We start from the raw sequence: 72089 nt of genomic DNA on the forward strand, positions 1-72089 counted from the left end.
ATATTGTATATAGATACATTATTGATAATGTTAATTTTGAACGAGATTCAAAATTAATCTATATAATATGAGAGATATAATATATTTGAATAAAATTCAAATAATATATAATATGGATGAGATTCATATTAAAAATATAAGTTAAAAGTAATGTGAACGAGATTCTTATTAAAAATATATGTTAGGAAAGAAATGTGCATTTGAATATAATTCAAATGTAATTTTAATTAAATATATGATATTACATTAAAATTTTTATTTATTTATTTATTATAATTAATTAATTAAATTAATTTTGATTTAATTAATTAAATAAAGTTAACTCCCTACGTTATCCAGAGGAATGGGGAAGTGGGTGAGGGAAGTTTTAACTTCCATCTCACTCTTATTTACAGAGGGTTTGCAAAGTTAAATAAGAAGCATGAGTTTTTACAAAAAAAGAACTCTCTCTTACACATCACTCTCTCATCTTCACAAAGTTTACAGAGAGCAAAAGTTTCTCTATAATTTTTCCAAAATTTCCAAAAAGGTTCCCACCAACCCGTCCTTTACGAGAGATATAGTGAAGAAACTCTTGTGGTGGTGTCCTTTTCGAGATCCAAGAAGAGAAGAAGAGATCGTGTTATTTTTGAAGAATTGAAGAAGATTTGAAGAGTTGTCTTCAAATGTAATTCCTTTTCTTCCTTGCACTTAAAGCATGTCTAATCTATTGTTAAATTAAGTTTTTATGTTTCAATTCTTGAATTAAATTGAAGCAAAGCGATCAGACGCTTCTGTTAGGGATTCAATCCCTTTAGTGTCGTGACACCCTTGAATAGTGCCCCGATGGCGCTGCATAGATGAAGGCCTCGATTGGTCTGATTTTTCCATAGCGCAAAGTTGTGCTTCGTTAAGGTGTCGTGGCACCAGTGCTTCGCACTATGCCACTTACTATTGCACTGTGAAATGCATTTTTAAGGTGCTTTCAAGTTTGTAGTGCTGAGGACAACAATTGTTGAGATTGATATCCTAAATCTCTTTATTCTCGTAGTTTGTAAACTTATATAAACAAATTGTTATTGATAAAGTAAACAATTATTTTATATGTGCATTAACTCAATCTAATAAACTAAGATCTTAGGTTATTTTATGTAGCTTAAACATGTATGTGGTGACATATAAGTAGATTATGTTTAAGTAATAACCTAAATGGTCTGTAGTATATGGATAAGGTTGAGTGCCTTATCCTGGTGACACTACGGATATGACCCACTTTGTAATTGCTATAATTGTTGTAAAGAGTTTTTATAACACTACGGTTATAATTGTTACACTACGGTTTACAAATGATCTACTCTTGATCATTCAGGTTGACGGTATCCTATGCAAAGAGTTTTTTTAAGACCGAACCAAAAAATGACTAGTCTCTCTTTATAACGTTGTTATTTGAAAAGACTTACGTTTCACTAAGATGACCATAGGTGACTTGACCTTAACCCTGAGTGAGTTGTGAACTCCTGCCTATGAAGGTGATCCTTTGATTTGCATGAGTTAGAGTGGCCAGATTCGTCGACTTAATATGCCCACCATTTTGGGGATTCGTTGAAGTGAGGAGTTGGGAACTCAACTACACAAGATGGAATTCACTCCTTCCCGATGTTAGGGTAAGTAGATGAATTGCTCCTTTAAAGGCTGATTTCAAGTCTTGAACAATAAGAGCCTTCACCTTTTCATTGGCTAGAGAGGGGTCTAGTTATAGTAGGACTATGACTAATCGTTCATTAGAAGGGTCAGTGGTATTTAAGAAGTTAGATGTAACTAAAGGTAAAATGGTAATTTTGACCATACTGTACTTTCGAGCAATTTGTGAAGGGTCAACACACCATTGATTGGTTATATCCAATAGACACAGAAATATATCAACAGTGCGAAGAGTGCAGCTGTCAGTCTTTATTGAACAAATGTTGTCCTAAATACTAAAATGTTCAGAATAACAACTACTAAGAGACATAGAATTTCTCCTAAAGAAAATGCCCACCTTTGGCATATAAGATTAGATCATATTAATCTCAATAGAATTGAGAGATTGGTTAAAACTGGACTCTAAATGGTTTAGAAAAAAACGCTTTACCTGTATGAGTCATGTCTTAAAGGAACAATGACAAAATGACATTTTATTGGAAAAGGTTATTGGCCAAAGAGGCCTTGGAGCTTATACATTCAGATCTTTGTGACACGATGAATGTAAAAGTAAGACGAAGGTATAAATATTTCATCTTTTTCATAAATGATTATTTAAGATATGGGTATCTTTACCTAATGCAATATAAGCTCTTGAAAAGTTCAAGGAGTATAAAACTGAGGTTGAAAACTTGTTAGGTAAAAAGATAAAAACACTTTGATCTGATCGTGGTGAGGAGTATATGAATCTAAGGTTCCAGGACTATATGATAGACACGGAATAACATCCCAACTCTCAGCCTCTGGTACACCTCAACAAAATGGTGTATCAGAAAGGAGAAATAGAACCCTGTTGAACATGGTTAGGTCTATGATGAGCTATGCTCAACTTATTGACTCATTTTGGGGATATGAAGTAGATACTGCAGTTTATATTTTGAACAACGCTCCATCAAAAAGTGTTTCTAAAACACCTTTTGAGCTATGGAGAGGTCGTAAAAATAGTTTACGGTACTTTAGGATTTGGGGATGCCTAGCACATATGCGAATGACAAATCCCAAAAAGTTGAAACTGTTGGGAATGTCCTAAAACTCACAGTTCGTAATCATGGAAACATATTCTATTTATCAATAAAAGTATTGTTGAAGCGTTTATGCTTTTATTCAATAAATGTGTTATTGAAATTGCATTATGTAATAAAATTCAATAAACGATTCCATGACTATAGTATGAATATTGTAACTTTATATGGAGACATAAAAGTGAATCAAGTTATAGTATATAGCCAAAAGGGTCTATAAGTATATGGATGAGATTGAGTATCTCGTCTTGGGGGACACTATGGATGTGACCTACTTTGTATCTTGATACAAATGATGTGATCTCGAAATTGTTCATGTGGAGACATGCAAGTGGAGGCATCCTATGCAAAAGAGTTTTGCATAAGACTGGACCAAGAAATAGTCACTTTTGCTTTATAATGACCGTTTACTGTTAAAACTGACTATTTCAATTCGATGAACTAGGATAACTCGATCTTAATCCTGGTCTAACTATGAACTCTTGTTTATTCAAGATTATCCTGTGATCTGCATAGGTGAGAGTAGTTCAACAAGCCTCCCATTTTGGGGATAAGACCGAATAAATAGCTGGGGACATAGTCCTGCAAGATGGAATTAACTCCTACCCATTTTAGGGTTAGCAGATAGGTTGTTTCCTCAAGTACTGATTCATAGTCTTGAATAAAGGGGCCTTACCCTCTCATGGTCGAGAGGGACATGGTTTATTAGTTGGACTATAAACCAATTGTTCAGTAGAGGATCAGTGGAAGCTTAAGAAGCAAGATGTATTTACATGGATAAAACGGTATTTTTGACCTTGCTGTAAATACGAACGACCTGTGAAAGATCGACATACTGATTATGGTTAAATCAAGTGGACAGAAATATATCTATAGTGAAAAGAGTGCAACCATCGAGCTATAGTAGTGTCTCGGTGGTTAATTAATATTGATTAATTCGAGTTAAATAATTTAATTGATTAATCTCAAATTATTGGAGCTCATGATTTGTAGGTCCATAAGGTCCCTCTACTAGTTCGTAAAAGATTAAACCTTGGATTAGAAAGTTGAGCGAATTTGAAGTGTCAAATTCAAAATTAGGGTTTGAAATTTGAAATGTTCAATTTTGAAATTAGGGTTTGGATAATTATATTTAATATAAAACGTTTAAATTTATCGAAATTAAACGTAATTGAAGAGTTTAAAATATTTAAATAGTGATTACATGAATATGAATTCATGTTTAAATTGAGTATTTTATTAATTTAATATTTGATATTAAATTATTAATTAATTAATTAATTAAAATTTTTAATTACTTAATTAAAATTAAATCATTTTTTTATTTTTAAATTCAATTTATGGAAATTGAATTAGTGGATTTATCCCAAAAATGGGATTTTGAGTGGATTTCTCCATAATTCAACATCTTGTCCACTCACTTATTGCTAATTGAAGTGTCAATTAGCTCAAAGACAAAGTGCTTGCATGCTTGAACTTGTTAAATACTTCAATTTCAGAAATTGAAAGTTGATGCATGCTGAATTAGTTGAAAATTCTGAGAATTTGTGAAATTCTTTCAAACCCTCTCCAATCCCAACTTCTATTAAGCACCATTAAGACTTTCTACCACTCAATATAAGGCTAGAAATTGTAGCGAATATAAGGAAATCAGATATGAGGATTTTCATGAGCAGCGGAAGGATTGTTTCAAATTTCATTCGAAATTGAACATACACAATTACAGTCTTAAAACCGAAACTCACAGGTCATGCACAACAAGAAATTACAGCATGCTTACACAGAGTATCAAGGGATAGAGTATGTGTATCTTTGAAGAACCGTTCTTCAAACTCCTTTGATCAATCTACAAGCATCCACAACAACACAACCCTCGAACGCAACGATTGGTGCAACACGATCACCAACACGTACACAACGAACACAATGAGAACCCAACGAACCCAGAACCTCGAAATCAATCGAGTTGAGTGAGGACCCCGCCACAATGGTTACCTTGGTATTCTCGGTGTAAGAATCCAAGAGTTGTGGGCTCTGTATGATCTTGGTTAGAGGAAGAGGTAGGAGGACAACGATCGTATAGACGACCGAGCAAGTGGGAGATGACACAGTCTATCATATAGACGAATGCTCGATCGTGTAGTAAATGACAGTCTATCGTATAGACAAAGCCACGCGATTGTTTAGCTACAACCAGCTAAATGAACTATCGTATAGTCAATGTGCACGATCGTTTAGTCTCCTTATTGCTATCACTTAGTGAAACACTTTCACTTGATAGCTTCTCCATGAGTTAACTTTCCGAATGTAGCAACTCTCTATTATTAGGAAAAACATTTTTTCTTTTATCTCATGGTTACCATAAAACCACCAATAACCTTCCACTCAATTGGTTATTAGAGAAAAAGAGATAATGATCAAATAATTAATATTATTATAAATAAATATGATAATCATCTACCATATTATAGTTATAACTTATGGTTTTAATATTTCTTCTCATGAAATATATAAACCATAGTTCTTTTTCTATTTTTATGGTACTTAATGTAAATCATATTTACATTAATCCTCCACTTGATGTATCACATACATCACACCAATTATATCATATATAATTGAATTTCCTCTTGTCAATTTGAACATTTCAAATCAACCCCAAGAACTGATTCTCAACTTGAATCCATTGAGCTACCAAGGGGACCTTATGGACCAGTAGCTTGAAGCTCCAACGGTATGTGAAGAGCTGACTGAACTCTTTAGTCACGGGATCCACCATCCGTTAACTGTTGGACACTTTACTAAAGACCGATAGCTGCACTCTCTTCACTTCAAATATATTTCTGTATCCATATTAACAAATCAACAGTGCGATAACCCTTCACAGATTGCTCGTAAGTACACCTGGGCCAATTTACCGTTTTGCCCTTGTAGTTACATCTAATTTCTTAAGTACCACTGATTCCTCTAATGAACATAAGTCATAGTCCTACTATGATTGAGTCTTCTCTTCCAAAGAGAGGTTGTGGTCACTATGTTCAAAACCCGGAATCAGCCTTTAAGGGAGCAATCTATCTACTTACCCCTGCTTCGGGGAAGGAGTGAATTTCATCTTGTGTAACTGAGTTCTCAGTACCCCAATAAGACAAATCCCCTAAAGGTAGGCTTGTTGAGTTGGCAATCTAGCCACTCTCACCCATACTAATTAAAGAACCGCCCTCAAAGGCAGAAATTCCCAAAACACTCAGGGTTAAGGTCATGTCACCTATGGTCATTTAGGTGAGATGTAAGTCTCAAGTATTAATGGCGTTATATAAAGAGACGAATCATCTCGTAGTTCGGTCTTATACAAACTCTTTGTATAGGACACCCCCGCTCGCATGTCTCCATGAATGGTCATGATCAGACCATCTGTAGTAGTTCAAAACACTTGTAAACCTCTACAAAGCAGGTTGTATCTGTAGTGTCACCAAGATAAGGTATCCCTCCTTTATCCTTATACTACAGACCGTTTTAGGTTATCACTTAAGGCATGATCCACATGTATATCTCATATACATACTTAAGTTTTCATACAATAACCACAGATCTTTGTTTATTGGATATGAGTAAATGCAAAATAAAATAACTCTTATTTTATTCATAACAATGTGTACGAAGTTTACAAACTACGAGACTCTAGGAGAATTAAGACACAAATCCTAACAATCTCCCATTTGTCCTAATGCCTTGGGAGACAATACATGAAAAAAAACAAATACAATATACAACAAACTAGGGCATACTCTATACCCCAGTATAATCTCCCACTTGCCCTAGACAAGATGCCGCATGTCCCATAGACCCAGACTCTTTAGACGACCCTCGAACACTTTAGCCGTGAGAGCCTTGTAAATGGATCAACAACGTTGTGCTCCGACACAATCTTCGTGACTATCACATCACCGCGATGCACAATCTCCCTAATCAAATGATATTTCCGTTCTATATGCTTAACTCTACAATAACTCCAAGTTTCCTTTGAATTTGCCACAGCCCCACTGTTATAACAATAAAGAGTATTTGGAACAACTTCCAAATCTGTAAGGAATTTCCTCAGCCAAACAACCTTCTTAGCTACTTCACAAGCGGCTACGTATTCGGCTTCCATAGTGGAGTCCGTGATGCATTCTTGCTTGATGCTTCGCCACACTACAACCCCTCTATTGTGAGTGAACACTCACTCAGATGTCGATTTCCGAGAATCTCTATCAGTCTGAAAGTCATAGTCTATGTATCCTAAGGATAAAATCCTTATTTCCATATACGAGCATGTAGTTTCTTGTTCTCCGAAGATACTCGAGAATCGTTTTGACCGTCGTCCAGTGATCTAATCCTGGATTGGACTGATAACGACTGACAATCCCTACTGCATAGCAAATGTTAGGTCTGGTACATAACATTGCGTACATTAAGCTTCCAACAGCTGAAGCATAGGGAATCCGTCTCATCTCCTCAACCTCTTGAGGTGTCTTAGGACACTGATCCTTAGATAAAATGATTCCATGTCTAAAGGGTAATAAACCCCTCTTGGAATCCTTTAGCTCGTACCTGATCAACATTTGATCAATGTATGATGCCAAAGACAAGGCTAATCTCTTGTTCTTATGATACCGAATGATCTGGATCCCTAGAACATACTTCGCCTTTCCCAAATATTTCATTTGGAATTGGGTGGCTGGCACTTCTTAATGTCAGTAAAAAAGTCTACATCATTCCCAATGAGTAGGATATCATCCACATAAAGTACCAGGAAAGCTCCTGAACTGTTGATGATCTTCTTGTAAACACAAGGCTTATCAACGTTCTGATTAAAGCCAAACAATTTGATCGCATTGTCAAATCTAATGTTCCACGATCTAGACATTTGTTTCAGCCCATAAATGGACCTATTAAACTTGCACACTCTTTGCTCTTGATTTGGAACAAAGAACCCCTCTGGTTGAGCCATGTAGATGGTCTCCTCAAGATTACCGTTCAGAAAGGCAGTCTTAATGTCCATTTGCCATATCTCATAATCATAAAATGTGGCTATGGACAGGAGTATCCTGATAGACTTCAACATGACAACATGTGAGAAAGTTTCCTCATAGTCCACTCCCTCGACCTGGGTATAATACTTTTCCATGAGTCTAGACTTAAAGGTTAGAACCTTTCCATCTACACATCGTTTTCGCTTGTAGATCCATTTACACCATATAGGTTTTACCCCATCAAGCTGATCCACAAGTTCTCAGACATTATTGAAGTACATAGACTCCATTTTCTGGTTCATGGCCTTAATCCACTCATCTTTGTCAACATCCTCCATTGCTTGCTTATAAAACAATAGATCCTCCAATCCATCATCAGAAATGATGTTTTGGGCTTCAGTTAAGCCCATGTAGCGTTCGGTGGGTTCATAACCCTCCCACTACATCGAGGTAGTCTCAACTTTTGAGATGGTTGACTTGATGAACCGACCTCAACAACTCTTGTTCACCTGTCAGTCTGTTCAACAACTCTTGTTGAACCCTCAGTAGCCTCACTAATCTCATGTAAAACAAACTTACTTCGTGGTTTATGATCCCTTATGTGGTCTTCTTCCAAGAAGATAGCATTTGTAGAAACAAACACTTTGTTCTCACTCAGATCATAGAAGTATCCACCCCTTGTTTCCCTGGGTAGCCGACAAAGAGGCAAACTTTCGAACGCGGTTCCAACTTCTTCGGGTTAGTCACTAGCAAGTGGGCCGGACACCCCTCAAATCTTGAAGTGGCGTATACTACCTTTACGGCCTCTCCACAGCTCAAAAGGTGTCTTAGAAACACTTTTCGAGGGAACATTGTTCAAAATGTAACATGCAGTGTTCACTCCAAAACCCTAAAACGAGTCTAGAAGATGAGCATAACTCATGATAGACCGAACCATGTCCAACAAGGTTCTATTTCTCCTTTCTGATACACCATTATACTGAGGTGTACCTGAGGACCGAGAGTTGGGACGTAGTTCCATGTTCTATCATATAGTTATGGAAATGGAGGTCCATATATTCTCCACCACGATCAGACTGTAGTGTTTTTATCTTCTTACCTAACAAGTTTTCAACTGTAGCCTTATACTCCTTGAACTTGTTAAGGGCTTTAGGCTTACATTGCATTTGGTAAAGATACCTGTACCTTGAATAATCATCTATGAAAGATATGAAATATCTGTTGGGTTTTATGTCCTAAAACTCGTGGTTTGTGAACAATGGAACTTATTCTAGAAATTCAATAAGGTGTTATTGAATAGAAATCCAATAAACCTGAAAGCCTCTTGACTATTAGATGAGTACTTGAACTTTATGTGGAGACATAAAGGTGGATCAGGTTTGAGTAAATAGTCAAAATGATCTATAGTATATGAATAAGGTTGGGTACCTTATTATGGTAAAACTATTGGATGTGGCCTGCTCTGTAGTTGTTACAAGGAGTTGTAAAGTGCTACATGATCCTAATTCGTTCATGTTGGGACATGAGAAGTGGGGATGTCGTTGTGCAAAAAGGTTGGTACAAGATCGGACCATGAAATCAATCACTCTTACTTTATAACATGGTTTACTGTTTAAGACTGACTATTTCAAAGTAATGACCTAGGTAACTTGACCTTAATCTTGAGCTTACTATGAACTCCTATTTATTTGGAATTATCCTTAGATTTGCATAGGTGAGGGTTGGATCAACAGTGCCGACTCAATAAACCTCTCATTTCAGGGGTAAGACCGGATAGATAGCTAGGGACATAGGGTGCAAGAGAGAATTCACTCCTACCCGCTTTTAAGGATAGTAGAGAGGCTGTTCCCTTAAATGTTGATTTTGGGTCTTGAACAAGGGGCCCCGCCCTCTCACTGGCCCGAGAGGGACTCGATTTTGTTGATTGGATTACAAAACAATTATTCATTAGGGGATCAATGGGGACTTAAGGAACAAGAGGTAATTTCGGGGGTAAAATAGAGATTTGACCCAACCGTTATTACGAACAACTTGTGAAGGGTTGAATTACTAATCATGGTTATATCGAGTGGACATAATATATCTACAGTGAGGGGAGTTCAACTATGGGCTTTAGTGGAGTGACCCATTAGTTAACGAATGGGGGTTAGATCGGTCTAATGAATTTAGCCGATTAATCTCGGATCGTTGGAGCCCATGATCTGTAGGTCCACGAGGTCCCCCTACTAGCTCGAAAATGGATTAGCTCTAGAGTAGCGTGATAAGTTAATTTGAAACGTTCAAATTAGAATCAAATGGAATTGGAAAATATATATTTAAATATGATTTAAATATATGAAGATGGATTTGTGTAAAATTAATTTAATATTGGATATTAATTAATTAGAATTATTTAAATTATTTAAATAATTATTTATTAATTTTATTAGAAAATTAATAAATTTTTGATTTTAGAAATGAAATATGATTTTAAAATCAAAATTAGATTTTGAAAATAGAAAAACACAAAAATGAAAAATTGGATTTTTCATCTTCATCTTAAACTAGCTCACAAAGAACCCATTACCTTCAACAACCAATTACTCCAAGCATGAGCTTCATCCCATGCAACAATTCTCTTTGCATGATAGTCTGCAATATATTGAAGAGATTGAAGTGAAGTTGAAATGATGGCAACTGAATGAATTTTTCTGAAAATTCGGGTAGAAGAAGATGTTTTTCATTTTGGGTTGTTGCAGTGAGCATTCTTCAAGTTCATTTTGATTCCAACTTATTTTGAGTCCCACGACTCAATCTAGAGCACCAAGAGAATAGTAGGGAAGATCTTGTGGTGGTCTGCACAAAGATTTGGAGGATTTAGCAACTGGAAATCAAATTTCAACGGTTCTTCAAAGGTATGTCTTGAAACCTATTAAATTCTGTTTGAGCATGTTTTCGTTTCTGCCAAAATTAATAATTTAGAGTGCTTATCGATCTTCGTCACTTCTGCTGCGTGCTGGTACCTCTTCAATAATTAGTATCATAGCATCCTATAAGCATTCAATTCGGTTTAATTTTGGTTTGGTTGGTGTTTTATATGAAAAATATGAAACTGCTGTACTGATATGGTTTTCTGAGTTTTGGTCTTTAAATTCTCTTTAATTTCTCGTTTAAATTTATAATTGGCTCTTATTTGATGAGTTTATATGTCTTCCTAAGAGTTTGTAATTTATTTGGAGTCAGTAGAGTTGAAATTAAGCTGTAATTTGAAGAAACAAGTGACGAGGCCGAGTTGCATATTCCATAAAATCAGCCTCTGCTCATATCGTTGTTGAGCTTCAGTAGCTAAACGATTGTTTAGCTTCATGCATTAGACGATGTGAAGAAAAGCTAAACGATCGTGTAGCTTCGGGCGTTGATCGTTTAGGTGTTGTGCGCTAGACGATAGTGTACCTGCGGGAGCTAAGCGATGCATTGTATTGCTATATGATGGCACTACATGATTGTGTAGCTTCGGGTAGGAGCTAAGAGATGTGGTGAAGAGCTATACGATAGCGCTCTACGATCGCTTACCACAATCGTCTACCTTTGATTGGAAGCTATGCGATGCATTGAGATGTTAAGCGATGGCACTACACGATCGTTTACCTCTATGCGGCAACTAAACAATGCATTGAAATGCTAAGCGATAGCATTACACGATCGTTTACCTATGCGCGATAGTTGGGTGATGCGTTGAGTGCTATGTGATAGCACTAAGCGATCGCTTACCTTATGCGCATGCTAAACGATCAAGATGTGGTGCTAGATGATGGCGCTAAGCGATCATGTAATAAATTGTTCGTGCTAAACGATGGAGCTGTGTGATAGTGTTGGACACTAAAAGATCGTGTAACGTCCTCCAGCACTAGACGATGATACTATGTGATAGAAGGCAAACACTACATGATTGTGTAGCTTGGTTAAGCGATATGCGTTGGCTGCTAAACGATCACGCAGACACTAAACGATCAGGCAAAACGCATGATGATGTTCATCATTGTTAAACAGTCAGGCTTAGCGAGAATATTAGTTCAAAAATCCTCATGATTTAGCTGGAATTATCAAATTATCAAGACTGGCTCAAGCTTACCCGACAGCTCGACCCTTCTTCCTTTTCCTCACTCTCTTTCCCGATTACTTGGAGCTTATTCATCGGCAGCCCAACCTTGAAAACTAGACTCTCAGAGCTTTTAGGTGGCTTTGAAATCACTCCAAACGCACGAGTATTCTGGGAGAACTCTTCATCCCAAGTTGATGCTACTTCTAGACTTTATGTCCGACAACATCTCCTTCTCTTGGAACTTCATGACCGACGCATGCTCTTAATGATCAAAGCATAGTCTCCTCCAAATACACTTTCTAACACTCTTCTTTACGTTCTTTAAAGAGGATTTGGCTTGTGAATGGAAGAGACATCTTGTGGTGGTATTTATAGGCTAAAGGAAATGATCCTTCTCATCTTTTAAGGACTCCAATGTAAGACACCTCCTACTCTTTAAGTGTTTGCACCATGCTTTGCCACCATCTACTTCCTAGCCATTCACCTACTCTTATGCCACACACCTACTTGAGTTTTCTTCCTCATGCATAAGACTTCCTTTGCATGAAACTTAATTTGTCTAACTCCTACTAACTCAAGTTCAACCTTCTCTCGGTATAGCCATTTGTCCGGATGAGCTCATCAGCCTTGGGTAATACAAGCCTCAGCACCGCTCCATCGCTTAGTCCATCGTAGAGCTCTTGCACATCATCGCTTAGCTCCATCATTTACTAAACATCTCGCTATCACTTGAACATTCAGCCCTCTCGCTGTCTTTCGCTGTAATTTTCTAGTGCTTGCATCCATCACATAGCACCAACACCCGATCGTGTAGCTCAATCGTTTAGTAAACATCTCGCTTTCAACGATCTCGCTCTCAGTGATCTCGCTCTCAACGATGTTTCTCTCAATGATCTCGCGCATAGCCCATCGCATAGCTTTTGCACCCATTGTTTAGCTCTATCGTGTAGTGCTGATGCCTTGTCGTCTAATGCATCGGCTTATCGTCTAACGCGTCTGCTTATCGTGCAATGCCATCGCCCAACGTCCGTGTCTATCACGCACGGCCATCATTTAGCGCTCTGCCTAATGCTTAACGCTATCGTATAGTGCTAATGTATAGCACTATCGTTTAGCTTCTATGCTTATGGTCTAACGCTTCGCATTATTTGTGTAGTGTCATCGCTTATCGTATAGCTCTATCGTGTAGCGTATTGCTTTACATCATTTAGCGCCACGCGCAGTTACACGATCGCTTAGCACTATGTGCAGTTACATGATTGCCTAGTGCATTCCTCAGCGTCGCCCCAAAGCTATACGATCGCCTTCCTAGCGCCTTGCGCTCAAACTTCTCTTGCTCTCTCCGCTCTCGCTCACGCAATCTCAACGCATGAGTAACTTGGGCAATGCCTCTTGCCAACGCCTCGGCTAACATGCTTCCAACCTCACAGACGCATGGTTGCCTTTGCTTCAATGCTTAATCCCTTTTAAGCCTCTACTAACTTAGCCTCATCTCATGCGTTAATGTTTCCTAACACCCAATGCATGGTTTCTTTTGACTTCACACTTAACCAAATTTTCACTAGTTAAGGCTTATCTCAAAACTACTAAAGACATATATTTAAACACTTAGAATTTTTCCTTTTCTTTAACATAGGATTTAACTTATGCTTTGTTAATTCCCTTAATTACCTGCTTAAGTAGGGAAATTGAGATCTGGGTTTCACATTTACTTCCCCCTTAAGAAAATTTCGTCCTCAAAATTTACTCGGACTTACTCTAGTTTAAGGTTTTACAACTTCCACTATTGTAAACTCTTATAACCTTGTCTATTACTACGCTTCCACTACGCTACCCTGATATTAACTTCTTAGTTTGTCAATATCTCTCCTAGCCATCTCTTAGCTAGTCGTGAACCAAACTATCTACAATAACTTTTCAATCTCAAACTTTAAATGAGAATAACTTAAATTCATACTTACCTTCCTTGGTAGATCTTCAGGTAGCATTATGAGTTCTAGCTCCGGTTGCCTGCTGGGTCCTGCCACGTCCGCTATTCCTTTGTGTCTCAAATTGACTAATGTCTTAGGTTTCTCTTTAAATATTTACATTACCACACTTCCCTCGGGTTTTACTAAACTCAATCCTTAGGTTTTTCTAACTTAATCCTCTGGTTTTCAAGAAACTTATGCTTTGATACTAAGCTAGTATCAACTCAATCTCAATCTTTCCCAGATTTTACATAAACCTTTTCTCTAATACTAGGCTAACTCTTCAATTTCCTCAGAAACTTAAGCTCTGATACCAAGTTGTCATGCCCCGCCCTAAGCCCCCCCTCCCGAACCCATGGAGAGGCATGAGGGACCGCAGATACCACCCTTTTGTGATACCTACTGCCCATCTGAACCTCTTTATATTTAGTAAACTTTAAGTCAAGGAGATAACAACAACTGATAGAGTAGGCCCATTTTATTACAACAAAGTAATGTTTATACAACTCTAAGACTTAACTACAAAGTTTACATCAACAACTCTTAAAACCCAGGAAGTGTAATTGTGGCTGTGGCAGACCTTGACCTTAGTAGTACCCTGGAACTTCTCACCTTTCGCTACCTGGGAAGAAAAAACATGAAAGAAAAGGATGAGCTTCACAAAGCTCAGTGAGTGGTAAGCAACTTCTAGAGTCTATTTCAACTCATAATAAAACAAGCATATCATATATACGAGGTTAATACTCAAATCTCAGCTTTGAATGAGTATGATCTCAAACTCTACCTACACACACGGTAGATAATTAATATTTCACATCTATAAACATTCATTAACCTATGTGCACATAGTTTCCCCTTTCATGGGCTTAGAAGCTAGGCCCGTCGGCCCTCTGACCATCCCATGCAAGGTTCCTCTCATAGGCTTAGGAACTAGACCTCTCGGTCCCCTGACCATCCCGTGCGATTCAACTCAGGCTTAGGAACTAGGTCTAGTGACTGCTTGACCATCCCGATCATATAATCTCATTCACATGCTAATTAATCATTCATAACATAAGCATATACACTTTTACTCTAAAAGATATACTTTAATACTTAAAGAAAATTACCACTCACCTTGGTAAGGTAGGAATCTTCCTCTCTAGAAGTTCCTTGGTCTTCTCGGGTTCCCTTTTGGACCCTAAAACTCAGATTTAAATTAAAGCTCAGATTACTCATAGTTATAAGCCTTTCCTTCTACAAAAATTCTCTAAAATGTCTCAGGAAGATTACCTTAAAATATTATTTTAGAAATCCTCGTGATTTGGCTAGAGTTATCAAATTATCAAGACTGGCTCAAGCTTACCGGACAGATCGACCCTTATGTATTTTTCTCACTCTCCATCCCGATTCCTTGGAGCTTGTTCTCCAGCATCCCAACCTTGAAAACTAAGCTCTCAGAGCTTTCAGGTGACTTTGGAATCACTCCAAGCGCATGAGTATTCTGGGAGAACTCCTCGTCCCAAGTTGATTCTACTTCCAGACTTCATGTCTGACAATATCTCCTTCTCTTGGAACTTCATGACCGACGCATGCCCTTCATGATCAACGCATGGACTCCTCCAAATCTTCTTTCTAACACTCTTCCTTACGTTCTTTGAAGAGGATTTGGCTTGTGAATGGAAGAGACATCTTGTGGTGGTATTTATAGGCTAAAGGAAATGATCATTCTCATCTTTTAAGGCCTTCAATGCAAGACACCTCCTACTCTTAAAGTATTTGCACCATGCTTTGCCACCACCTACTTTCTTGCCATTCACCTACTCCTATGCCACACACCTACTTGAGTTGTCTTCCTCATGCATAAAACTTCCTTTGCATGAAACTTAATTCGTCCAGCTTCTACTAACTCAAGTTCAACCTTCTCTCGGTATAGCCATTTGTCCGGATGAGCTCATCAGCCTTGCATAACGCAAGCCTCAGCATCTCACCATCGCTTAGTCCATCGTGAAGCTCTTGCACATCATCGCTTAGCTCCATCATTTTCTAAACATCTCGATATCGCTTTAACATTTAGCCCTCTCGCTGTAATCGTCTAGTGCATGCATCCATTATATAGCACCAACGCCCGATCATGTAGCTCAATCGACAAGTATTGCCCGTAAATTTTTTCCAATTTCACAAATTTTTAAGTGTTACAACTTCAAATTGACAAAACATCAACTACTAACTAATATGATATAAGAAATTTAATTCATTTATTATATTTATATTCTGAAATACAATGCAATAGTTTTATCATATTTGCCGGGTGCGGGAAGCCCACGTAACGGTATTCACTAAAGAAAGCATTTCTGAAACTGTGCTTTCGTATCCTAGGGAATGAAACTAGTGCCCGGGGAGGGACGTAATGAAATGAATCTATAAAGATTAGAATACTAGACAAGCTATATCTATAGAAGACTCTCATAGAACATAGAAGAGATCCTTTTGATAAATGCCTACGGTGATTACTAGGCTAAAACAAGAACCATAGAGCACCGCGTCTTGGTTTCTATTCTATATCTCTCATTTGAATTCCATTTATGTTGTGACGAAGACTTGATTTGTCTTAACTAGGTGCTACACCTCAAAGCGTAATCCGATCTAAAATGAACTGGCTTGGTCGGCCTTGGGACAGTCAAAAGAACGAAACTAGTTACCCTACCTTATGTTCTCTACTTTCTTCTTTCGCCCAGATTCCCCATGGGTGAGGAACGATGTAGATGTAATTAAGTAGACCGATAGAGAGAGAGGCGAAGCAACTCAACTAAAAGGAGAGGAAGAAGAGCTATTCTGCTTATCAGTGGAAGGGAGAGGTGGGAAAGGAAGTTACTTAGTCAATGCTGAAAGAAGGTGAGTGCCATCGATTTTGCTGTTGATGGCGTAACCGCTATTTAAGAGCATTTTCAAAGAGAGGCAAGGAAGAATTGAGTTCTCCTACATTTTATATATTAAACTCGGAATTGCTCAAGCCCAAGGCTTTGAAAGACCAGGCGCAAGGGCGTTAAGCATGCCAGTGAGTTAGCAACTGTCGGAAAAAGCGCAATAGCGATAGAGTCAACCCCTGGACCCAGTTCAAATGATTTGATCCAAAGTGTCATCACAAGAAGAATCTCGTGCCACTTAAAACAATATACATTGCCTCGTGTTAGCCGAACTGGGATTGGTAGAAGGAAAAAGTCATTTAAGCCTGGAAAATCCATCAATAAATAACGAACCTAAGCCTGCGGCTTCCTTATTTGCTCGAACTTCTAGCATTAGATATCCACGAGCAGAAGATAATTCCCAACATGGGAGAGGTGTGGTTTCTACGGGCTTTCATGAATCTCATTTACAAAGTAGAGCCCAACCATTAAAGGTGCGGAGCCTAAAGAAGGAAATGGGTAGGGGTCAAATTTCCTCTAAACGAGAGTTAGCCAAAAGTGAGGGCATTCGCGTTGTCCACCTTGCTTGGCCCGTTCTCTATGGGGTTGTTGTGTAATAACAAGTGCATAATGTCCACTGGAACTCCGTGTATTTTATCATCAACTTGATGAATTAATTTCAAGATATAATGTCACACCCCACCCCAGACCACCCTCTTAGCCTAGGGAAGGACGTGACTGACAGTAGTTATCAACCCTTTTGTTGACACTTACTGCCTATTAACTGTTGCAAAATAACTCTGATACCAATATATAACTCATACACAACGAAATGTCTTTAGGCAAAAAATTTATTAATTCAGAACATAACATGTTTAGAGTCATTACAACATTAGATTCATAAGTTCCAAATCCAAAAACCCTAGTCCCTATATGAATAACAGTAACATGTGTACAATATTTACAGTAACCACTTAAACCGACGATTTACAATGTCTTTATCCTTTAGTGGCAGAGCAGATGTAGAGCTTATCTTCTGAGGATTTGACCGTTACCTGTGTGGGAGGGGGGGAGGGAAAGGAAAACATTTGAAAACGGGGTGAGCTTGCGCCCAGTGAGTGACTTAAGAAAGATAATTGATTCTCATGCAAAAATCTCAATAAAGAGTTTAACTAAAATGTAAGCTTCTACAGTACTTGTATTGCAGTATAAACATTTTCCAAGCATAAAACATATAAAGCTGTTTTAATCATAAAACAGTAAAACTGTTTCTTAGTTGAGAATAACCCCACTGTGGGTAAAAACAATCCCAACACCAACTTCTAGTTAAGAGAGAACCCTTTTGCTCAATCTCGGACTCTAACTACCTACGTGCACGAGGCCATACTAAGTACCGTCATACCTTAGGTACTTCTACTTAGATACCTTCTCAAATGTCCTTCAGTATTGAGCTACTAGGATACTTTCTCAAACGTCCTTCAGCATCCAGTTGGTTTGGTACCTTCTCAAATGTCCTTCAGTACCAATAGATACTTTCTCAAATGTCTTTCAGTATCTAGTTGGGCGGATACCTTCTCAAATGTCCTTCGGTATCACGTTTTAAGTAAAACTAGTCATAAATGACTTTCTCTTTAAAGCATGTAAAGTACAACAGATATAAAAACATAGCTTTAAAGATACTAACGCATACTGGGTATATTTAACACATATAAATAGCTTTTCAACAAACTTCTCACACATGCATGCATTTAAAATATAACTCATGGTTTGCTTGGAAATCACTTTGTAAAAGTAACTGGCATGAGAATAATCTTTTTTAAAACATGTTTTTTGTGAAACATTGTGAATCAAATATTTTAGTCAAAATGTTTTAGTCACTCACCTCGATCATTTAGGAACTTTTCACTTTAGTAGTTCCTTTTCTACCTCGGACTCCCTTTTCACCCCTATAATTCAAATTCAACTTACAGCTCTAGACCTTATTTTGAGATACTTTCTTCTACAAACATATTCTAAATTGTCCCAGGAAGCTTATCCTAAAATTTGAGCTTAGAACTCCTCGTGGTTTGGCCGGAATCTCAAAATCTTCAAGACTGGCCCAAGCTTATCCGACAACCTGACTTTTCTGTCTTATTCTCAGTTTCCAGCCCGATCCCTTCAAGTTTTTGCTCCGGAAGCCCTACCCTGAAAACTTCAGAGCTTTCAGGTGGCTTTGGAATAACTCCAAATGCACGAGTAAATTGGAGAACTCTTTGTCTCAAGTTGATGTTGCTTTCCAGACTTCACTGTCCAATGTGTCCTCTTTGAAATTCTATGACCAACACATGGATTTTGGCTTCAACGCAAGGTTTTCTCAACTCTCCCACTCTTTTTACTGTATTTTTGAATTTTGATCTAAAAATGAAGTCTTCTGGCCCTATTTATAGGCATCCAAACCTTCTCCAAAGTCGACACCACCTACTTGGCTGCATGTCCAAGTGTTTCTCCCTCACACTACCAACACATCTTTTTGATCAGCGCAATCTAAGTGTCTTTCTCCCATGTAGCTAACGCATGAGCTTCCAATCTGATGCAACCACCTCAAATGCTTAAGGCTTAAGGCTTCCTCCCAAGAAGACACATGGTTTGATGACGTTTTTTAGGTGATCTTATCCTTTATATGCGTCTAACTCTTGGATGTTCAACGCATAGTCCATACTCAATGCATAGCCTATAATCAACGCATAGCAAGCCAATTCACTACCATCGCAATCCAACTTAGCCATCACAAGAGCTGGCCATCACCAACGCATAGGGTGACCGCTCATCCTTGACGCATGGCTCACTAGGTAGGTGCGCTTGGCACGGGCGCATGTTGTTTGGCATAGGCGTTGGCCGATCGATGCATAGGCGTGCTGCATAGGCTAGCCGCTCGACGCATGGGCGTGCTGCATAGCCTGGCCATCGCTCGCTTGTTCGGCAGGCTCGATAGCGCTCGACGCATGGCGCTTGGCACATGCATGGGCACTCGGCAGGCTCGGCAGTGCTTGACGCATGGGTTGGGTACATCGACGCATGCTTCGGCAGTTTGGCCGAGGCTACTCGACGCATGGCTGGGCGTCTGGCCAAGGCTGCTTGATGAATGGCTGGGCATTTGGTCGAGGTTGCTTGATGTATGGCTAGGCATTTGGCCGAGGTTGCTCGATGCAAGCCACCCTCCAACCCTCGTGCCATCCCAATGCCTCACCCTCGGTTGCCATTCTTCAACCGCTTGCCACCCTTCAATGCATCTTTCCATTTTCCTTCCTTCAGTCACATGCCATCCACCAATAACCCTTCCAACGCATCAACACCACCTTCCAATGCATCAACACACAATTTTTATACTTAGCCAAAATTTTCAAGTTTTCCCAAAAGTCAAACTTCTAAATTTCCTATTTTCTTCTAATTTTTCACCCTTTTCTCTACCATTACACACTAATTTCCACATCAACCTACTCATCACACTGATCTCAATAGGGAACATACTCAAGTAGAGAAATTAGGATTCGGGGTTCACATATAAGGCTTTCCTATTATAACAGGTTGTTTAAAGGGATTTCCCATTCTTCCATCAAATATTCTGCTTTTTTCTGGATACTCGGGTTTAAATACCCATGGACTCGCTGTTTGCTTACTGGCTTAATAGAATTCAGAAAGACTAATTTTCTAGAAGCCTCTTGTTCATACTCTCATCAAAAGGTACTATTCGATAATGTCTATCTAGCAAACTCCCCATCACATGCTGGCATCTTGGCGAGCAACAAGGAGGGCAAAAGTTGTTTTCGTATTTGCTGCAATTAGAAAAAAAGGGGAAATTCTGACAGGTCCTGGAGAGAGCGATGTGCATGGACCAGGTGAGTAGGGATGTAGCTCCACCTACTCATTATTCGGAGGTGAATCATAAAACACTAAAATCTGTGGTTTCTTATGGACCTAACATAAGTCACATCCCTCACGACATAAGATTGAAATATCCAAACCTTCCTCTTCGGAGTGGAAACGGACGTGGCCAAAACATATAAAGATCGACGTAGTCACTCATAGGGACATATCTATCCGTCTTGAGTCTCGTCTAGATCGATTTCTATCCATATGTATCGATATCTCCGTGGATAGAGATAAAGATACGGATCCATCTAGATCTTGATTCAGTATTTCCATTTTTTTGATTGATTGCCTTTTTTTTACAACAAGTTTGAAATCTTAATGCAGGCAAGGAAAGAGAGTTTTTCTATTATTACTTGCAGGATCAAAGCGTAGACGAGCGAGCAGAGCCCAGGGAACGGGGAAGCTCGTCATAGAGCAGTCGACTACTTCTAGTCGATATAATGGAGGGGGGTTACCTGTAGGTTTCCTAAGCCTCTTTTATTTTAGGCCGGCGGCGGCGTAGAACGCACTAATCCCAAGTTTTCTGAAACCAAACTGAATAGAATTGTTACTTTACAAAAATGCTTGCTGAAAATCAACGAAAGAAGGAAGGTCCATTTTCCCACGTAGTTTGTCAGTCAAACTAACGAGATTCTCCTCTCAAAGTAATAAAGAGATCTTTTTCCAGTTAGACTTCTATCGATGCAATGAAAGAACCATCCCTGCCTATTTTTTTGTCTTGTCAGAAAGAAAGAAAATGAGACCCCAAAGAGCCCTTCTTCCCAGCTCTTGACTGAACCTTGAGGTCCCCAAGAGCTCGATGGTAGAACAGTCAGTATGATGATCAACTGAAGGGACTAGGTTCGAATTCTAGACAGGGTTTCGCAAGCTCGTTGAAGTCAAGAAGATAATTCTCATAGGATTAGATAGATGCATTCCGCCCTTTGCTTTGATAAGTAAGATAGTTGATCGAGAAACCTCCGCCCAAAGGTGCTTGAAGAAAGCTCGGCGTAGTCGCTCATAGGGACATATCTATCCGTCTCGAGTCTCGTCTACTTAAAAGCTGTTCTATGATACCTTATTATCACTGATAGGGGAGAAGCTTCTCGGTCCATCAACTGAAAGGAAGAATCCCTGGTAGCCTAAGATCGTCTCTGAAGAAGAAGAAAGCTAGTACTCCCGTCAAGCAAGACGTGAATGTTACTCGACTGAGAAATCATACAAACAGTAGTAGACAAATTGTCACATATACGCTATATTCTATTCCGTAAACCCCCATGATGTGGTAAAGGGAGGATATTAAGGGAAGCAGTGAGTGGAGATTCCCCTGCAGAGAGTCGGATGAGGGGAGACCTTCACGTCCGGTTTGGAGGGCGGGGATATCCCGACCCTACTATCATTATGCCTTTGCAATGTTACTTGGTTTAACTCTATTTGTGACCTTTTCTCGTATGTGGGACTCTCTATCTTCTTGGGTAGATAATCGATCGTCTTTCATTTTGATAGCGAGTCATTTTTATAATAATAAGTAAAGTAAAAAATCATAATCGAATTGGAACTCGATTTCTACCTTTATCTTTCCAACCTTTATCTTTAGAAAAAGCCTCTGCTTATACCTTTTTCTTTCTTCTTCCACACCCTGTTCAAATAATCAATTCCATCAGTTCCTGGAAATATCGAGGAATAATATTGTTTGTGTTGGGTCCTGAGGACCAGGACCCACAGAAAAATCTCGTTTAGATCGATATTTATCTGCTTCTTGTCTGGGCTAGAGCTCCATGTAAATTATCCTTTCAAAGTTGTAAAACCCTGCAGACTCACGTTTTACCCTTTAGAGTTATGTTGGGCTACGGGATACTTGGGGGGTCGGAGGATTTACCAGTCACGGGCAATCGTAGAACCAACGAGCATCCCGCAGGCGAAGAATCAAAGAATCGAATAGAAAAGTGAAAAGAAAGAAAGCACCCAACAACAAATTTCCTTTTTTAAGTATACTGATCTTGCACTTAAATCTCATTTGTCAGCTTGAGACTCATTCTAAACAAGTTCTCTTCCTATACCTATAGGTTTGAATAAGTGGCAGAGCTATAGTAAAAGAAGCCGCAGAAGCAAAGGCACCAATAAATAGCTACATGGGTCGCATAGAAGCTTTAAGAGATAGAGGGCCATCCACCGAAGATGGCAGCGGGAAAGACGGGAGCACGAACGAGGTAACTTATGCTTTTTTTTTTTGCTTTCATTAGCAGGGCATATTAAGAATGCTTATACAGGGCAACTATAGGGATTATAGAGAATGAGAAGGGCTCACTTGACCAGACGAGCATTATTCATCGTGCGAAAATTATAATTTTGCTAAATATATAAAGAAGGAGAAGACTCATGGTCTGTGCAATATAACATAAAAAATAGATTTACCTCTCCTAACTAGTTTGAAGGTTACTAAACACCATTGCTTAAAAAATTGAAATGATTAATAATATACTACATTACAATTAAGAAAACATAAAAAATAAATTTAAAAGAGAGAGAGAAACATAAAAATAAAGAGAAAAAATAAACTTAAGATGTTATTCTAAATGAGTATAGGAGAAAATCTAAAAGAATGAAGGAAACATAAAATTAAAGAAAGAGAAGAAGAAAAACTTCAAATTGTTATTTGAAATGAGATGGAGATAACCTTTTTATGGTTTTGGAAAGAAAAGAGGTTACAAAACTCTTGATATTTAATAATTAAGACCCGTTTGATAATCTTTTGGTTTTTTGTTTTTGGTTTTGAAAATTAAGCATATTTCATCAACATTTATTACAATGATTTGCATTTTTCTTAAATATAGTGGTTGAATTCTTAGTCAAATTCCAAAAACAAAAACAACTTTTCGAAAGCTACTTTTTTTAGTTCTCAAAATTTGGATAAGTTTTTAAAATTTTGGTGAAAAATAGACAACAAAGGAAGAAATTTAGATGTGGAAGTAGTGTCCATAGCCTGAATTTTCAAAAACATAATCCAAAAATAAAATGGTTATCAAACGGGACCTAAATTATAATTAGTTTCATTGTATATTTATATTCTACATAATGTAAGTTGTAACATCCCGAATTTCAGAAAAATTTAAGTTAGTTATCTAAAATTATTGAGTTTTAACCCCTTTTATTTTTGGAAGTTAGGATTAAATTGAAATAATTGAAAAACTTTTATTGGTTAAATTGAATTTAGTTGATTAGATATTTGAATTAATTATCTTGAAAATATTGAATTTTGCCTCCATTTGATTTTGGATTTTGGAGCAAACTTAAAACAATTAAGGAGATAATTAATTTTATGTGGTTTTAAATTGATTGGAATATTTGGATTTAATTTGTATCTATTAATAGATTTTATGTCATTTAATTTTGGTTTTTGAAGCCTAAATTAAGGTAATTTGAGAAGTTAATTGATTTACTAATTTAATAGAATCTTTGGTGATGTTGGAGATATTGTGATATAATATTTTATTTATCTTTTTAAAATTTGAAAAAAGATGAAAGAATTGGGATTTTTTTTTTTAAATTAAAGGAGAGTACAAAGAGGTAGAAAATCGGGGAGAAAGCAATTTGGTTTTTCAGCGACAGCTTCCACAAAATTGTTGATCAAACCGTTCAAAATGAAACCCTCCTCATACAAGACTCTCACTACCAGCTGCTAGCCTAAACAATTTATGTCGTCTGACAGTAACACCCGCCACCTGTCTAGGTTGCCACCGCCGCTGGCGCCATTGTTACTGGAATTGATATCTTGGGTAAGTTTTTTTTTTTCTTTTTTTGGTGTTTTATGGGTTTTCTTGGAAGATCTTGAATACCCATCCAATTTTTGTTTAAATTTTGGCTCACCCATATTATTTTGATATTGAAATTGGGTTTTACAGACACTCAAGGTGCTTTGTGATAAGATCAAAATTGTTAGGCGTCCTTTTTTTTTTGTAAGGTTTGGGGTCTTTGTTAAGAATTTTTGGATACACACTACGTATCGGCTTAACTTTTGTTTTAATTTTGATTTTTGAAGGTTGGATTAGAAGATCTAAAGTTGCTGTCCATTAAAGTTAAAGGTTGATTTTGGTGATATAGTTGTTGGATTGTGTTGATTTTGAAACCTCAAAGTGGTTTTGGGATCAAACCACGTGTTGGGTAAGTTGTTTGGAGACATCCTGTAACGACCCGATATCACATCCGAATGATAGGGATCTTGAGGACATGAAAGTATGGTTAAGGAAGGATCTTAAGGACATGAAAGTATGGTTAAGAAAGGCTTAAAAGAATTGAAAGTTACTATTTATACCAATAAGGTGCACTTTTCTTTTCGGTGGCTCAATCATAAGTACTCCAAAGTTAAGCGTGCTTAGCTTGGAGCAATCCTATGTTGGGTGACCTTCTGGGAATTTTTCTAGGATGCATGTGAGTGAAGACATGACAAAGCATGTTGAAAAAGGACTTTCACTTTTAAAAAGCATTCAAGGCAAGGGAGGATGATATAGCTAAGTCGTAGGGAATGTTGGGGCCATCAGGGGCCGAATATGGATTAAAATTATGTCCTAAATGATGGAATTAATTTTGATTTTTGGTATAGGGTTTGATTAAAGAATCAAAGTAATTGGACCTTGAAACTATAAGTATTTGGCCTTAATGGATGACGTAAATTGGGTGATTAGGAATTTTGGGTTTATTTTGGAAATCTTATTTTTTGGTTTATTACTTAGGACTTGGTCGGTGACCTTTTGGGCAAATAAAAGTTAAGGTTGTTTGAACTCGTATTGACTAAAACTTGAGATATGCGTCTTTCTACTGGTTCGCCTTCGAACCAGTCGTCCTTGCCACTTGGACTGTTTACTTAAGAATACTTGGACTGTTTCTTAAGACTGTTCAGACTGATTTGATTGATTATTCTAGACTGTTTGCACTGATAGTCTAGGACTAATTGAACTACATGACTTAATGACATTGACTAATTAGATTGGACTGTTTTGTCTACGATGATTGTATTGTTGACTGAGTATATATATGAAATTATACCCCTAAAATAAACGACTGTAAAATATAACACAGGAGTTATATGAAAACTGATGCATGTTAAGTTATAGGGTTCATTTTAGTTTCTCTTATCTAGGCAGGTGTACACATATAACTGTATATGTGCACACTATGACTGATTTGTGGAACTTCAAGTTACACACTACGACTGATTCATGTTCCTTCAAGTTCATGTCTATGACTGATTTTTGGACATTCGAGTTACACACTATGACTGATTCATGTTCCTTCGGGTTCATGTCTATGAATGATTTGTGGACCTTCGGGTTACACACTATGACTTAGTGAAACTTGGTGAGACATTTCCTTTTATTTAAACTTACCAATTTTTATATTTTAAACATAATTGGCTAACGTAATAATTCTGTCTAGGCTGAGGTACTTAAGTTGATCGTAAGGGAACACCTCAACTTGAGAATTGTATGACTAGTCAATTCTTATAAGTTTTCATTTTATTAATTTTCATTACAATTTTGGATCATAGAGTAAAACGTCTTTGAAAATAGGTGTTGTAGGGTGCTAATACCTTCCCTACACTCAACGACCTCTATCTTTAGAAAAATAGATTATTTTTATTTTTTTAATGGGTGACCAATCATACCTTAAAATGGTTGGTGGCAACTCAAAAGTTTTCACCTTAAAAGAAATCCTTAGGGAGGGACGTCGACCGCTCGGCACAACATTGATTAGCTTGTATGCTCACTTTAACTACGCATATGTTGAAAATTCATAATTTTCATTGAACTCATGCTTAATTTGAGTAGTAATAGGCCGAGATATGGTTATAGTCGAATGTAAGGTTTTTCCATGTTCATCCTATTGAACCTAACGGACCTTAGAAATAGGAAAACGATAAAACTAAACTTAGTTTAATTAATCATCCTAATGAATCCTTGGGCTTAAAACGATTAACTAGATAGTATATATGAAATGTATCTCATCACCGTTATTTAGTTAATTTAAGAATTAATTCGTCATATGAAGAATTAGTTCTTCCTATTGGGGAGTTAGGCTAACATTTTCAGATAAGTCGATTGGGTTGTTAGTTAAATAACCCTATCTTTGTGATAAATTGATGAATGAAACCACTAAGTTACAAGTCTTACATCAACTGTAATTTAAATTAACATATATAAAAACACCTTAAGTTGATGGTTTCACACCAAATACATTTTAGGTTAAATTGTAAATTTGATCTCTATGGTTTGGAGAAAGTAAGAATTTAGGTTCTATGGTTTTAAAAAGTAGAAGTTTAGTCTTTATAGTTTAATAAAATCTCTTATATAATCTCTATAGTTTAGTAAAATCATCATAAATAACCCCACCGTTAGGTTTATCTGTGAAAGTTTTATCAAACTATATGAACTAAATTCTAAATATAAACCATCGAACTAAATTCTCCAAACCATAGAGATCAAATTTGAAGAAAGAACTTCAAGTTCTTCTATACATCATTATTCTTTTCTCCTGTTGCCTGCAGTTCATAATTAACGCCTTGTAAAACATTTAGAACTCCTGGTTGTGCTGCCAAAGTCCCAAAATATAAAATAAATGTGAGGGAATATTTAATCACATTCTAAGTTGTTATTAAAAGAAATCATACTGTTAACGAGTGATAGTTACCCAAAATCTTCTTGACTTGATCGGGAGTCAAGTCAGCAGCAAAGCCATTCATAGAACTCTTAAAACTATACACAAGAGCTTTCTTAGCAGCTTCTTCACTGCAACAAAACAACAAAATGACGCAAAAAATTTACCCTAGATTATCCCATGATCATTTCACACAAAGGAATATTTAGAAAACGAAAAATTACTCAATGATCCAGTCGTTTAAATGTGGATGCTCCTAATAATAAACCATGGTAAGCGACGATAACTAATTTGAAGAGAGCATCTTTGTACTGTTTTGATGTATGACAGAGAAATTGTAAAAGCATATTAAATCTGTATCTCACGATTTTTAAGAGCATGCAAATTTTAGAATCTACATCCAACAGTGCAAACTATGAACGTTATCATGGTAACCTCATTGAATAATGTTTCGTCTACCCACGTTCTGGCAGGCTTTTTTGAATGATTTATTATTGAAAACATACCTGCCGAGAACAGAAGCTAGGATTTGGATGTAAAATGCCTCAGGTTCCTCGTTGCTAGGCCTCTCAGTGGTGTAGACGATATGCAATGACGATGGTACGTCAATCTTGGAGGCGGATTTGTCGGATATTATTGCAGAGATAAGAAGCGAATTCAGAGAAATTGTGAACAATAAAACAAGATACAAGGTAAATGAAGAGAAATTCATCTTCGTATTTGCCATTCTTTCAGCTTCAATGATATAGGAATAGAGAGTCACAATTTTGTACAAAAATTAAGAAGTATTAATTTTGTTGTTTTTTCTCCAAAGAAATATGGACATGAATTATATAGAAAGGTTTTCCACTAGTTGGTTTTTTTAGGACAGAGGATTTTCTGGATTCTTGTTTTCTCAAGTAATTTTAAGTAATTTCGTGAGTTGTTTGTTTGCATAATTTAGGGGTGGTTTTCTAAATATATAAAGTTTTAAATGACTTGTACCAAGAATAAAGCAAAAGTGTATTTCGTATTTTGTTTTTCACTATTTTTGAATGTATGTTTTGTAGCATATTTATGAAACAAAACGTAATTATTAGTTATTTCCACTTTTAAGTAGTTCCGAAAATAGAAAAAAAAGACATTAGTATATTTGTAAATCTAGTAATTGTTGTATTTTTTTTCAATACATTTGCAAGTATAGCAAAAAATTTAATTACCCTATCTATTTTTTTATTGATCCAATTTTACTCTATTTGTGTATCGATAGGTTTATCAATGATATACTATTTCATATACCAGTTACCTCGAACTAATCTCACAGGAAAACGGCTTAACCCTATAATATTTGAGTGTCAAAGAGACTCGTAGGATATTAAATCCTAGGGAGATGGCCACCACTTGGATTGTACCCATGATCTCTTAGCCCTTTATGAAAGTCATGCCCCCATATTTACCACTAGGTCAGCCCATGATGGTTAATCAGTTGTCTAACCCTTAAGTTGATTTCATGTCAATTATAGACCTAAAAGCCTAAGGTCCATTTATTCTCTCTTGTGCTCAACCTCTTCTTACAGCTAGTTATAACTCAATATCTTGCAATCAATTAACCAACATGACACTAAAACTCTTCGTTATCAAACTTTATTGCTCATGTATCACTCTCGTGCATATTTGAACAATAGTCTAGATCTAACCCAACACGCTCTCTCTAGAATAAGAAACAAGACAAGAATCAACTAAACATTGGCCACAAGTTTAATCACTTTAAGAACAAAACGCTAGAATGAAAAACACATATATTAATCTATGGAAAAAAATAAAAATAGTTTGTCAACCACAAATACATTAGAAACCTAGAAACACGAACTCAACTACTCACGACTATGGCAAAGACATAAACTGAAAAATGTAAGAAGGTGTATATTGCACATTAACAATGTTACAAACTATGTTACAACATTCCACAAAACAATTACAAGAAATAAAAAAACATATCAAAGAACAATAGAGATTGGTAACCAAGTTCGGTGTAAACCACCTACGTCTGTGGGGTAGCGTGGCTATGAAAGATAACTTCACTAATATCAATGATAAGCAATTACAACGTAATATTTATCTGTAATAGTTACACAATTGCAGTGACTCCCGAATAGCTCAATCACTCAACCGTTCACCTAAGCTCACTCTAGGTTTGAGACTCCATCTTGAAGGAACTCTTAACGAAGAGAATCCATGAGTGCGTTCGAATCTTTCTGATTTCATCGTGACCAAAATACAACACATACATTCTAACAGATAGTTATGCAATTTACACTAAGTAACGACATTCTTTAAACAATAAAATACAAAAGAAAGAGTTCTCATACCAGTTGAAGACCCTCTTCAAGCTTTGAACTCAGACGCAATGGAAGACCTCTACACAATCTCTATCACCCAGCAAATAAGTCGGTAGCAGCAGCATGATCGTCTACACGAATGGCATCAACACGAATAGTCACGAACAAGTGAACATCAGCGGGGACGACACCACCAAAATGAAGCCCTTGGTATTCTTGGAGTGACAATCCAAAGTGTGGTCTTTGGTGAGTTTGGTAGAGGTTGGAGAAAGAATAAATCGTGTAGACGATAAGCAAGTGGGAGAGAAAATGAGCTATCGTATAGCTATATGCTTATCGTTTAGAAGAATTTACACGATCGTGTAGGTTTTACTAAGCAATCGTTTAGTAAATAGAAGACGATCGTTTAGAAAACGCGGCATACTATGCGATAGTTTAGGAAAGCTAAGCAATTGTTTAGGCACTGGTGTGCGATCGTTTAGGCGATGAGCGACTATCATATAAGTCCTCAAACTATGCGATCGTAATGTTTTCACACCTATGTGATATTTTACGAACTTTTTGCAAAATGAATTTTCATTTTATTTTTCGGTTACAATAACTGACTTCGAATTCTCCCACTAACGCACGTCCGAGAGATATATTTCTATGTCCATCGAATATAACCAATCATGAGTATAATGGCCCTTCACAGATGCTCGTAAGTACAACTGGGCCAATTTATCATTTTGCCCTTGTAGTTACATCTCACTCATTAAGTACCACTGATTCCTCTAATGAACAATACAACATAGTCCAACTATGTGTGAACACTTCTCGGGCCAAGAGAAGGTGTATGGTGCCACATCGTTCAAGCCCTAGAATCCGATCTTAAGGGAGTTATCTATCTACTTAGCCCATCTTCGGGGAAAGAGTGAGTTCCATCTTGTGTAGTTGAGTTCCCAACTCCCAAATCAGACGAATCTCTAAAATGGTAGGTTTTAATCGGCGACTTGGCCCTCACACCCATACAAATCAAAGGACCGGCCTCAATGGTAGGAGTTCCCAACTCATTCAAGATTGAGGTCATTTTACCTATGGTCATCCTAGTGAAGTGAAGTCTCTGTCATGAACGGTGTTATATTACGAGACGTTAACACTTCGTGGTCAGGTATTATACAAACTCTTTGTATAGGATGCCCCTGCTCGCATTTCCTCAACACGAATGACCAGGATCAGACCATTTGTGACAAGTCACAACGCTTGTGACCATTCCACAAAGCGAGCCGCATCCGTAGCGTTACCAGGATAAGGTTTCCCTCCTATATCCATATACTACAAACAATTTTGGTTATCACTCAAGATATGATCCACTTGTATGTCACCACATACATGCTTAAGTTACATACAGATAACCAAAAAATTTATGTTTATTGGTTTGTGGTAAAGCAAATAAAACATGTAATTGAGCAAACAAAAGATGTGAAGTAAATATCACATATTATACAATATAAGCATTCGTACAAACTGTTTACAAATAATTGGACACGAGCCCTTAGGGCATCAACGCCAACAATCTCCCACTTGTCCTAAAGCGAAGTGGGATGTTCATGAAACTAGTACAAAATAATAAACTAGGGCATAAAAGCCAAGTACAATAAAATCTCCCACTTTTCCTAGTCCAGTCGCGGGTGATCCTGTAGACCCATGCTCCGTAGGTGACCCTCAAACACTGTAGCCGTGAGAGCCTTCGTAAATGAGTCAGCAACATTGGTCTCCGAAGCGATCTGTGTGACGATCACGTCCCCTCGATGCACTATCTCGCAGATCAGATGATACTTCCACTCTATGTTTTTGTCGCGCCTGTGACTCCTCGGCTCCTTGGAGTTTGCCATTGCCCCACTATTATCAAAATATTGGGTAATGGACCTAGACATATCTAGAACAACTTTCAGTTTTGTTAAGAACTTCATGAGCTAGACGCTCTCCTTAGCAGCTTCGCAAGTCGCTACGTACTCTTCCTCCATAGTGAAGTCGGCGATGCACCTCTGCTTAGTGCTTTGCCACATTACAACTCCTCCGTTAAGGGTAAAGACTGACCCTGATGTGGACTTGCGAGATTCCTAATCAATCTGAAAGTCAGAATCCGTGTATCCAGTAAGGATCAAATCCCTAGAACCATACACGAGCATGTAGTCCCTCGTTCCTCGAAGATACTTGAGGATGTTCTTCACTGCGGTCCAGTGACCCTGACCTGGGTTAGATTGATACCTACTGATTATGCCCACAGGTAGCAGATGTCTGGACGAGTATAGAGCATCGGGTACATCAAACTGCCAACGACAGATGCATATGGAACCCGTCTCATTTCCTCAACCTCTTGAGGCATCTTAGGACACATTTCCTTAGACAAAGTGACTCCATGCCTAAATGGTAGTAGGCCCCTCTAGTAGTCCTGCATCGAGTACTTGAGCAATATCTTGTCAATGTACGATGCCTGAGACAGTGCTAGCACTTTGTTCTTACGATCCCGAAAGATCTGTATACTTAGAACAAATTGAGCCTCTCCCATATCTTTCATTTGGAATTGGGTCGCTAGCTAGTTCTTAACTGCAGTCAGTAGACCAACATCATTCCCAATGAGTAGTATATCGTCTATGTACAACACTAAGAAGACTACTGAAGCGTTGATGATCTTCTTGTAGACACAAGATTCATCAATGTTTTGGTCAAAGCCATACGACTTGATCGCAGTATCAAACCGTATGTTCCAAGATCGAGACGCCTGTTTCAGCCCATAAATGGACCGATTCAGCTTGCAAACCTTTTGCTCCTAACCGTGGCTATGAATCCCTCGGGTTGCACCATATAAATTGTCTCCTCAAGATTGCCATTCAGAAAGGCCGTCTTGACGTCCATTTGCCCGATCTCTTAATTATAATAAGCTGCAATGAACAGAAGGATGCAGATCGACTTTAACATGGAAACAGACGAGAAAGTCTCTTCATAGTTGACTTCCTCTACCGGAGTATAACCCTTTGCCACAAGTCGAGCCTTGAAGGTCTGTACCTTCCCATCAACACCCCATTTTTGCTTGTAGATCCATTTACAACCTATAGGTCTTACCCTATTAGGCTGATCTATAAGATTCCATACTGAGTTGAAGTACATCGACTCCATCTCGAGATCCATCGCCTTGACCCGTTCATCCCGGTCAACATGCTCCATTGCCTTCTGATAAGACAACAGATCCTCAACGCCACCATCTGCTACCATAGCAAGGATTTTCGTAAATCCTAGATAGCGAACGGGCGAGTTCGCAACCCTTCCACTACATCGAAGTTCCCTCAACTCTTGAGGTGGAACTGACCTACTAGATGAACTCCCATCAACAACTCTTGCTGATGTAGCAGGCTCTTCAATAACTCTTGTTGAAGTCTCAGTAGTTTCATTGGAAAGCTCACGCAACATGACTTTACTTCATTGACTGTGCTCCCTTATATGATCCTCCTCAAGGAAAGTAGCGTTCGTGGAAACAAACACCCTATTTTCGTCGAATCATAAAAATAACCCCCTCGTGTACCTTTGGGGTAGCCTACAAAGAGGCATAACCTCGACCGTGGTTCCAACTTCTTGGGATTAGCCTTAAGCACATGTGTAGGGCAACCCTAAATGCGGATGTGACGTAAACTAGCTTTACGCCCATTCCACAATTCCAGAGGTGTTCTCGCAAAACTCTTGGAGGGAACATAGTTGAGTATGTATACTGCAGTTTCCACTGCAAAACTCCAAAACGAGTCCGGTAAGGAAGCGTAACTCATCATCGAATGAACCATGTCCAACAAGGTCCTATTTCTCCTCTCCACTACACCATTCTACTGAGGTGTACTCGATGCTGAGAGTTGGGAAACGATTCCATGTTCTATCAAATAGTCTTGGAATCCCAAGTTTAAAAACTCTCCACCTCGATTCGATCGAAATGTTTTAATCCGTCTATCTAATGCGTTTTCAACTTCAGCCTTGAACTCTGTGAACTTTTCAAAGGATTTAGACTTCCGTTGCACAAGATAAACATAGCCGTAGTTGAAGTAATCATTAGTAAAACTAATAAAATACTCATAGCCACCTCGGGTTCGCACATTCATAGGACCACAAAGGTCAGAATGTACTAACTTAACAGGCTCCATGGCTCTATAACCTTTTCTAGTAAAAGGTCGTTTAGTCATCTTACCTTCAAGGCAAGACTTGCACACTGGTAAAAAATTTTCTTCTAACTCATTTAGAAGTCCATTCTTCACCAATCTCTTAATCCTATTGAGATTGATGTGCCCTAAACTAAGATGCCAAAGATGAGTATTTTCTTTCGGAGAAATATGTCGACGTTTTGTTTGAGTTACGACAGTTTTAAATAATTCTGTGTTATGGAGGAAATTAATGGCTAACGGCCTTAGTACATATAAATTAGATTCCAGATTTTCTGTACAAATAATAACACCATCTTTATGAATAAACACTTTGTCCACATTAAAACTAACAGTGTATTTACATAGCAGCATGCACTTTATAGAAATTAGGTTCCTCTTAAGTTCGGGAACAATATATACATCATTTAAAACTAATAACCTATTATGTAAAGCTAACTGGAGCCTTCCCACTGCCACAACTGAGACGACATGCCCGGTGCCTACTCACATCGTCATCTCACCAGCCTCCAGCTGTCGCCAGGATCTAATCCCTTGAAAAGAAGAACAAACGTGGTTAGTGGCGCTCGAATCAATTATCCTGGCATAATCATCATTCTCCACTAAACAAGTTTCAAGAACTAGTAAATCATATTTACCTTTATCGGCCTTGGCCTTAGCCTTGGCTGCCTTCCTCTCTTTCAAATAGTGAAGACACTTCCTCTTCTAGTGTCCATCCTGATTGCTGTGGAAACACTTTCCCTTTTCAACCGGTGGACGCCTCCTTGAGGCGACAGGCGATGGGTTAGCAGGCACCTTCCCTTTTCCCTTACCACCCTTCTTCTTCTTCCCCTTTACAGTGTTAGAAGTAGAAGATGCAGACTTCATTCCTGAGGTTGAACCTCTATGGAACATCCTAGAGGCTAAAGCAACATTTCCTCTCTCTTCTTCCTCTCCTTATTTTTCAGTAAAGATTGGTAGGTCTACAACTTGTTGAGGAGAATTGTAAGGTTATATTTCACTATGTTAAAAACCATATTGCTAACAAAGTACAGGAAGCTCTCCGACAAAGAATGCAGGATTATGCTAACCTGACTGTCCTCATCGATGGTAGACCCATTCAACTCCGCCACATTGAAGTGGACCATCATGTTAAGCACATGTTCTCGAACAGAGGTGCCTTCTTCCATTTTGGTGTTGAATATGTATTTAAGAGCCTCATGCATAAGCTGTTCAGACGGTTGTCCAAACATCCCCCGCAGGGACTCCATGATTTCATGCATTGAGACCATAGGCACATGTTTCTTGGCCAAGACTTCAGAAAGACTTGCCAAGATATAGGCTCGGGCCTTCTCATTTGCCCGTGTCCATTGCTCGTATGCCTGTCGAACGTTTCGAGTGAATTTGGAGCTAGAATAGGAGGACAGGCTTCCATAAGAGTGAACATGAGATCTTCGATGATTAGGATTGTCGTGATCATATGTTTTCATGTTGCGAAATTGTCGCCAGTTAATTTTTTGGTGCTTAGCAAAGCTAATGTAGCTGTAGCCATTTTGAAAAAGTTGTTGATGAAAATACGAACAGAACTTTATTAGATTTTTGCTAAACCACATTAAACCAACCAATTTTGCAAAATAGTTTCAAGTACCCTAAGTTAAAGACTTCTATTTTGCAATGATGCTCAGTGAGTTAGGACAAACGTCACCGGTGGGGTGATCAGATGCCCCTTCGCTGAAATGAGACATTCCCAACCATTAGGCAGAACCAACTCTTGGAATTGAACCTAACAGCCACTATTTTATGGTCCAGAACTGTTAATCTTTAACAATTTCGCATAAGTGTGACCCCTTGCTTTCGGTGCCAGAGTCCTACCCTAATAAGCCCACTATAGAGAAGAAGTAGATTAGGAAAAGAGACTATGTTATCTTATCCTCTTACAGGGACACTTCTAGGGTGCCACGAGGTGATGCGCAGTAACTTTATTCAACCCAACGAGGGAGACCGAGGGATATGTTGCCGCACTTCCCGCTACTACTTACTATGAACACTCTCTCCATCCACCTTGATATTGATCTACCCAAACACCATCCGTTAGGGGAACATGCCAAAGGTGCCTCGAGGCCGAGTGTAGATCTCACGGTGTGGACTATTTAGGAGAGACGTGAAAGGTTTAAGTGAAGCATTTTATGCCTTAAGCACTATAAAATAGAGATTTTTTTCCTGGAACATTTTTTGGCAAGAATTAATGAAAATGGGGATTTGTTCTCTGATGAACCTCCAAATTTAGAGGAATTGAAACTAAAATTAAGAAGAAGAAGAAGGAGAAGAAATTCATGGGAGAAAAATTAGGAATAAACAAATTATTTAGAGTTAAAAAAAAGCACCAGATATCTCCAACATATGAACTCATCTCTACACCCTAAAGATAGAAATACGAACTCAAATCAAATAACTTTGCACCCCAAACATAGATATATGAACTCCACAGACATATGAACTTCAGACATTATATCTTGTTAGGCCTCCTGCTTCTGCAAAAGAAAAGCAAATTGGCATAAATGATGATAATAAAATGAGGCCCTTACTTCTGATCCAATTCAAAAGGCCCTGTTCTTTGCCCCAAATTTCTTTGGTTGGTAGAGAACGTGGTTGAGAAGAGCCCACGATTTTCCAGCTGATGGCTTACACGTGGTTGATCCCACTGATCTTTGTCTGATGGAAAATGAAAAAGACTTTTGATTTTTTGATGGGTGATTAATGCAAACAAAATTTCCTTTCTCTCTCTAGGTTTCAGATTCTCTCGTTCTCTGCCTTTCTGTAATCTTTTCTTTCTTCTAACCTTAATGCCTTTTGTTTAATATGTGTGATTTTTTATGAGTATACGATGGAGGATGTTTGCAATTGGGTAGACTTTGGTAGAAGTAAAGAGGTAGACGATCATGCAATCGTGTTGACGATTGCTGGAAGAAAAGGTAGACGATTGTTTGATCGTCTAGACGATATGAAGAAAATGGTAAACGATGAGCGATCCTGTAAACGATGAGAAGAGAAGAAGAAATTTACTCAGCGATGTACGTGGTTCGGCTATGAAGGCCTACGTTCATGGGAAGGAGAGAGTTTTATTAAGAAGTTAAGTCACAGACCCTTTTTTCTTTACAGATCTTTCAAGTTTTCTTGAAGCTACGTATTGTTGTTATATCTAAAAATTTGTAAATGATGAGTATATATACTAATTTCTGATACAAGTAGTTATAATAACTAACTCTAAAGATTAAAGAAATGCGAAACAACTTCTTGATGTTGATGTATGAGCTTATATTCTTTAAATCTCCACCTTAAGCTCAACATGCAACCTCTTCTCCTTCTGGATTTAACATATCTTCACCCTTTTTCAGGAAGCAGAAACCCGATCTGACCAAGACAGCTAACAAGCTTGAGTTTACTCACAGGTTGAATAAGCATGTCGACCGTGTTCTCGGTGGTATGAACTTTTAGCACCTCGACTTCTCCTTTCCCTATTCTATCTCTCACAAAGTGATACTTGATATCTATATGTTTGGTCCTTGAGTGGTACTGAGGGTTTTCAGAAAGGTGAATGACTCTTTGGTTATCATAGTAGATTTTAACTACTGTTTGATTAATACCAAAGTCCTTCATCAATCTTTTTAACCACAGTGCTTCCTTTATTGCATCTGAAAGTGCCATATACTCTGCTTCTGTGGTTGACAATGCTGTGATTGACTGTAAATTAGCTTTCCAACACAACAAGTCAGGACCAAATAAGAATAGATAACCTATTAGAGATCTCCTTTTGTCTTGGTCACCTGTAAAATCTGAATCAACATATCCATATAGTTCTAAATTTGATTCATTAGTACTTTGATATGTTAATTTTGACTGTTTAGACCAAATAAGATATCTTAAAATCCATTTTGTTGCTTCCCAATGTTTTTTTCTAGGGTTAGACATGTATCTACTGATTAAACTAGTGCTGAATGATAAGTCTGATCTAGTAGATATCATTAAGTACATTAGACTCCCAAATGCTTGATTTTATGGAATTGATTGCATTTGAATTAAATGTTCTATGTCTGTCTCTTTTGGTGAGTTCTCAGAGGAAAGTTTAAAGTGTGTAGCAATAGGATTAGTGATTGGTCTTGCATTTGTCATATTGAATCTGTTTATAACCTTTTCACAGTAGCTTAGTTGACTTATGGTTAGGGTTGAGGATGTCCTGTCCCTCTGAATTTCAATCCCAAGGATCTTTCTAGATTGACCCAAGTCTTTCATGTCAAATTCTCTCTTTAGGAGATTTTTAACATGAGTTAAATCATCCTTAGACTTTTCTGCTAGTAACATATCATCAACATAAAGTAATAGGTAGACTTTGTCCTTATAGGTAGTAGAGTTGATATAAGAACAAATATCATAGGAACTCTATTGAAAACCTATGCTCTCTATGTAGTCATTAAACCTTCTGTACCAGCATCTAGGGGATTGTTTTAGACCATATATTGATTTGTTTAGAAGACAATATAGGTCTTCCTTACCTTTTTCCTCAAACCCTTTAGGTTGAACCATATATATAATCTCATCTACGTTTCCATGTAGGAAGGCAGTTTTAACATCTAGTTGATCTAGTTTTAAATTATACTGAGCAACTAGAGATAAAAGAAGCCTAATAGAGGTTTGTTTCACTACTGGTGAAAAGATTTCAGTATAGTCTATTCCTTCTCTCTGAGTAAATCCTTTAGCCATTAACCTTGCCTTGTACATAAGCTTTTCACCTTTGGTAGATTCTTCACTTGAAACGCCGTCGGACGGACTTCTCAACTGAGGTAGACTTCAATGAAGGATGGAGTGGAGAGGGCCTGTTTTATGGAGTGGACTGTGGAGTGGGATGAGCGAGAGGTGAGGGACGAGCGAGAGCGAGATCGGATGGACGAGCGAGAGCGAGAGGGCTGTAGAGACTATGAGCGAGAGCGAGAGTGGATGGATTGGGCGAGCGAGATCGAGAGCAGATGGACGAAACTATGAGCGAGAGTGAGAGGGGAGGGATTTGGGCGAGACTGTGAGAGGCCGGGAGAGATTTGATTTTGGGCAAGAGGGGACTCGACAGCCAGCACCGGCAGGTAGAGAGCGAGACTCGAGAGGGTCGACACGGAAGAAAGGGATATTGAAGTTCTGAACGTAAACGCTATGAGGCTGAGGCAAGGCAATAGAGTAGGTGGTGCCGTGGTGTGGTGTAGAGTCGAGACACTTCAAGTTCACCTTCACAGTTCACACATGACACAGAGACTGAGAGACAGTCGACTCGACAGAGAAGGGAGGGGAGGGAATTAATTTTAGGGATTTAGATTTTAGGGAAAGGCTTTTGAGTTTTGGGCTTTTAAATTTTTGGGTCTTTTTATACATAAGTTTATAAAATTTCTATATATGTATATATATTTATAAAAATATATATATAAATTCGGGGTTGGGGTCGGGGATGGGGTCGGGGCGGGGATACTGTCCCTGTCCCCGCCCTGGCCCCAGACGGGGCCCCGATTAAATTCCCCAGTTTGACCCCATCCCCAGTTAAACTGGGGAATCGCTGCCATGAATGGGGCGAGTCCCCATGGGGAGCCGCACCGTTGGGTTTTTTTTGCCAACCCTAAACAAGATGACGACTAGATAGAGACTCATCCTAAGAGTATTTACTTCATTATTGGATTAACTAAATCAATTGTGTAACTCTTTTTTTTTTAAATATCTATGAGCTTCTGGGTTTACTTACACACTCCTCGAATTAATCTCACAGGATAAGCCGCCTAATCCTATAATATTTGGGCGTCAAAGAGACTTGTAGGATATTAAATCCTAAGCAAATGGCCACCATGTGCATTGTACCCATGATTTCTTAGCCCTTTACAAAAATTATGGCCCAATATTTACCACTAAGTCAACCCATGATGGTTAATCAATTGTCTAACTCTTAAGTTGATCTCATGTCAATTATAGGCCTAAAATTCTAAGGTCTATTTATAATATTGGATCACAGAGTAAAACGACTTTTTAAAAAAGGTGTTGTAGGGTGCTAATACCTTCCTTACAATCAACGACCTCTATTTTTTAAAAATAGATCATTTTTATTTTTATTTTTTTAATGGGAGACCAATCATATCTTTAAATGGTTGGTGGCAACTCAAAATTTTTCACCTTAAAAGAAACCCTTAGGAAAGGACGTCAACCGCTCGACATGACGTTGCGGCACACATTAAAAAGAAATCATACACGTGGCTACTTAGTATTAGATTGAAAATAATAATAATAATAAAAAAACAGTAGAAGAGAAATAACATATGAATAAAATAGACTGGCTACTTCTACTGGCGACCACTCCAACCACATCCAACCACGACTGTCGGCAACCAACTTCAGCAACCTCCACCAACCCCAATGACCATTATTTTAAATTAATACTTCATAGTATTTTATAGTAATCCTTTATAGTAATTCGACAATAATAAAAACACTTTTAACATACAACAAATCAAACAAACTTGTACATAAAAACAATTTTGAGAAAGAGTTGCCAAACATATGATTGTCAAAAGTATTTAAATGAAAATGACCTTTTGAAAAGCATTTTTTAGTTAATTCAAATACCATGACAAAAAGATATGTATGAATGAGAGTTTTGGAGGTGAAAGGAAGTTGTTGAACATATCTATTACATAGAAGATTTTGATGAACATTTAATGTAACTTTTATGTGTAAATGGACTTGACCATTTGTTGGCCCATACCATATACAATTTTTTTTGTATCGTATAAGTGGGTCGGAGATTTTGGCCATTTGTTACATATTTTTTGTTTCAAACATGTAACATAACCATTAATAAAGTCATTATAGTACAATTACATTTTGAAGATATTTTGCTTACAATATAAATCTAAATTTGTTTTGTTTCAATGACTCCAATATAATTTTGTCTAACTTAACTAAAACTTCATATATACAAATTTGTAAAATGATTGCTTAATTAAAAAAAAACTAAAATACAAGATCCAAAATTAAACCCTAAACCTCATTCTCCAAAACTCCGAACAATACATGTGTACATTAAAAAAACAACAATGAAACAAAATGCAACCCACCAAACAAAAACAATCACCATAAAAATAGACTATTTGGAGGTGTTTGTCTCACCACTATGGTAAAGCATAGACGGAAAAATGTATGAAGGTGTCTATTGTATGTTAACAATGTTACAACATTCCACAAAACAATTATAAGAAATAAAAAAACATATCAAAGAACAATAGAGATTGGTAACCAAGTTCGGCGTAAACCACCTACGTCTGTGAGGTAGTGTGGCCATGAAAGATAACTTCACTAATATCAATGATAAGCAATTACAGCGTAATATTTATCTATAATAGTTACACAATTACAGTGACTCCCAAATAGCTCAATCACTCAACCGTTCACCTAAGCTCACTCTAGGTTTGAGACTCCATCTTGAAGGAACTTTTAACAAAGAGAATCCATGAGTCCGTTTGAATATTTCTGATTTCATTGTGACCAAAATACAACACATACATTCTAACAGACGGTTATGTAATTTACACTAATTAATGGCATGCTTTGAACAATAAAATACAAAAGAAAGAGTTCTCATACCAGTTAAAGACCCTCTTCAAGCTTTGAACAGCGGAAGACCTTTACACGATCTCTATCGCCCAGCAAACAAGTCGAATGTAGCAGCATGATCGTTTACACGAACAGTCACGAACAAGTGAACATCAGCGGGGACGACACCACCAAAATGAAGCCTTTGGTATTCGCGGAGTGAGAATCCAAAGTGTGGTCTTTGGTGAGTTTGGTAGAGGATAGAGAAAGAATAAATCGTATTGACGATAAGCAAGTGGGTGAGAAAAGGAGCTATCGTATAGCTATATGCTTATCGTTTAGAAGAACCTACACGATCATGTAGGTTTTACTAAGCGATCGTTTAGTAATAAATGGAAGACGATCGTTTAGAAAACACGACACACTATGCGATAGTTTAGGAAAGCTAAGCAATCGTTTAGGAACTAGCGTGCGATCGTTTAGGCATGACTATCGTATAGGCACTCAAACTATGCGATCGTAACGTTTTCACACCTATGTGATTTTTTATTAACTTTTTTCAAAATGAAACAAAATTTCATTTTATTCTTCGGTTACAATAGCTGACTTCGAATTCTCCCATTAGCGCACGTCCGAGAGAAGTTTTAGGCCAATTATCATATAATTAACCAATTTATTAATTAATGAATATAATAATATTATATTCTTAACCTAGAGTTTGATATCACATATCTACTATAGTAATTTCTCCTCCACATGATATAAATCATATTTATATCTAAATTTCCTCCAAAATATTGTATCTCATACATTTAGCCGATTATATCATATATAACTAACCTGTCCAATTATATCATATATAATCGAACTTTCTCTTGTCAATTTGAACATTTCAAATTAACCTAAACACTGAATCTCGACTTTATCCAAGCTACCCAGGGGATCTAATGGACCTGTGGCTATAAGCTCTAACGGTAAGTGAATAGCTGACTAAACTCTTTAGCCACGAGATCCACCATCCGCTAACTGTCAGGTATTCCACCAACAGCTGAACTCTTCTTACCACATATATATTTCTATATCCATCGAATATAACCAATCATGAGTACGATGACCCTTCACAGATGCTCGTAAGTACAGCTGGGCCAATTTATCATTTGGCCCCTGTAGTTACATCCCACTCCTTAAGTACCACTGATTTCTCTACTGAACAATACAACATTGTCCAAATATGTGTGAACACCTCTTAGGCCAAGAGAAGGTATGTGGCGCCACATCGTTCAAGCCCTGGAATCCACCCTTAAGGGAGCTATCTATCTACTTACCCTTGCTTTGGGGAAGGAGTGAATTCCATCTTGTTTAGCTGAATTCCCAACTCCCAAATCAGACGAATCCCCAAAATGGTAGGTTTGAATTGGCGACCTAGCCACTTGCACCCATACAAATCAAAGGACCACCCTTAATGGTAGGAGTTCCCAACTCACTCAGGATTGAGGTCATGTTACCTATGCTCATTCTAGTGAAGTGAAGTATGTGTCATGAACGGTGTTATATAACGAGACGTTAACACTTCGTGGTCAGGTCTTATACAAACTCTTTGTATAGGACGTCCTCGCTCGCATGTCCTCAACACGAATGATTAAAATAAGACCATTTGTGACTAGTCACAACACTTGTGACCATTCCACAAAGCGGGCCGCATCCGTAGCGTTACTAGGATAAGGTTTCCCTCCTATATCCATATTCTACAAACCATTTTGGTTATCACTCAAGACATGATCTACTTGTATGTCACCACATACATGCTTAAGTGACATACAGATAACTAGGGATTTTATGTTTATTGGTTTGTGGTAAAGAAAATAAAACATGCAACTGAACAAAAAACAAGATGTGAAGTAAATATCATATATTATACAACGCAAGCATTTGTACAAACTCTTTACAAACTTTAGGACACGAGACTTTAGGGCATCAACCCTAACAATCTCCAACTTGTCCTAAAGAGAAGTGGGGTGTACATAAAACTAGTATAAAAAAAATAAACTAGGGCATAAAAGCCCAGTACAATAAAATCTCTCACTTGCCCTAGTCCAGCCGCAAGCGATCCTATAGACCCATGCTCCGTAGGTGAACCTCAAACACTGTAGCCATGAGAGCCTTCATAAACGGGTCAGCAACATTGTGCTCTAAAGTGATCTGTGTGGCAATCACGTCCCCTCGATGCACTATCTCGCGGATCATATGATACTTCCGCTGTATGTGTTTATCGCGCCTGTGACTTCTCAACTCCTTGGAGTTCACCACTGCCCCACTATTATCACAATATAGGGTAATGGGCCTAGACATATCTAGAACAACTTCTAGTTTTGTTAAAAACTTCCTGAGCCAAACGAACTCGTTAGCAGCTTCGCAAGCCACTACGTACTCCGCCTCCATAGTGGAGTCGGCGATGCACCCCTGCTTAGTTCTTTGCCACACTACAACTCCTCCATTAAAGACTGACCCTGATGTGGACTTGCGAGAGTCCTTATCAATCTGAAAGTCAGAATCTGTGTATCCGGTAAGGATCAAATCCCTAGAACAATACACGAGCATGTAGTCCCTCGTTCTTCAAAGATATTTGAGGATATTCTTCACTGCGGTCCAGTGACCCTGGCCTAGGTTAGGCTGATACCTATTAACTATGCCCACAGCGTAGCAGATGTATGGACGAGTATAAAGCATCGCAAACTGCAAACCACAAACGCATATGGGACATGTCTCATTTCCTCAACCTCTTGAGGCGTCTTAGGACGCATGTCCTTAGACAAAGTGACTCCATGCCTGAATGGTAGTAGACCTCTCTTGAAGCCCTGCATCGAGTACTTGAGTAACATTTGGTCAATGTACGATGCCTGAGACAGTGCTAGCACTTTGTTCTTACGATCCCGAATGATCTGTATACCTATAACAAACTGAGCCTCTCCCAAATCTTTCATTTGGAATTGGGTCGCTAACCAGTTCTTAACTGCAGTCAGTAGACCTATATCATTCCCAATGAGTCGTATATCATCTACGTACAACACTAAGAAGACTACTAAAGCATTGATGATCTTCTTATAGACACAAGGTTCATCAACGTTTTGGTCAAAGCCATACGACTTGATCGCAGTATCAAATCGTATGTTCCAAGATCGAGACACCGGTTTCAGCCCATAAATGGACCGATTTAGCTTGCAAGCCTTTTGCTCCTGACATTGGGCTATGAATCCCTCGAGTTGAACCATATAAATGGTCTCCTCAAGATTGCTATTCAGAAAGGCCGTCTTGGCGTCCATTTTTCAGATCTCATAATTATAATAAGCTGCAATGGATAGGAGGATGCAGATCGACTTTAACATGGAAACAGATGAGAAAGTCTCCTTATAGTCGACTCCCTCTACCTAGGTATAACCCTTTGCCATGAGTTGAGCCTTGAAAGTCTGTACCTTCCCATCAGTACCCCGTTTTCGCTTATAGATCCATTTACAACCTATGGGTCTTACCCCATCAGGCTGATCTACAAGATTCCATACTGAGTTGAAGTACATCGACTCCATCTCAACATCCATCGCCTTGACCCATTCATCCCAGTCAACATCCTCCATTACCTTTTGATAAGACAATGGATCCTCAACGTCGCCATCTGCTACCATAGCAAGGATTTTCGTGAAACCTAGATAGCGAACGGGTGGGTTGGCAATCCTCCCACTACGTCGAGGTTCCCTCAAATCTTGACGTGGAACCGAACTACTAGATGAACTCCCATCAACAACTCTTGCAGATGTAGCAGGCTCTTCAACAACTCTTGTTGAAGTCTCAGTAGTTTTATTGGAAAGCTCACCTAACACGACTTTACTTCGTGGACTGTGCTCCCTTATATGATCCTCCTCTAGGAAAGTAGCGTTCGTGGAAACAAACACCCTATTTTCTGTCGGATCATAAAAATAACCCCCTCGTGTACCATTGGGGTAGCCTACAAAGAGGCATAACCTCGACCGTGGTTCCAACTTCTTGTTATTAGCCTCAAGCACACGTGCAGGGCAACCTTCAATGCGGAAGTGATGTAAACTAGCTTTACGGCCGTTCCATAACTTCAGAGGTGTTCCAAAAAAAACTCTTAGAGGGAACATAGTTGAGTACGTATACACCATCGAACGAACCAACCATGTCCAACAAGGTCCTATTTCTTCTCATCGAACGAACCATGTCCAACAAGGTCCTATTTCTTCTCTCCGCTACACCATTATGCTGAGGTGTACTCGGCGCTGAGAGTTGAGAAACGATTCCATGTTCTATCAAATAGTCCTGGAATCTCAAATCCAAAAACTCTCCACCTCGATCCGATCGAAATGTTTTAATCCATCTATCCAATGTGTTTTCAACTTCAGCCTTGAACTCTTTGAACTTTTCAAAGGATTTAGACTTCCGTTGCATAAGATAAACATACCCGTACTTGGAGTAATCATTAGTAAAACTGATAAAATACTCATAGCCACCTCGGGCTCACACATTCATAGGACCACAAAGGTCAGAATAAACTATCTCAAGTGGCTCCATGGCTCTATAACCTTTTTCAGTAAAAGGTTGTTTAGTCATCTTACCTTCAAGGCAAGACTCACACACTGGTAAAGAATTTTCTTCTAACTCACTTAGAAGTCCATTCTTCACCAATCTCTCAATCCTATTGAGATTGATATGTCCTAAATGAAGATGCCAAAGATGGATTTTTTCTTTTGGAGAAATACATCGACGTTTTGTTTGAGTTATGGGAATTTTAAAAAATTCTGTGTTATGGAGGGAATTAATGGCTAACGGCCTTAGCACATATAAATTAGATTCCAGATTTGCTGTACAAATAATAACACCATCTTTATGAATAAACACTTTATCTACATTAAAACTAACAATGTATTTACATTGCAACAAACACTTTACAGAAATTAGGTTCCTCTTTAGTTTGGGAAAAATATATAAATCATTCAAAACTAATAACCTATTCTGTAAAGCTAACTGGAGCCCTTCCACTGCCATAGTTGAGACGACGTGCCCGGTGCCTACTCGAATTTTCATCTCACCAGCCTCCAACTGTCGCCAGGATTTAATCTCTTGAAAAGAAGAACAAACGTGGTTAGTGGCGCTCGAATAAATTATCCAGGCAGAATCATCATTCTCCACTAAACAAGTTTCAAGAAATAGTAAATCATATTTACCTTTATCGGCCTTGGTTGCCTTCCTCTCTTTCAAATAGCGAGGACAGTTTCTCTTCCTGTGTCCATCCTGATTGCAGTGGAAAGACTTTCCCTTTTCAACCGGTGGACGCCTCCTTAAGGCGACAGGCAATGGGTTAGCAGGCGCCTTCCCTTTTCCCTTACCACCCTTATTCTTCTTCCTCTTTGCAGAGTTAGAAGTAGAAGATGCAGACTTCGTTCCTGAGGTCGAACCTCTATTGAATATTCTGGAGGATGAAGCAACATTTGCCTCACCCTTCTTCCTCTCCTTACTTTTCAGTAAAGATTGGTAGGTCTACAACTTGTTGAGGAGAGTTGTAAGGTTATATTTCACATTGTTAAGAATCACATTGCTAACAAAGTGCAGGAAGCTATCCAGCAAAGAATGCAGGATTATGCTAACCTGGCTACCCTCATCGATGGTAGACCCATTCAACTCCGCCACATTGAAGTGGACCATCATGTTATGCACATGTTCACGAACAGTGGTGCCTTCTTCCATTTTGGAGTTGAATATGTATTTAAGAGCCTCATGCATAAGCTGTTCAGACGGTTGTCCAAACATCCCCCGTAGGGACTCCATGATCTCACGCGCTGAGACCATAGGCTCATGTTTCTTGGCCAAGACTTCAGAAAGACTTGCCAAGATGTAGGCTCGGGCCTTCTCATTTGCCCGTGTACATCGCTCGTATGCCTCCCGAACATTTCGAACGACATTTGGAGCTAGAATAGGAGGACAGGCTTCCGTAAGAGCAAACATGAGATCCTCGATGATTAGGATCATCGTGATCATATGTTTCCATGTAACACAGTTAATTTTTTGACGCTTAGCAAAGCTAATGTGGCTGTAGCCATTTTGAAAAAGTTGTTGCTGAAAATACGAACAAGACTTTATTAGATTTTTGCTAAACCACGTTAAACCAATCATTTTTGCAAAATAGTTTCTAGTACCCTAAGTTAAAGACTTCTATTTTGTAATGATGCCCTAGTGAGTCAGGACAAACGTCACCGGTAGGGTGATCAGATGCCCCTTTGCTGGGATGAGACATTCTCAACCATTAGGCAGAACCAACTTTTGGAACTGAACCTAACAACCACATTTTTCGGTCCAGAACTGTTAACCTTTAATAATTTCGCGTAAGTGTGACCCCTCGTTTTTGGTATCAGAGTCCTGCCCTAATGAGCCTACCGTAGGGAAGAAGTAGATTAGGACAAGAGACTAAGGTACCTTATCGTCTTATAGGAGATCAAATAAGGAAACGTGCAAAACTGCCATCCTTTAGGGGGACACTCCTAGGGTGCCTCGAGGTGATGTGTAGTAACTTTATTCAACTCAACGGGGGAGACCGATGGATATGCTGTTGCACTTCCCGCTCCCACTTACTATAAACACTCTCTCCATCCACCTTGATATTGACCTACCTAAAAACCATCTGTTAGAGGGACACGCCAAAGGTGCCTCGAGGCCGAGGGTAGATCTCACGGTGTGAACTATTTAGGAGAGACGTGAAAGGTTTAAGTGAAGCATCTTATTCCCCAAACACCTCCCACTGAATGATCTACCTAGGGGTTCATTAACCTAGACAATCCGGCTATTGATTTTATTCTAAGTCGTCTTTTTAATACTCTGCTCATAAACAACGTTTGTCTATGAAAAATGAACAAGTTCAAGTAGTCACATTTAAACACTTTAATAGACTGTCCTTAACTTGCATGCATGTATCAAACTATCTAATTCAGTTACGTTTCTGTCAATTTAAATACCCCAGCCTAGACAGAACCCGCCTTCAACAAAAGGTCCCTTATAAATAGATTTCATACACTTTAACCTTTTATTAGTCAATTTAATCCTATTAAACTGATGAAAAAGATTAAAGCCTTAGGGTTGCTAATCATATTAGAACCGTGATCTTAGGTCTATGTGATCCAAGTTTTAAACATTTTAAAACCATGAATTAAACCTAAGTGAGCATGCATGCTTTCTTATTTCTTTTTAGTTCTAATTTCTTTTTAACTTTTAAAAAGAAACAACTAAAAAAAAACCATTGCGCACAACAAGGTGTTTATAACATTAATAAAGTAACCTATGTGTCATGCTTCATGCAAAGTCCGGTCATTACTATACATAACTTTTATATAACGTGTAATAACCAAGCAAACATGCTATCATTCACCCTTATACTATAACAATTAAATTGGGTGATTTGGAATTTTGGGTTTATTTTGGAAATCTTAATTTTTGGTTTATCACTTAGGACTTAGTTCGTGACCTTTTGGGCAAATAAAAGTTAAGGTTGTTTGTACTTGTATTGGTTAAAACTTGAGGTAAGTATCTTTCTACTAGTTCGCCTTCGAACCAGTCATCCTTGCCACTTGGATTGTTTACTTAAGAATACTTGAACTATTTCTTGAGACTGTTCAGACTGATTTGATTGATTATTCTAGACTGTTTGCATTGATAGTCTATGACTGATTGAACTACATGACTTAATGGCATTTACTAATTGGATTGGGCTGTTTTGTCTACGATGATTGTATTGTTGACTGAGTATATATATGAAATTATGTCCTTAAAATAAATGATTATAAAATATAACACAGGAGTTATATGAAAACGGATGCATGTTAAATTATAAGGTTCCTATTAGTTTCTCTTATCTAGGCAGGTGTACATATACGACTGTATATATGCACACTATGATTGATTTGTGGACCTTCGAGTTACACACTATAACTGATTCATATTCCTTCAGGTTCATGTTTATGATTGATTTTTGTACATCCGAGTTACACACTATGACTGGTTCATGTTCCTTCGGGTTCATGTCTATGGCTGATTTGTGGACCTTCGGGTTACACACTATAACTTAGTGAAACTTGGTGAGACATTTCTTTTTATTTAAACTTACCAATTTTTATATTTTAAACATAATTGGCTAAAGTAATAATTCTGTCTAGGTTGAGGTACTTAAGTTGATCGTAAGGGAACACCTCTACCTGGGAATTGTATGACTAGTCAATTCTTATAAGTTTTCATTTTGTTAATTTTCATTACAATTTTGGATCATAGAGTAAAACGTCTTTTTAAAATAGGTGTTGTAGGGTGCTAATACCTTCCATACACTCAACGACCTCTATCTTTGGAAAAATAGATTATTTTTATTTTTTTAATGGGTGACCAATCATACCTTAAAATGGTTGGTGGCAACTCAAAAGTTTTTACCTTAAAAGAAATCCTTAGGGAGGGATGTCGACCGCTCGACATGACATTGCAACACACATTAAAAAAGGAACCATACATGTGTCTACTTAGTACTATATTGAAAAAAAAAATAAAAAACAGTAGAAGAGAAATAACATATGAATAAAACCGACTGGCAACCACTCCAACCATATCTGAGCACGACTGTCGGCAGCCAACTTTAGCAACCTCCGTTAGTAGTCACCTCTACCAAACCCGATGACCATTATTTTAAATTAATACTTCATAGTATTTTATAGTAATTTGACAATAATAAAAACACTTTTAGCATATAACAAACCAAACATACTTGCATATAAAAACAATTTTGAGAAAGAGTTGTCAAACACATGATTGTCAAAAGCGTTTAAATGAAAATGACTTTTTGAAATTTTTTTTTTAGTTAATCCAAATAGAGGCTTGTATCATGACAAAAATATATGTATGCATGAGAGTTTTTGAGGTAAAAGGAAGTTGTCGAACATATCTATTACATAGAAGATTTTGATGAACATTTAATGTAACTTTTTTGTGTAGGTGGACTTGCCCATTTTTTGGCCATATATAATTTTTTTTGTACCATATAAGCGGGTCGAAGATTGTGGTCATTTTTTGTGTCAAATATGTAACATAACCATTAATAAGGTCCTTATAGTACAATTACATTTTGAAGATATTCCACTCACAGTATAAATCCAAATTTGTTTTGTTTCAATGAATCCAATATAATTTTGTCTAATTTAACTAAAACTTCACATATACAAATTTGTAAAATGATTGCTTAATTAAAAAAAATTAAAATACAAGATCCAAAAGTAAACCTTAAAACTCATTACTCAAAACTCCGAACAATACATGTGTACCTTAAAAAAACCTCAGTGAAACAAAATGCAACCCACCAAACAAAAACAATCACCATAAAAACAGACTATTTGGAGGTGTTTGGCTCACAAACATGAGTTTAGTTAGATTGGTAAAATATACCAACTCAATGTTTGGCTCACCAACTTTAAATGTTGGAGAAGTTGAGTTGGTATATTTTACCAACTCACCCCATTTCACCATAACTATCATTTTTTTCCAATGTTATCAATGACTTTACCCATCGGTCACTATTGGCAACTACTACTACTATATTCTAGAAACCAATTGCGAGCTCCAGCAACTACCTTCAATGACAACTCCGGTCCGAAAACTCCAACGACCAATTCTGAGCTTTGGAAATCACCATCTACAACAAACTCGGAAGACCAACTCCGAAAACCACCTTGTGTGACCAAATCTAAGATCCGACGATCACCTTCGACTATAAACTCCGACAAAAATCATCTTCGATGAATAACTTCGACAACCTTCTTCATGCGACCAATTTCAACGGCCAACTCCGAGCTTTGGCAACCACCTCAAACAACAAACTCCAATGACCAACTCTAATGCCACCTTCATGTACCAACTTCAAGCTTTGACAACCACCTCCGACTACAAACTCCGGCAAAAATCATCTTTGGTAATCAACTTTGCCAACCACCTCCAACTATTTTAAGACCGATGACTGTTAAAGTTTGTTGTAGGGTTGTTGATCATATAGTATTTTGTTTATGTTAAATGCAATATTTATATATAAAAAAATTGTAAAATATATTTTTATTTATTTGAATTCACATATTAAATAAGTGTTAAGAATATTTGAAAAAGTATGTAGGTTTTCGAAAAGTTTGTAACAAAAAAAAAAAAAAAACTCCCATAAAATAGAGACTTTTTTCGTGGAACATTTTTTGGCAAGAATTAATGAAAATGGGGATTTGTTCTCTGAACCTCCAAATTTAGAGAAATTGAAAGTAGAATTAAGAAGAAGAAGAAGAAATTCATGGGAGAAAAATTAGGAATAAACAAATTATTTAGAGTTAAAAAAAATGCACCAGATATCTCGAACATATGAACTTATCTCTACACTCTAAAGACAAACATACGAACTCAAATCAAATAACTTCGCACCCCAAACATAGATATATGAACTCTACAGACATGAATTCCACATACATATGAACTTTAGACATCATATCTAAATTCAACACTCCAAACAACCCCTTTATGTTAGAAGAAATTACACTAGATACCCTTGACATTAACTCAACTCAGCATCCTAAACACAAAATTTCTAACTCAAACAAAAGAACTACACACTCCAAATAGAGACATAAACTCCATAAACATATAAACTCCATAGACATAGAAAATCCAGACATATGAGCTCAAGTCAATGCCCCAAACAACCCCTTTGGTTTTTGTGAGATTTTGAATGTAATGCTATGGGTTTTTCTAATTTACTATTTTTCTCTATTTTTGATTCATGAACATGCTTGATTGAGTAAGTTGACGCATTGGTTAGCTTGTATGCTCACTTTAACTACGCACATGTTGAAAATTCATAATTGTCATTGAACTCAAGCTTAATTTGATTAGCAATAGGCCGAGATATGGTTATAGTCGAATGTAAGGTTTTTCCATGTTCATCCTATTGAACCAAATGAGCCTTAGAAATAGGAAAACGATAAAATTAAACTTAATTAGTTTAATTAATCATCCTAATTAATCCTTGGGCTTAATACAATTAACTAGGTAGTATATATGGAATGTATCTCATTACCGTTAATTAGTTAATTTAGGAATTAATTCGTCATATAAAGAATTAGTTCTCCCTATAGGGAGTTTGGCTGACATTTTTAGATAAGTCGATTGGGTTGTTAATTAAATAACCCTATCTTTGTGATAAATTGATGAATGAAACCACTAAATTTCAAGTCTTACATCAACTATAATTTAAATTAACATATATAAAAACACCTTAAGTTGATGGTTTATCACCCAATACATTTTAGGTTCAATTGTAAATTTGATCTCTATGATTTGGAGAAAGTAAGAATTTAGGTTCTATAGTTTTAAAAATTAGAAATTAGTCTTTATAGTTTAATAAAATCTTTTATATAATCTCTATAGTTTAGTAAAATCATCATAAATATTTCCCACCATTAGGACTATCAGTGAAAGTTTTATCAAACTATATGAACTAAATTCTAAATATAAACCATCGAATTAAATTCTCCAAACCATAAAGATCAAATTTGAAAAGAGAACTTCAAGTTCTTTTATACATCATTATTCTCTTTTCCTGTTGCTTGCAATTCATAATTAACGCCTTGTACAATATTTAGAACTCCTGGTTGTGCTGCCAAAGTCCCAAAATATAAAATAAATGTGAGGGAATATTTAATCACATTCTAAGTTGTTATTAAAAAAATCCTATTGTTAACGAGTGATAGTTACCCAAAATCTTCTTGACTTGATCGGGAGTCAAGTCAGCAGCAAAGCCATTCATAGAACTCTTAAAACTATACACAAGAGCTTTCTTAGCAGCTTCTTCACTGCAACAAAACAACAAAATGACACAAAAACTTCACCCTAGATTATCCCATGATCATTTCACACAAAGGAGTATTTAGAAAACGAAAAATTATTCGATGATCCTGTCGTTTAAATGTGGATGCTCCTAATAATAATCCACTGTAGGTGACGAGAACTAATTTGAAGAGAGCATCTTGCATATTAAATCTGTATCTCGCGATGGTTAAGAGCATGCAAATTTTAGAATCTATGTCCAATAGTGCAAACTACGAACGTTATTTTGATAACCTCATTGAATAATGTTTCGTCTACCCACATTGTGGTAGGCTTTTTTGAATGATTTATCATTGAATTCATACCTGCCGAGAACAGAAGCTAAGATTTGGATGTAAAATGCCTCAGGTTCCTCGTTGCTAGGCCTCTCAGTGGTGGAGACGATATGCAATGACGATGGTACGTCAATCTTGGAGGCGGATTTGTCGGATATTATTGCAGAGATAAGAAGCGAATTCAGAGAAATTGTGAACAATAAAACAAGATACAAGGTAAATGAAGAGAAATTCATCTTCGTATTTGCCATTCTTTCAGCTTCAATGATATAGTAATAGAGAGTCACAATTTTGTACAAAAATTAAGAAGTATTAATTTTGTTGTTTTTTCTCCAAAGAAATATGGACATGAATTATATAAAGTTTTAAGTAATTTTCCACTAGTTGGTTTTTTTAGGACAGAGGATTTTCTGGATTCTTGTTTTCTCAAGTAATTTTAAGTAATTTCGTGAGTTGTTTGTTTGCATAATTTAGGGGTGGTTTTCTAAATATATAAAGTTTTAAATGACTTGTACCAAGAATAAAGCAAAAGTGTATTTCGTATTTTGTTTTTCACTATTTTTGAATGTATGTTTTGTAGCATATTTATGAAACAAAACGTAATTATTAGTTATTTCCACTTTTAAGTAGTTCCGAAAATAGAAAAAAAAGACATTAGTATATTTGTAAATCTAGTAATTGTTGTATTTTTTTTCAATACATTTGCAAGTATAGCAAAAAATTTAATTGCCCTATCTATTTTTTTATTGATCCAATTTTACTCTATTGGTGTATCGATAGGTTTATCAATGATATACTATTTCATATACCAGTTACCTCGAACTAATCTCACAGGAAAAACCGCCTAATCCTATAATATTTGAGTGTCAAAGAGACTCGTAGGATATTAAATCCTAAGGAGATAGCCACCACGTGGATTGTACTCATGATCTCTTAGTCCTTTATGAAAGTCATGCCCCCATATTTACCATTAGGTCAGCCCATGATGGTTAATCAGTTGTCTAACCCTTAAGTTGATTTCATGTCTATTATAGACCTAAAAGCCTAAGGTCCATTTATTCTCTCTTGTGCTCAACCTTTTCTTACAGCTAGTTATAACTCAATATCTTGCAATCAATTAACCAACATGGCACTAAAACTCTTCGTTATCAAACTTTATTGCTCATGTATCACTCTCGTGCATATTTGAACAATAGTCTAGATCTAACCCAACACGCTCTCTCTAGAATAAGAAACAAGACAAGAATCAACTAAACATTGGCTACAAGTTTAATCACTTTAAGAACAAACACGCTAGAACGAAAAACACATATATTAATCTATGGAAAAAATAAAAATAGTTTGTCAACCACAAATACATTAGAAACCTAGAAATACGAACTCAACTACTCACGACTATGGCAAAGACATAAACTGAAAAATGTAAGAAGGTGTATATTGCACGTTAACAATGTTACAAACTATGTTACAATATTCCACAAAACAATTACAAGAAATAAAAAAACATATCAAAGAACAATAGAGATTGGTAACCAAGTTCGGTGTAAACCACCTACGTCTGTGGGGTAGCGTGGCTATGAAAGATAACTTCACTAATATCAATGATAAGCAATTACAGCGTAATATTTATCAATAATAGTTACACAATTGCAGTAACTCCCGAATAGCTGAATCACTCAACCGTTCACCTAAGCTCACTCTAGGTTTGAGACTCCATCTTGAAGGAACTCTTAACGAAGAGAATCCATGAGCGCGTTCGAATCTTTCCGATTTCATCGTGACCAAAATATAACACATACATTCTAACAGATAGTTATGCAATTTACACTAAGTAACGACATGCTTTAAACAATAAAATACAAAAGAAAGAGTTCTCATACCAGTTGAAGACCCTTTTCATGCTTTGAACTCTGACGCAACGGAAGACGTCTACGCAATCTCTATCGCCCAACAAACAAGTCGGCAGCAGCAGCATGATCGTCTACACGAATGGCAGCAACACGAATAGTCACAAACAAGTGAACATCAGCGGAGACGACACCACCAAAATGAAGCCCTTGGTATTCTCGGAGTGACAATCCAAAGTGTGATCTTTGGTGAGTTTGGTAGAGGTTAGAGAAAGAACAAATCGTGTAGACGGTAAGCAAGTGGGAGAGAAAATGAGCTATCGTATAGCTATATGCTTATCGTTTAGAAGAAGCTACACGATCGTGTAGGTTTTACTAAGCGATCGTTTAGTAAATAGAAGATGATCGTTTAGAAAACGCAGCATACTATGCGATAGTTTAGGAAAGCTAAACGATCGTTTAGGCACTGGTGTGCGATTGTTTAGGCGATGAGCGACTATCGTATAGGCACTCAATCTATGCGATCGTAACGTTTTTCACACCTATGCGATTTTTTACGGACTTTTTGCAAAATGAATTTTCATTTTATTTTTCGGTTACAATAACTAACTTCGAATTCTCCCACTAACGCATGTCCGAGAGAAGTTTTAGGCCAATTATCATACAATTAACCAATTTATTAATTAATGAATATAATCATATTATATTCTTAACCTATAGTTTGATATCACATATCTACTATAGTAATTTCTCCTCCACATGATATAAATCATATTTATATTTAAATTTCTTCCAAAATAATGTATCTCATACATTTAGCCAATTATATCATATATAACTAACATGTCCAATTATATCATATATAATTGAACTTCCTCTTGTCAATTTGAACATTTCAAATTAACCTAAACACTGAATCTCAACTTTATTCAAGCTACCCAGGGACCTAATGGACCTGTAGCTCGAAGCTCCAACGGTATGTGAATAGCTGATTAAACTCTTTAGCCACGAGATCCATCATCTGTTAACTGCCAGACATTCTACTAAAAACCAACAACTGAACTCTTCTTACCACAGATATATTTCTGTGTCCATCGAATATAACCAATCATGAGTATGATGACCCTTCACAGATGCTCGTAAGTACAACTGGGCCAATTTATCATTTTACCCTTGTAGTTATATCTCACTCCTTAAGTACCACTGATTCCTTTAATGAACAATACAACATAGTCCAACTATGTGTGAACACCTCTCGGGCCAAGAGAAGGTGTATGGCGCCACATCATTCAAGCTCTGGAATCTGACCTTAAGGGAGTTATCTATCTACTTAGCTCTGCTTCGAGAAAAGAGTGAGTTCCATCTTGTGTAGCTGAGTTCCCAACTCCCAAATCAGACGAATCCCTAAAATGGTAGGTTTTAATCGGCGACCTAGCCCTCACACCCATACAAATCAAAGGACCGCCCTCAATTGTAGGAGTTCCCAACTCACTCAGAATTGAGGTCATTTTACCTATGGTCATCCTAATGAAGTGAAGTCTCTGTCATGAACGGTGTTATATTACGAGACATTAACACTTCGTGGTCAGGTCTTATATAAACTCCTTGTATAGGATGCCCCCGCTCGCATTTCCTCAACACGAATTACTAGGATCAGACCATTTGTGACAAATCACAACACTTGTAACCATTCCACAAAGCGAGCCGCATCCGTAGTGTTACCATAATAAGGTTTCCCCCCTATATCCATATACTACAAACAATTTTGGTTATCACTCAAGATATGATCCACTTGTATGTCACCACATACATGCTTAAGTTACATACAGATAACCAAGGATTTTATGTTTATTGGTTTGTGGTAAAGAAAATAAAACATGCAACTGAGCAAACAAAAGATGTGAAGTAAATATCATATATTATACAACATAAGCGTTCGTACAGACTGTTTACAAACTATTGGACACGAGCCTTTAGAGCATTAATGCCAACAATCTCCCACTTGTCCTAAAGCGAAGTGGGGTGTCATAAAACTAGTACAAAATAATAAACTAGGGCATAAAAGCCAAGTACAATAAAATCTCCCACTTTCCCTAGTCCAGTCGCGGGTGATCCTATAGACCCATGCTCCGTAAATGACCCTCAAACACTATAGCCGTGAGAGCCTTCATAAATGGGTCAGCAACATTGTGCTCCGATGCGATCTATGTGACGATCACGTCCCCTCGATGCACTATCTCGCGGATCAGATGATACTTCCGCTCTATGTTTTTGTCGCGCCTGTGACTCCTCGGCTCCTTGGAGTTTGCCACTGCCCCACTATTATCATAGTATTGGGTAATGGACCTAGACATATCTAGAACAACTTTCAGTTTTGTCAAGAACTTCATGAGCTAGACGCCATCCTTAGCAGCTTCGCAAGCCGCTACGTACTCTACCTCCATAGTGAAGTTGGCGATGCACCTCTGCTTAGTGCTTTGCCACAGTACAACTCCTCCGTTAAGGGTAAAGACTGACCCTGATGTGGACTTGCGAGATTCCTAATCAGTTTGAAAGTCAGAATCCGTGTATCCAGTAAGGATAAAATCCCTAGAACCATACACGAGCATGTAGTCTTTTGTTCCTCGAAGATACTTGAAGATATTCTTCACTACGGTCCAGTGACCCTGGCCTGGGTTAGATTGATACCTACTGATTATGCGCACAGTGTAGCAGATGTCTGGACGAGTATAGAGCATCGGGTATATCAAACTGCCAACGACAAATGCATATGGGACCCATCTCATTTCCTCAACCTCTTGAGGCATCTTAGGACACATTTCCTTAGACAAAGTGACTCCATGCCTGAATGGCAGTAGGCTTCTCTAGGAGTCCTGCATCGAGTACTTGAGCAATATCTTGTCAATGTACGATGCCTGATACAGTGCTAGCACTTTGTTCTTATGATCCCGAAAGATCTGTATACCTAGAACAAACTGAGCCTCTCCCATATCTTTCGTTTGGAATTGGGTCGCTAGCCAGTTCTTAACTGCAGTTAGTAGACCTACATCATTCCCAATGAGTAGTATATCGTCTACGTACAACACTAAGAAGACTACTGAAGCGTTGATGATCTTCTTGTAGACACAAGGTTCAACAACGTTTTGGTCAAAGCCATATGACTTGATCGCAGTATCAAACCGTATGTTCCAAGATCGATATGCTTGTTTCAGCCGATAAATGGACCGATTCAGCTTGCAAACCTTTTGCTCCTAACCGTGGCTATGAATCCTTCGGGTTGCACCATGTAAATGGTCTCCTCAAGATTGCCATTTAGAAAGGCCGTCTTGACGTCCATTTGCCAGACCTCTTAATTATAATAAGCTACAATGAACAGAAGGATGCATATCGACTTTAACATGGCAACATGCGATAAAGTCTCCTCATAGTTGACTTCCTTTACCTGAGTATATCCCTTTGCCACAAGTCGAGCCTTGAAGGTCTGTACCTTCCCATCAACACCCCATTTTTGCTTGTAGATCCATTTACAACCTATAGATCTTACCCCATTAGGCTGATCTATAAGATTCCATACTGAGTTGAAGTACATCGACTCTATCTCGAGATCCATCGCCTTGACCCGTTCATCCCGGTCAACATGCTCTATTGTCTTCTGATAAGCCAATGGATCCTCAACGTCACCATCTGCTACCATAGCAAGGATTTTCTTGAATCTCAGATAACGAACGGGCGGGTTCGCAACCCTTCCACTACATCGAAGTTCCCTCAAATCTTGAGGTGGAACCGACCTACTAGATGAACTCCCATCAACAACTCTTGCTGATGTAGCAGCTCTTCAATAACTCTTGTTGAAGTCTCAGTAGTTTCATTGGAAAGCTCACGCAACATGACTTTACTTCATGAACTGTGCTCCCTTATATGATCCTCCTCAAGGAAAGTAGCGTTCGTGGAAACAAACACCCTATTTTCGTCGAATCATAAAAATAACCCCCTCGTGTACCTTTGGGGTAGCCTACAAAGAGGCATAACCTCGACCGTGGTTCCAACTTCTTGGGATTAGCCTCAAGCACATGTGTAGGGCAACCCCAAATGCGGATGTGACGTAAACTAGCTTTACGCCCGTTCCACAACTCCAGAGGTGTTCTCACAAAAATCTTGGAGGGAACATAGTTCAGTATGTATACTGCAGTTTCCACTGCAAAACTCCAAAACGAGTCCAGTAAGGAAGCGTAACTCATCATCGAATGAATCATGTCCAATAAGGTCCTATTTCTCCTCTCCACTACACCATTCTACTGAGGTTTACTCGACGCTGAGAGTTGGGAAACAATTCCATATTCTATGAAATAGTCTTGGAATCCCAAGTCTAAAAACTCTCCACCTCGATCCGATCGAAATGTTTTAATCCGTCTATCTAATGAGTTTTCAACTTCAGCCTTGAACTCTTTGAACTTTTCAAAGGATTCAGACTTCCGTTGCATAAGATAAACATACCCGTAGCTGAAGTAATCATTAGTAAAACTGATAAAATACTCATAGCCACCTCGAGTTTGCACATTCATAGGACCACAAAGGTCAGAATGTACTAACTTAAGAGGCTCCATGGCTCTATAACCTTTTCAAGTAAAAGGTCGTTTAGTCATCTTACCTTCAATGCAAGACTTGCACACTGGTAAAAATTTATCTTTTAACTCACTTAGAAGTCCATTCTTCACCAATCTCTTAATCCTATTGAGATTGATGTGCCCTAAACTAAGATGCTAAAGATGAGTATTTTCTTTTGAAGAAACACGTCGACGTTTTGTTTGAGTTACGACAGTTTTAAATAATTCTGTGTTATGGAGGGAATTAATGGCTAACGGCCTTAGCACATATAAATTAGATTCCAGATTTTCTGTACAAATAATAACACCATCTTTATGAATAAACACTTTATCCACATTAAAACTAATAGTGTATTTACATAGCAGCAAATACTTTATAAAAATTAGGTTCCTCTTAAGTTCGGGAACAATATATACATCATTTAAAACTAATAACCTATTATGTACAGCTAACTGGAGCCTTCCCACTGCCACAACTGAGACGACATGCCCGGTGCCTACTCACATCGTCATCTCACCAGCCTCCAGCTGTCACCAGGATCTAATCCCTTGAAAAGAAGAACAAACGTGGTTAGTGGTGCTCGAATCAATTATCCAGGCATAATCATCATTCTCCACTAAACAAGTTTCAAGAACTAGTAAATCATATTTACCTTTATCGGCCTTGGCCTTAGCCTTGGCTGCCTTCCTCTCTTTCAAATAGTGAAAACAGTTCCTCTTCTAGTGTCCATCCTGATTGCTGTGGAAACACTTTCCCTTTTCAACCGGTGGACGCCTCCTTGAGGCGACAGGCGATGGGTTAGCAGGCGCCTTCTCTTTTCCCTTACCACCCTTCTTCTTCTTCCCCTTTGCAGAGTTAGAAGTAGAAGATGCAGACTTCGTTCCTGAGGTTGAACCTCTATGGAACATCTTGGAGGCTAAAGCAACATTTGCCTCTCTCTTCTTCCTCTCCTTATTTTTCAGTAAAGATTGGAAGGTCTACAACTCGTTGAGGAGAATTGTAAGGTTATATTTCACTATGTTAAGAATCACATTGCTAACAAAGTACAGGAAGCTCACCAGCAAATAATACAGGATTATGCTAACCTCACTGCCCTCATCGATGGTAGACCCATTTAACTCCGCCACATTGAAGTTGACCATCATGTTAAGCACATGTTAACGAACAGAGGTGCCTTCTTCCATTTTGGAGTTGAATATGTATTTAAGAGCCTCATGCATAAGTTGTTCAGATGGTTGTCCAAACATCCCCTACAGGGACTCCATGATTTCATGTGCTGAGACCATAGGCTCATGTTTCTTGGTCAAGACTTCAGAAAGACTTGCCAAGATATAGGCTCGGGCCTTCTCATTTGCCCGTGTCCATTGTTCGTATGTCTCTCGAACGTTTCGAGCGACATTTGGAGCTAGAATAGGAGGACAGGCTTCCATAAGAGTGAACATGAGAACATCGATGATTAGGATCGTCGTGATCATATGTTTTCATGTTGCGAAATTGTCGCCAGTTAATTTTTTGGTGCTTAGCAAAGCTAATGTGGCTATAGCCATTTTAAAAAAGTTGTTGATGAAAATACGAACAGAACTTTATTAGATTTTTGCTAAACCACATTAAACCAATCAGTTTTGCAAAATAGTTTCAAGTACCCTAAGTTAAAGACTTCTATTTTGCAATGATGTCCAGTGAGTTAGGACAAACGTCACCGGTGGGGTGATCAGATGCCCCTTCGCTGAAATGAGACATTCTCAACCATTAGGCAGAACCAACTCTTGGAATTGAACCTAACAGCCACCATTTTTTGGTCTAGAACTGTTAATCTTTAAAAATTTCGCATAAGTGTGACCCCTTGCTTTCGGTGCCAGAGTCCCACCCTAATGAGCCCACCATAGGGAAGAAGTAGATTAGGACAAGAGACTAAGTTACCTTATCCTCTTACAGGGACACTCCTAGGGTGCCACAAGGTGATGCGCAATAACTTTATTCAACCCAACGAGGGAGACCGAGGGATATGCTGCCGCACTTCCCGCTCCTACTTACTATGAACACTCTCTCCATCCACCTTGATATTGATCTACCTAAACACCATCTGTTAGGGGGACATGCCAAAGGTGCCTCGAGGCCGAGTGTAGATCTCACGGTGTGGACTATTTAGGAGAGACGTGAAAGGTTTAAGTGAAGCATTTTATGCCTTAAGCACTATAAAATAGAGATTTTTTTCCTAAAACATTTTTTGGCAAGAATTAATGAAAATGGGCATTTGTTCTCTGATGAACCTCCAAATTTAGAGGAATTGAAACTAAAATTAAGAAGAAGAAGAAGGAGAAGAAATTCATGGGAGAAAAATTAGGAATAAACAAATTATTTAGAGTTAAAAAAAAAGCACCAGATATCTTGAACATATGAACTCATCTCTACACCTTAAAGATAGAAATACGAACTCAAATAAAATAACTTTGCACCCTAAACATAGATATATGAACTCCACAGACATATGAACTTCAGACATTATATCTTGTTAGGCCTACTACCACTTCGTTGGGCTTGCTTCTGCAAAAGAAAAGCAAATTAGCCCAAATGATGATAATAAAATGAGGCCCTTACTTCTAATCCAATTCAAAAGGCCCTATTCTTTGCCCCAAATTTCTTTGGTTGGTAAAGAACGTGGTTGAGAAGAGCCCACGATTTTCCAGCTGATGGCTTACACGTGGTTGATCCCACTGATCTTTGTCTGATGGAAAATGAAAAAGACTTTTGATTTTTTGATGGGTGATTAATGCAAAAAAAATTTCCTTTCTCTCTCTAGGTTTCAGATTCTCTCGTTCTCTGCCTTTCTGTAATCTTTTCTTTCTTCTAACCTTAATGCCTTTTGTTTAATATGTGTGATTTTTTATGAGTATACGATGGAGGATGCTTGCAATCGGGTAGACGTTGGTAGAAGTAAAAAGGTAGACGATCATGCAATCGTGTAGACGATTTCTAGAAGAAAAGGTAGACGATTGTTTGATCGTTTAGACAATATAAAGAAAATGGTAAACGATGAGCGATCTTGTAGACGATGAGAAGAGAAGAAGAAATTTACTCACCGATGTACGTGGTTCGGCTATGAAAGCCTACGTCCACGGAAAGGAGAGAGTTTTATTAAGAAGTTAAGTCATAGACCCTTTTTTCTTTATAGATCTTTCAAGTTTTCTTGAAGTTACGTATTGTTGTTATATCTAAAAATTTGTAAATGATGAGTATATATACTAATTTATGATACAAGTAGTTACAATAACTAACTGTAAAGTTTAAAGAAATGCGAAACAGCTTTTTGATGTTGATGTATAAGCTTATATTCTTCAAATCTCCACCTTAAGCTCAACATGCAACCTTTTCTCCTTCTGGATTTAACATATCTTCACCCTTTTTCAGGAAGCAAAAACCCGATCTGACCAAGACAGCTAGCAAGCTTGAGTTTACTCATAGGTTTGGTAAGCATGTCGGCTGTGTTCTCGGTGGTATGAACTTTTAGCACCTCGACTTCTCCTTTCCCTATTCTATCTCTGACAAAGTGATACTCGATATCTATATGTTTGGTCCTTGAATGATACTGAGGGTTTTTGGAAAGGTGAATAGCTCTTTGGTTATCACAGTAGATTTTAACTACTGTTTGATTAATACCAAAGTCCTTCATCCATCCTTTTAACCACAACGCTTCCTTTATTGCTTCTGAAAGTGCCATATACTCTGCTTTTGTGGTTGACAATGCTGTGATTGACTGTAAATTAGCTTTTCAACACAACAAGTCAGGACCAAATAAGAATAAATAACCTGCTAGAGATCTCCTTCTGTCTTGGTCACTTGTAAAATCTGAATCAACATATCCATATAGTTCTAAATTTGATTCATTAGTAATTTGATATGTTAATTTTGACTGTTTAGACCAAATAAGATATCTTAAAATCCATTTTGTTGCTTCCCAATGTCTTTTTCTAGGGTTAGACATGTATCTATTGACTAAACTAGTGCTGAATGATAAGTCTGGTTTAGTAGATATCATTAAGTACATTAGACTCCCTACTGCTTGATTGTATGGAATTGATTGCATTTGAATTAAATGTTCTATGTCTGTCTCTTTTGGTGAGTTCTCAGAGGAAAGTTTAAAGTGTGTAGCAATAGGAATAGTGACTGGTCTTGCATTTGTCATATTGAATCTGTTTATAACCTTTTCACAGTAGCTTAGTTGACTTATGGTTAGGGTTGAGGATGTCCTGTCCCTCTGAATTTCAATCCCAAGGATCTTTCTAGACTGACCTAAGTCTTTCATGTCAAATTCTCTCTTTAGGAGATTTTTGACATGAGTTAAATCATCCTTAGACTTTCCTTCTAGTAACATATCATCAACATAGAGTAATAGGCAGACTTTGTCCTTATAGGTAGTAGAGTTGATATAAGAACAAATATCATAGGAACTCTGTTGAAAACCTATGCTCTCTATTTAGTCATTAAACCTTCTGTACCAGCATCTAGGGGATTGTTTTAGACCATATATTGACTTGTTTAGGAGACAATATAGGTCTTCCTTACCTTTTTCCTCAAACCCTTTAGGTTGAACCATATATATAACCTCATCTACGTTTCCATGTAGGAAGGTAGTTTTAACATCTAGTTGATCTAATTCTAAATTATACTGAGCAACTAGAGATAAAAGAAGCCTAATAGAGGTTTGTTTTATTACTAGTGAAAAGATTTCAGTATAGTCTATTCCTTCTCTCTGAGTAAATCCTTTAGCCATTAACCTTGCCTTGTACCTAGGCTTTTCACCTTTGGTAGAATCTTCACCTGAAACGCCGCCGGACGGACTTCTCAACTAAGGTAGACTTTAATGAAGGATGGAGTGGAGAGGGCCTGTTTTATGGAGTGGACTGTGGAGTGGGATGAGCGAGAGCGGAGGGACGAGCGAGAGCAAGAGGGGAGGGACGAGCGAGAGTGAGATCGGATGGACGAGCGAGAGCGAGAGGGCTGCAGAAACTATGAGCGAGAGCGAGAGTGGATGGATTGGATGAGCGAGAGCGAAAGGGGATGGACGAAACTATGAGCGAGAGCGAGAGGGGAGGGATTTGGGCGAGACTGCGAGAGGCCGGGAGAGATTTGATTTTGGGCGAGAGGGGACTCGGTAGCCAGCACCGGCAGGCAGAGAGCGAGACTCGAAAGGTTGGCAGGAAGAAAGGGATACTGAAGTTCTGAACGTAAACGTTGTGAGGCTGAGGCAAGGCAAGGCAGTAGAGTAGGTGGTATCGTGGTGTGGTGTAGAGTCGAGACATTTCAAGTTCACCTTCACAGTTCACACATGACACAGAGACTAAGAGACAGTCGACTCGACAGAGAGGGGAGCGGAGGGAATTAATTTTAGGGATTTAGACTTTAGGGAAAGGCTTTTGAGTTTTGGGATTTTAAATTTTTGGGTCTTTTTATATATAAGTTTATAAAATTTCTAAATATATATATATATATATATTTATTTATTTATTTATAAATATATATATATATATAAATTTGGGGTCGGGGTCGGGGATGGGGTCGGGGCGGGGATACTGTCCCTGTCCCCAGATGGGGCCCCGATTAAATTCTCCGGTTTGACCCCATCCCCGGTCAAACTGGGGAATCCTCGTCCCGAATAGGGCGGGTCCCTGTGGGGAGCCACCCCGTTGGGTTTTTTTGCGAATCCTAAACAAGATGACGACTAGATAGAGACTCATCCTAAGAGTATTGACTTCATTATTGGATTAACCGAATCAATTGTGTAGCTCTTTTTTTTATATATCTATGAGTTTCTGAGTCTACTTACACACTCCTCGAATTAATCTCACAGGACAAGCTGCCTAACCCTATAATATTTGGGCGTCAAAGAGACTCGTAGGATATTAAATCCTAGGCAAATGGCCACCATGTGGATTGTACCCATGATCTCTTAGCCCTTTACGAAAGTTATGGCCCAATATTTATCATTAATTCAACCCATGATGGTTAATCAATTGTCTAACTCTTAAGTTGATCTCATGTCAATTATAGGCCTAAAAGCCTAAGGTCTATTTATAATATTGGATCACAGAGTAAAACGACTTTTTAAAACAGGTGTTGTAGGGTGCTAATACCTTCCCTACAATCAACGGCCTCTATTTTTTGAAAAATAGATCATTTTTATTTTTATTTTTTTAATGGGAGACCAATCATACCTTAAAATGGTTGGTGGCAACTCAAAATTTTTCACCTTAAAAGAAACCCTTAGGAAAGGACGTCAACCACTCGACATGACGTTGCGGCACACATTAAAAAGAAACCATACACGTGGCTACTTAGTATTAGATTGAAAAAAATAAAAAAAAAAAACAGTAGAAGAGAAATAACATATGAATAAAACAGACTGGCTACTTCTACTGGCAACCACTCTAACCACATCCAACCACGACTGTCGGCAACCAACTTCAGCAACCTCCATTAGTAGCCACCTCCACCAACCCCAATGACCATTATTTTAAATTAATACTTCATAGTATTTTATAGTAATCCTTTATAGTAATTTGACAGTAATAAAAACACTTTTAACATATAACAAACCAAACAAACTTGTACATAAAAACAATTTTGAGAAAGAGTTGCCAAACACATGATTGTCAAAAGTATTTAAATGAAAATGACCTTTTGAAAAGCATTTTTTAGTTAATTCAAATAGAGGCTTGTATCATGACAAAAATATATTTATGAACGAGAGTTTTGGAGGTTAAAGGAAGTTGTTGAACATATCTATTATATAGAAGATTTTGATGAACATTTAATGTAACTTTTATGTGTAAGTGGACTTAACCATTTGTTGGCCCATACCATATACAATTTTTTTTGTATCATATAAGTGGGTCGGAGATTGTGGCCATTTGTTACATATTTTTTGTTTCAAACATGTAACATAACCATTAATAAGGTCATTATAGTACAATTACGTTTTGAAGATATTTCGCTTACAATATAAATCTAAATTTGTTTTGTTTCAATGAATCCAATATAATTTTGTCTAACTATAAACCTTATTAATGGTTCATTTGGCCCCTGTATGTAAAATGATTGCTTAATTAAAAAAAATTAAAATACAAGATCCAAAATTAAACCATAAACCTCATTCTCCAAAACTCCGAACAATACATGTGTACATTAAAAAAACAACAATGAAACAAAATGCAACCCACCAAACAAAAACAATCACCATAAAAATAGACTATTTGGAGGTGTTTGGCACACAAACATGAGTTAAGTTGGATTGGTAAAATATACCAACTCAATGTTTGGCCCACCAACTTTAAATATTGGTGGAGTTGAGTTGGTATATTTTACCAACTCACCCTAACTCTCATTTCTTCCAATGTTATCAATGACTTCATCTATCGGTCACTGTTGGCAACTACTGCTGCTGTACTTTGGAAACCAACTCCAAGCTTCAGCAACAACCTTCGATGACAACTCCGACGACTAGCTCCGACAACTAATTTTGGGCTCCGATAACCTTCATTGACAACAAACTCTGAAGACCAACTCTGAAAATCACCTTTGTGTGACCAATTCTAAGATCCAACAATCACGTTTGACTACAAACTCTAGAAAAAATCATCTTTGATGAACAACTTCGACGGCAAATTTCAATGGCCAATTTTGATGACCAATTTCGACGGCCAAATCCGAGCTCTGACAACCACCTTTAACGACAAACTCTAATGACCAACTCTAATGTAACCTTCATGTACCAACTTCAGGCTTTGACAACCATCTCCGACTACAAACTCCGATGAAAATCATCTTTGATAATTATCTTCGGCAACCACCTCCAACTATTATAAGACCGGTGACTGTTAAAGTTTGTTGTAGGGTTGTTGATCATATAGTATTTTGTTTATGTTAAGTGCAATATTTATATATAAAAAAATTGTAAAATATATTCTTATTTATTTGAATTCACATATCAAATAAGTGTTAATAATATTTGAAAAAGAAAGTATGTTGTTGAAAAGTATGTAACAAAAAAAAAAAAAAAAAAAAACAAAACAAAAACAAAAAACCATAAAATAGAGATTTTTTTCTGGAACATTTTTTAGCAAGAATTAATGAAAATTAGAATTTGTTCTCTGATGAACCTCTAAATTTAGAGGAATTAAGAAGAAGAAGAAGAAATTCATGGGAGAAAAATTAGGAATAAGGAGATTATTTAGAGTTAAGAAATAGCTTATGAACTCATTGGTACACTCTTAATATAGACATACGAACTCAAATCAAATAACTTCACACCCAAACATAGATATATGAACTCCACAGACATGAATTCCCATAGATGAACTTCAGATATCATATCTCAACTCAACGCTCCAAATAGCCCTTTTATGTCAGAAAAAATTACACTACGATACCCCTGATATTAACTCATCTCAGCACCATAAACACAAACTTTCTAACTCAAACAAAAGAACTACATACTCCAAATAGAGACATAAACTCCATAGACATAAATCCAGACATATGAGTTCAAGTCAGTGCCCCAAACAATCTCTTTTGTTTTTGTAAGATTTTGAATGTAATGCTATGAGTTTCTCTAATTTACTATTTTTCTCTTGTTTTGATTTATGAACATGTTTGATCGAGTAAGTTGACCTATTGGTTAGCTTGTATTCTCACTTTAACTACGCATATGTTGAAAATTCTTAATTTTCATTAAACTCATGCTTAATTTTAGTAGTAATAGACCGAAATACGGTTATAGTCTAATGTAAGGTTTTTCCATGTTCATCCTATTGAACCTAACGGACCTTAGAAATAGGAAAATGATAAAATTAAACTTAGTTTAATTAATCATCCTAATGAATCCTTGGGCCTAATACGACTAATTAGGTAGTATATATGGAATGTATCTCATCACCGTTATTTAGTTAATTTAAGAATTAATTCGTCATATGAAGAATTAGTTCTTCCTACAGGGAGTTTGCCTGATATTTTCAGATTAGTCGATTAGGTTGTTAGTTAAATAACCCTATCTTTGTGATAAATTGATGAATGAAACCACTAAGTTACAAGTCTTACATCAACTGTAATTTAAATTAACATATATAAAAACACCTTAAGTTGATGGTTTCACACCAAATACATTTTAGGTTAAATTGTAAATTTGATCTCTATGGTTTGGAGAAAGTAAGAATTTAGGTTCTATGGTTTTAAAAAGTAGAAGTTTAGTCTTTATAGTTTAATAAAATCTCTTATATAATCTCTATAGTTTAGTAAAATCATCATAAATAACCCCACCGTTAGGTTTATCTGTGAAAGTTTTATCAAACTATATGAACTAAATTCTAAATATAAACCATCGAACTAAATTCTCCAAACCATAGAGATCAAATTTGAAGAAAGAACTTCAAGTTCTTCTATACATCATTATTCTTTTCTCCTGTTGCCTGCAGTTCATAATTAACGCCTTGTAAAACATTTAGAACTCCTGGTTGTGCTGCCAAAGTCCCAAAATATAAAATAAATGTGAGGGAATATTTAATCACATTCTAAGTTGTTATTAAAAGAAATCATACTGTTAACGAGTGATAGTTACCCAAAATCTTCTTGACTTGATCGGGAGTCAAGTCAGCAGCAAAGCCATTCATAGAACTCTTAAAACTATACACAAGAGCTTTCTTAGCAGCTTCTTCACTGCAACAAAACAACAAAATGACGCAAAAAATTTACCCTAGATTATCCCATGATCATTTCACACAAAGGAATATTTAGAAAACGAAAAATTACTCAATGATCCAGTCGTTTAAATGTGGATGCTCCTAATAATAAACCATGGTAAGCGACGATAACTAATTTGAAGAGAGCATCTTTGTACTGTTTTGATGTATGACAGAGAAATTGTAAAAGCATATTAAATCTGTATCTCACGATTTTTAAGAGCATGCAAATTTTAGAATCTACATCCAACAGTGCAAACTATGAACGTTATCATGGTAACCTCATTGAATAATGTTTCGTCTACCCACGTTCTGGCAGGCTTTTTTGAATGATTTATTATTGAAAACATACCTGCCGAGAACAGAAGCTAGGATTTGGATGTAAAATGCCTCAGGTTCCTCGTTGCTAGGCCTCTCAGTGGTGTAGACGATATGCAATGACGATGGTACGTCAATCTTGGAGGCGGATTTGTCGGATATTATTGCAGAGATAAGAAGCGAATTCAGAGAAATTGTGAACAATAAAACAAGATACAAGGTAAATGAAGAGAAATTCATCTTCGTATTTGCCATTCTTTCAGCTTCAATGATATAGGAATAGAGAGTCACAATTTTGTACAAAAATTAAGAAGTATTAATTTTGTTGTTTTTTCTCCAAAGAAATATGGACATGAATTATATAGAAAGGTTTTCCACTAGTTGGTTTTTTTAGGACAGAGGATTTTCTGGATTCTTGTTTTCTCAAGTAATTTTAAGTAATTTCGTGAGTTGTTTGTTTGCATAATTTAGGGGTGGTTTTCTAAATATATAAAGTTGTAAATGACTTGTACCAAGAATAAAGCAAAAGTGTATTTCGTATTTTGTTTTTCACTATTTTTGAATGTATGTTTTGTAGCATATTTATGAAACAAAACGTAATTATTAGTTATTTCCACTTGTAAGTAGTTCCGAAAATAGAAAAAAAAGACATTAGTATATTTGTAAATCTAGTAATTGTTGTATTTTTTTTCAATACATTTGCAAGTATAGCAAAAAATTTAATTACCCTATCTATTTTTTTATTGATCCAATTTTACTCTATTTGTGTATCGATAGGTTTATCAATGATATACTATTTCATATACCAGTTACCTCGAACTAATCTCACAGGAAAAACGGCTTAACCCTATAATATTTGAGTGTCAAAGAGACTTGTAGGATATTAAATCCTAGGGAGATGGCCACCACTTGGATTGTACCCATGATCTCTTAGCCCTTTATGAAAGTCATGCCCCCATATTTACCACTAGGTCAGCCCATGATGGTTAATCAGTTGTCTAACCCTTAAGTTGATTTCATGTCAATTATAGACCTAAAAGCCTAAGGTCCATTTATTCTCTCTTGTGCTCAACCTTTTCTTACAACTAGTTATAACTCAATATCTTGCAATCAATTAACCAACATGACACTAAAACTCTTCATTATCAAACTTTATTGCTCATGTATCACTCTCGTGCATATGAACAACAGTCTAGCTAGTTAGATCTAACCCAACACCCTCTCTCTAGAACAAGAAACAAGACAAGAATCAACTAAACATTGGCCACAAGTTTAATCACATTAAGAACAAACATGCTAGAGCGAAAAATACATATATTAATCTAGGGAAAAAATAAAAATAGTTTGTCAACCACAAATACGTTAGAAACCTAGAAATATGAACTCAACTACTCATGACTATGGTAAAGACATAGACTGAAAAATGTATGAAGGTGTCTATTGCATGTTAACAATGTTACAAACAATGTTACAACATTCCACAAAACAATTACAAGAAATAAAAAAACATATCAAAGAACAATAGAGATTGGTAACCAAGTTCGATGTAAACCACCTACGTCTGTGGGGTAGTGTGGCCATGAAAGATAACTTCACTAATATCAATGATAAGCAATTACAGCGTAATATTTATCTGTAATAGTTACACAATTGCAATGACTCCCGAATAGCTCAATCACTCAACCGTTCACCTAAGCTCACTCTAGGTTTGAGACTCCATCTTGAAGGAACTCTTAACGAAGAGAATCCATGAGCGCGTTCAAATATTTCTAATTTCATTGTGACCAAAATACAACACATACATTCTAACAGACAGTTATGTAATTTACACTAATTAACGGCATGCTTTGAACAATAAAATACAAAAGAAAGAGTTCTCATACCAGTTAAAGACCCTCTTCAAGCTTTGAACTCAAACGCAGCGGAAGACCTCTACGCGATCTCTATTGCCCAGCAAACAAGTCGGATGCAGCAGTACGATCATCTACAAGAACGACAGCAACACGAACAGTCACGAACAAGTGAACATCAGCGGGGACGACAC

The 72089-nt window shown here is 37.4% G+C and overlaps 3 protein-coding genes across 3 annotated transcripts; all 3 read right to left on the reverse strand.

Moving 5' to 3' along the window:
- Nucleotides 1–26741: 26741 nt before the first annotated feature.
- LOC150033855 (subtilisin-like protease SBT3.4) lies at nucleotides 26742–28052 on the reverse strand. The gene is made up of 3 exons (XM_090318228.1): nucleotides 27735–28052; nucleotides 27262–27359; nucleotides 26742–27162 (listed from the first exon to the last, which is right to left on the reverse strand). The coding sequence occupies exons 1-3, from the start codon at nucleotides 27953–27955 to the stop codon at nucleotides 27083–27085; spliced, it is 399 nt and encodes a 132-aa protein (XP_090174354.1). The 5' UTR covers nucleotides 27956–28052; the 3' UTR covers nucleotides 26742–27082.
- Nucleotides 28053–52917: 24865 nt separating this feature from the next.
- Nucleotides 52918–53855, reverse strand: LOC150033856 (subtilisin-like protease SBT3.13). The gene is made up of 3 exons (XM_090318334.1): nucleotides 53575–53855; nucleotides 53138–53235; nucleotides 52918–53039 (listed from the first exon to the last, which is right to left on the reverse strand). The coding sequence occupies exons 1-3, from the start codon at nucleotides 53793–53795 to the stop codon at nucleotides 52960–52962; spliced, it is 399 nt and encodes a 132-aa protein (XP_090174460.1). The 5' UTR covers nucleotides 53796–53855; the 3' UTR covers nucleotides 52918–52959.
- A 14281-nt stretch (nucleotides 53856–68136) lies between these two features.
- LOC120084735 (subtilisin-like protease SBT3.4) lies at nucleotides 68137–70397 on the reverse strand. Its single transcript, XM_039040559.2, has 3 exons — nucleotides 70080–70397; nucleotides 69607–69704; nucleotides 68137–69507 (listed from the first exon to the last, which is right to left on the reverse strand). The coding sequence occupies exons 1-3, from the start codon at nucleotides 70298–70300 to the stop codon at nucleotides 69428–69430; spliced, it is 399 nt and encodes a 132-aa protein (XP_038896487.2). The 5' UTR covers nucleotides 70301–70397; the 3' UTR covers nucleotides 68137–69427.
- Between the last annotated feature and the right edge of the window lie 1692 nt (nucleotides 70398–72089).

This window comes from Benincasa hispida, chromosome 9 (genome assembly GCF_027475165.1).
Source record: "Benincasa hispida cultivar pf3 chromosome 9, pf3_genome.v1.1, whole genome shotgun sequence".
NCBI classification, from domain to species: Eukaryota; Viridiplantae; Streptophyta; class Magnoliopsida; order Cucurbitales; family Cucurbitaceae; genus Benincasa; species Benincasa hispida.

Excerpts from the sequence above, each read along its gene's own strand:
- LOC150033855 (XM_090318228.1), bottom strand. The coding sequence starts at position 27,955 with ATGGCAAATACGAAGATGAATTTCTCTTCATTTACCTTGTATCTTGTT. Across the intron at positions 27,360-27,734 it reads CTAGCTTCTGTTCTCGGCAG|TGAAGAAGCTGCTAAGAAAG; the intron begins GTATGTTTTCAA and ends GTTTTGTTGCAG. Across the intron at positions 27,163-27,261 it reads TCAAGTCAAGAAGATTTTGG|CACAACCAGGAGTTCTAAAT; the intron begins GTAACTATCACT and ends GGACTTTGGCAG.
- LOC150033856 (XM_090318334.1), bottom strand. The coding sequence starts at position 53,795 with ATGGCAAATACGAAGATGAATTTCTCTTCATTTACCTTGTATCTTGTT. Across the intron at positions 53,236-53,574 it reads TTAGCTTCTGTTCTCGGCAG|TGAAGAAGCTGCTAAGAAAG; the intron begins GTATGAATTCAA and ends GTTTTGTTGCAG. Across the intron at positions 53,040-53,137 it reads TCAAGTCAAGAAGATTTTGG|CACAACCAGGAGTTCTAAAT; the intron begins GTAACTATCACT and ends GGACTTTGGCAG.
- LOC120084735 (XM_039040559.2), bottom strand. The coding sequence starts at position 70,300 with ATGGCAAATACGAAGATGAATTTCTCTTCATTTACCTTGTATCTTGTT. Across the intron at positions 69,705-70,079 it reads CTAGCTTCTGTTCTCGGCAG|TGAAGAAGCTGCTAAGAAAG; the intron begins GTATGTTTTCAA and ends GTTTTGTTGCAG. Across the intron at positions 69,508-69,606 it reads TCAAGTCAAGAAGATTTTGG|CACAACCAGGAGTTCTAAAT; the intron begins GTAACTATCACT and ends GGACTTTGGCAG.